General features: G+C 42.0%; 2 protein-coding genes, 1 long non-coding RNA gene and 2 pseudogenes across 4 annotated transcripts; 1 reads left to right on the top strand and 4 right to left on the bottom strand.

Annotated features, from left to right (window-relative positions):
• Positions 1-2,234: 2,234 nt before the first annotated feature.
• LOC147242692 (uncharacterized) lies at positions 2,235-5,321 on the bottom strand. Its single transcript, XM_086190513.1, is given in 3 exon segments — positions 2,235-2,295; positions 2,297-5,063; positions 5,258-5,321. Coding segments are annotated over 3 exon segments (2,892 nt in total).
• A 30,936-nt stretch (positions 5,322-36,257) lies between these two features.
• LOC147242691 (uncharacterized) lies at positions 36,258-37,706 on the bottom strand (annotated as a pseudogene).
• A 1,609-nt stretch (positions 37,707-39,315) lies between these two features.
• LOC147242690 (uncharacterized) lies at positions 39,316-42,145 on the bottom strand. Of its 2 annotated transcripts, none has more exons than XM_086189955.1 (4): positions 41,949-42,145; positions 40,715-40,864; positions 40,324-40,601; positions 39,316-40,050 (listed from the first exon to the last, which is right to left on the bottom strand). In XM_086189955.1, exons 2-4 carry the CDS (start codon positions 40,780-40,782, stop codon positions 39,731-39,733), a joined length of 666 nt encoding a protein of 221 aa, XP_086046081.1. In that variant the 5' UTR covers positions 40,783-40,864; positions 41,949-42,145; the 3' UTR covers positions 39,316-39,730. The 2 variants fall into 2 exon arrangements, with proteins under 2 accessions (XP_086046081.1, XP_086046080.1); XM_086189954.1 differs by having other exon boundaries at positions 40,324-40,479.
• A 265-nt stretch (positions 42,146-42,410) lies between these two features.
• LOC147242689 (uncharacterized) lies at positions 42,411-45,356 on the top strand. The gene is made up of 4 exons (XR_015110622.1): positions 42,411-42,746; positions 43,201-43,314; positions 43,406-43,613; positions 44,190-45,356. It is a non-coding gene; the product is annotated as an uncharacterized LOC147242689 (long non-coding RNA).
• A 6,718-nt stretch (positions 45,357-52,074) lies between these two features.
• LOC147242688 (uncharacterized) lies at positions 52,075-53,001 on the bottom strand (annotated as a pseudogene).
• Positions 53,002-72,089: the final 19,088 nt, after the last annotated feature.

The raw sequence follows: 72,089 nt of genomic DNA, 5'->3' as shown, positions 1-72,089 counted from the left end.
TGTTGAACCCCAGGATGTTTATCCAGCGCCCGCGTCGTCATCGAAGCAGAACCCGCTGCCAACTCGTGAACGAGAAAAAACCACCGCCAAGTTGAAACGGAGGTACCATAGCGACTACATACAGTTTGGGTTTTTTTGGACTGGCGACGAGGAGGATCCTAAACCACACTGTGTGTTGTGCTATGAAACGTTGGCTAACGAGTGTATGAAACCTGCAAAGTTGAAACGGCACATGGAAACTAAACATAGTTGGCATATTGTTTTTGGGCTATTTTGAGGTAGGTGGTCCTTGAGTGTTGTTTTATGGGTTAAGTGGTCCTTGGTCTGAAAAAGTTTGAGAAACACTGGTCTAAAGGCAGAGGATGTTGTTATGATGCCATGTAAAGCCCTTTGAGACAAACTGTTTGTGAAAACGGGCTATACAAATAAAATTGCCTTGCCTTGCCTTGCCTTGCTGTGGTTGCAGTGTGTGTTACTGAGTTTGACCAGTCCACCCCTAGTATATCCAATTTAGGACCCAGACAGTAGTCCCAGTAGGTGCCATGGTGGCGTGTGTCGCTGCGTTACCCCAGCTTCACTTCATGCTAATGTTCTATTTTTTAGCAGCGCCACAGCTTGAAAAATTCTGAACAAAAACTTAATGTTCATTGCAACTACAGTAGTAGTTCTTCTTTTCTTCCCCTCTTGCTCTTTCTGCTTGCTTGCTTGCACCACCTCTAAATAATGGATGAGAAGGGACAAGTTGTTGTGATCTAGATTTTTCCTGAGCCTTATGACCCACAATCCTGTCATAAAAAAGGTGTCTTGTTTTGTTTCTCCCCACTCTCATGCTGCTGCATAGTTAGGGCCTGAGCCTGAAGGTACTTCAGGCGAAGACCCTATTATGTTTGCTCGGCAGAGCAACACATTAGCAGCACTAAAAACACTAAAAACACTAAAAACACACACTAAACAGTGTTCCAGCCCCCCCTCCAACACCCATGAGGCAGCTCGGGCATACGGCCCGGAGCCGGTTTTCACATACACACCCATTCAAAACCTGGTACTAGACTGTTCTTGCTGTCAATGAGTGCGCGCAATATGCGCATAACGCGCATAATCTAATTTCATCCCCTGAACATGCATGAAATTCGCTGAAATTCGCCACACTTGTTGTTCCTCTTTTTGTGAGGGGCATCACCTTACATGCACCATATGATTTGCTGTGATGCTGTGGTGTTGCTGTGATTTGCAATTAGGCAAATAGATCATGCATCGATGAAAGAATTATTAGAAATGAAAGTAAAGAGCATTGCCAAATTTAGCAGAGCAAATGTACTTTTTTCTCACAAATATATGCGAGTAAAAGTAAAAAGTAGATTGCATTGAAACTCTTTCAAATACAATTAATCCAAAAATCTGTAAAAAAAAAATGAAACAGTGTAAATGTCACACATTTCTATCATCCTATATGTGAGGGTTTGGTCATTGCTGTTTTCAGTTTGGATTATTATTCTCCTGCCAAATAAATAAAAATTGTATATATATATTAGACCGGTCAGTCGATTAAAGAATTAATCCGATTAATTGCATGTTTGTCCATAGTTACCTCACGTGGGGTGGAGCCTATCCCAGCGGTTGCGGGCGAGAGGCAGGGTTCACCCTGGACAAGTCGCCAATCCATCGCAGGGTCAACACATAGAGACAAACAACAATTCACACACACAGTCATACCTACAGTCAGTTTAGAGTCTGGATTAACCTTGTCACCATTTGCATGTCTTTGGATGGTGGGAAGAAGCCGGAGTACCGGAGAGAACCCACTCAGCCACGGGGAGAACATGCAAACTCCAAACAGAGAGATCCCGTGCTCCAGTCGGGGCTCGAACCTGGAATCTTCTTTCTGTGAGGTGACAGTACTGATCACTGCACCACCCTGCCGCCAACCCTATTCACAATATTTGTACAAAATAAATGTTCCCATGCAGCCCCAAAACAAAAGATGCACAGGGTAAAAAAAAAAAAAAAAAAATTATAAACTCAAGCCCAACAAATGTAATAGTAATGATTACTAGTACTAACTTAAGTACTAGAACTATTAAGCCATTAACACAAAAGGATGACCCTTATGCATTGCATCAAACTGTATTGCACAGAATAAATTAAACTTAGAACTTGAATACACCTTACGGTGATACTTGGACACGTCATCAGTGATTAACCCGGGGTCACAGGGTGTTTCGGGTCTTTAATAATCATACACCCTCACCCGGGCGACCCAGCCGGGGGTGATCAATCCCCGGCTTGTGTCCAAGTAGCGCACCACGGATCCCCCCTACGGATCCACAGCCACCGCGAGGCCTTTTCTGCGGCCTCGAGGATGTTCTTGGTGGCTCTCCTCAACTGCAGTCCTCTAACGCCAAGGAGTTTGAGCACTCTCTGGAGTGAATGTCCTGCGAATCCTCTGCACCCGATTTCGACTGGCTCGCAGCGGGCTCTCCAGCCATTGCTCCGGCACTCTGTGGTGAGCTCAGAGTATTTGGCCCTCTTGCGCTCATTGGCCTCATCAATCCGGTCCTCCCAGGGGACAGTCAGTTCCAGCAGGACCACTTGCTTGGTGGACTCCGATGTTAACACCATATCTGGGCGGAGTGAAGTGGTAGCTATGTTAGCTGGGAACTTGAGTTGCCTTCCCAGGTCAACTTGGAGCTGCCAGTCACGGGCGGTAACGAGGAGTCCTCCTGAGGAGTTGGGCTGGTGTTTTGCCTTCTGCCCCGCTCTAACGAAAGTGATTGACTGCTTCGGGGCGACCTGGGTCTTGCTGTTCTGTATCGCTGTGCAGATGGAATCTGCCAAGGATTTAAGAACTTGGTCGTGGCGCCAGCGATACCGCCCCTCTCCTAACGCCTTTGGGCAGCAGCTCAGAATGTGCTCCATGGTGCCCCTCCTCTGGCACAACTTGCACTCAGGCGTATCTGCCAGGCCCCAGGTGTGCAGGTTGGCCGGGCTTGGGAGGACGTCGTAGACTGATTGAATGAGGAACTTTGTGCGCAGAGGTTCAGCTCTCCAGAGCTCTGCCCAGGTGAGTTTGCGGGGTTCTGCATGCTCCCACCGAGTCCACACCCCTTGCTTGGACATGCCGACCATCTTGCTGCAGCGTTCTTCCTCCACCTCAGCACATATCTCCTCTTGGACCAGTTGGCGCTTCTCCTTTCCATGAGCGTGGTCGTAGCGTGGCTTGGGAAAGCTACCAAGGCCTGCCCTCCCCATTGCCATGGTTCCAACCAAGGTTTTAGGCCTCAGCCTTGCCTCCGCTCTGCTAACGGCTTCTTGAGCCTGCCACTTCCTCCCGGTCTTGACAAGAATTCCCGCCGAGGTCACCTTGACATCTGCTGAGTCTCTGTACATCATCACCTCTCTGGAGCGGGTGACTTTGAACTCCTCTGTTAGTCCACTGAACGGGAGGTGCAGCTTGGTGGAATGGCCATACAGGGCGATGCTGCTTAAGGACCGAGGGAGCCCCAGCCATCTCCTGAGAAATTGGCTGATGGTCTTCTCTAGTGCCTCTACCGTTGTCATGGGTACCTCGTATACTAACAGGGGCCAGAGTATTCTAGGCTGGACTCCGTGCTGGTACACCCAGGCCTTGAACTTTCCTGGGAGACCGGATTTGTCGATGGCTGTGAGCCAAGAAGACAGGTCACTCTTGGTCTGCTGAACTGCTGCTGCATCCTTCAGGGAGCTGTCAAAGATTTTACCCAGGCTCTTGACAGGTTTTTCGGTCACTGTTGGAATCTTGGTCCCTCCCAATGTAAAGCGGAACTGATCGGCCACTTTACCTTTTTTCAGGACCAGAGACCTTGACTTTGATGGCTTGAAGCTCATCTTTGCCCATGAGATAAGCTGCTCAAGCCCCTGAAGGAGCCACCTGCACCCAGGCACAGATGTAGTCATCACTGTTAAGTCGTCCATAAAGGCTCTTATGGGCGGCTGCCGGGTCCCAGATCTTGACTTGGGCCCTCTGCATTCTACCTCCGCCGACTTAACAATCATGTTCATGGCCAAGGAGAAGAGTGACACCGAGATGGTACAGCCGGTGATTATGCCCTTCTCCAGGCGGTGCCAGGCAGATGTTACTTGGCCTGAGGAGACTCTTGCACTGAAGTCGTTGTAATAGTCCATGATGAGGTTGCAGATCTTCTCAGGAACGTGATGTCTCGTCAGTGCTGTTTCGACAAGCTTGTGTGGGATAGAGCCGTAGGCATTGGTTAAGTCAAGCCAGAGGGTTGCCAAGTCTCCTTTGCTTTCCCTTGCCTCCCGGATCAGCTGCGTCACCACTCCTGTATGCTCCAAGCACCCAGGCACTCCCGGAACTCCCCCCTTTTGGACAGAGGTGTCTATGTAAGCGTTCTTCAGGAGGAACTCTGTTAGTCGTTGAGACACAATCTTAAAGAAAATCTTGCTTTCAACGCTGAGCAATGAAATTATGCGAAACTGCTCGATGTTGCTAGAGTTCTCTTCCTTCGGGATCCAGATGCCTTCGGCGTGCCTCCACTGGGCGGCAACTTTCCCTCTCCGCCAGACCACCTTTAAGATCTTCCACAGGCGATTGAGAATCCGTGGACACTGCTTATAGACCCTGTAGGGTACGCCACTGGGGCCGGGTACCGAACTAGATCTTGCAGCTTTGACAGCTTCTTTTACCTCTGCCAGGGTGGGCTCAGCACTGTTGAATTCGGACACTGGTTCTGGAGGTGTCACCAGTGCCTTGCAAGGGCCAAGCTCTTGATCTCTTGAAGTGTCACTGAAGGTGGTGTTGAGATGGTGGTTGATCTCTTCTACAGGGCAAGCCAGGTGGCCACTTCGCTTCTGGCCCAGTAGCCTCTTGGTGAAAGCAAAGGGGTTGCCAATAAAGGCGCTTCGCTTCCGAGCCCTTTCTTTGCCCTTCTTTCGGTGCCACTCGTTCCTCCTCAACGTGATGAGCTTCTTCCTTATGATGTTAGTGAGTTCCGATAGAGCAAGTCTCTCCTCTTCTTTGGCTGCCTTGAACTGGTATCTCAAGGATTTCAGCTCTTGTCTCACTCCTCCCAGGGGACAGTAAAAACATTGAATAAAGTAAGCATTAAACAGGGGTCAGTGCAATACAGAACAGGATTCAAATGATATAGTGGGGATATTGCGGGTGGTGGATGCCTCCAATGGGCTCCGTCACGCCAAACAATCCAGCGTGGCGCAAAGGGCTCTCTGCATTAGCTGTGTGCGTCGTGGACAGTGATACTTAAGCTTGGTAAATGCTTCTGCGTCGCGGCGACAGCATAGCAACGGCATAGACCCCACGCCATCATTGAGCATTAAGACTGCTCGTACTCCAGTGGAAACTAAATTCAGCTTTACAGTGTATGCATATCACTTTTTTCCTGTCGAGTCTGCCATCTGGCAGGGCTTTGAAGTTGAACTTTCCATTTAAGACTGACATATTCTTTTCCATGTTAGTTCTCCCTTAACGCTCATCTGCTCTCAGTTTGTTTGTTTTTTGTTTTTTGTTTTTTTTACAAGCTGCAGCCGGCTGCATCTTCTGTGACTTATTCTTTTGGACCACAAATATTATAAGACAGAACTGCCATTTTTTGATTGGTGCTTCTTTGGGCCCTCTTTCAATTGCAGCCAGACATGGACACTTCATATCATTGAAAAGATGAGCTTTGCCCAAACATGAAAGTACACTCTTGTTTAACATCATGCCAGTCATGCATGTCTTTTTTTTATTTCAAATTTTTCATACAAAATAAGGTTTTGGGTTTTTTTTGCATAATTTTTCTTCCAATAGAATGGACAATAAATGCACTGGTAGCAAATCTTTAATTAACGTGAATGTACTGGTGTCTCCACACATATTTCCAAACTGTATCTATACCTCTGGACCACAATCCCCCAATCCAACAATTCCATTTTATCAAACTAAAGGTAAAACCTCATTCCTTACATCCATTTTCACTGAACTTAGCTCCTATATTGTTACAGCCACAGCAAAGCCAAACTTTGCCTGAACCTTAATTTTCCAACGATATTATTTAGCTTTTTTATATCTACTCCGAACCAGAGATGGCACCGCATTTAATGCATGGTTCTGTTTTTGAGCCATATCCACAGTAAGCTTAAAATCTGCTTGACAATTAAATTGAAAGCCACAATACACACACACACACACACACACACACACACACACACACACACACACACACACACTTTGACTCCCCCAATGAAAGTATATCTCATACATCCACATATTAATTCGGAGGACCTTGCGAAGTCTATTCTCTATGAAACTAACAATGGTGAAAGCACAATCTCAACACAGGAAGAGCTTCAAAACTTGCACTTTACATATCACAAGAGTAGAGGTGATGCTTTAGATGTGATACTTGTTTCCAATCAAATTTTCCTGTAAAAGCTCCATACCTAAGACAGTTTAATATTTCCCCAGGTACGATTATTCAGTGAGGTCAGATACCAAGGCAGAACTTCCATAAAACCATTTAAAAGGGGCCATTTCAACCAGGGACCTCATGAATAATAGAGGGAATGCTAATATGACACTCATCAATGACATGGGATTTTATTTTATTCACACTGTTGGAAGTGTAACCACTACCACAGTGAACTGTTTTGGCTTTGCCAGAGGGGTCAGCCTTTGCAACTTTTAATGAAGACCTTCTCCTGATGGGCAAGAATCAAGTCTGACACCTGTTACTCAGTCAACATGGCCATGTGAGCAGATGTGTGAATAGGAACACATTATACAGCTTGTGTTGTCTGGGTTCAGACCCCTCTTAAAAACACACCCTGCCTGCCACGGGCTGTCTTCTGTTCCTAATCACTGATGTAATGAAAGCAAGCTGTTGCAATCAATGATGTGGTTGTTAGCAGAGATTGTTGATCCTGATTTCTGGCTTTTTTAATGGTGGGACCTGCCATTGCCAACTTTTGCTGATTCTGATTTTCTTACTTTCTGTACAAATCAACTTTTCCTCTGGGAAGCACGGTAGTGCAATGGTTAGCACTGTCGTCTCCTAACAAGAAGGTTCCAGGTTAAAGCCCTGTGTGGAGTTTGCATGTTCTCCCTGTGCCTGCGTGGGTTCTCTCCGGTCACTCATAAGAATAATGTTTACATATGCTGTGGTAAATCTGACTCAGAAGGAGTAGGCACAGGGGGAAACAACCTGAGGCAATGGGATTGTTGTTACCTGACTCCTGAAGGACACCAAATTCAGGGTCCACTATGAGTTAACTTCTCTCTGGAATCAAGATCATAGCATGGGCTTATTTTTAGGTAATGCAAATGCTACATTCTGTAAACAAGAAAAGTGAACAAAGAAATATGGGTGATAAGAAAAAGCACAAATAGTGGGGTTTTATGAACATTTATTTTGTACAAATATTGTGAATAGGGTTGGCGGCATGGTGGTGCAGTGGTTAGCACTGTTGCCTCACAGCAAGAAGGTTCTGGGTGATAATATGGGCACAGGATAATCTCTCTGTGTGGAGTTTGCATGTTCTCCCCGTGCCTGAGTGGATTCTCTCCGGTACTCTGGCTTCTTCCCACCGTCCAAAGACATGCAAGAGGGACTAGGGTAACTGGATACTCTAAATTGACGTGTGGCTGTGAGAGCGAATAGTTGTCTGTCTATATCTGTTGGCCCTGCGATGGATTGGCAAACCATCCAGGGTGTACCCTGCCTCTTGCCCGAAGGCAGGTGGGATAGGCTCCAGTCCCCCCATGACCCTTAATAGGATAAGCAGTAGATAAAGGATGGATGGATGGAACTTTTCCTACATGGAAAATTGTATTTCCATACTTACAGAGGTTACTCTTACAGTTTTCCCAAAATTGCACTAGGTTACTCTATCTTTCCTTACTTAAATCTCTCTCTCTCTCTCTCTCTCTCTCAAATCAAAGTGCTCTCTTACTTAAAGAGGTACAAATAAAATTCTACAAAAAGGACTTACTGTATATCCAACTATGTCTGACATATCTTTTAGTTGTTGAACAAAAGCAGTTGAACGCAGCAGTCAGTGAAGGACAGCCAAGTAGCCTTAACTGTTCCCCCTTTGTTAGCTTCCTTCTACTGGGCAGGCTCATTTTTGAGTTAATGGGGTCTTAAGTTTCTGTTTAGGTTCATTTTATGAGACAGTTTCATGTGGCTTCGCCAAAGAATATTTTGGCCTTAGATGTTTTACATAGGGTGGCAGGGTGGTACAGTGGTTGGCACTGTCGCCTCACAGAAAGAAGGTTCCAGATTCAAGCCCCGGCTCAGGCATGGGATCTTTCTGTGTGGAGTTTGCATGTTCTCCCTGTGCCTGCATGGGTTCTCTCTGGGTACTCCATCTTCCTCCCACAGTCCAAAGACATGCAAGAGGGGACTAGGGTAATTTGATACTCTAAATTGACTGTAGGTGTGGCTGTGAGAGCGGATGGTTGTCTGTCTATATGTGTTGGCCCTGCAATGGACTGGCGACCAATCCAGGGTGTACTCCACCTCATACCGGATGGCTGCTGGGATAGGCTCCAGCCCCCCCTCCCTGCAACTCTTCACAGGTTAAGAGGGAGAAAATGGATGGATGTTTTACATAATGCCAGCTTCACCCTGCTGTTCCTGCTACAATGCCAACAAGGCAGGTCCTTGACACAGTTAATTTCCAGCTACCTGCCTGGCTTTGTTTATCTGCTCAGATTCTGCTGATTTGGTTGTTGACTATTGATTTATGTCTTTCTATCATGTTTCTATCTAGACTGCATGTTTATATGATTCTTTTTTTTTTTTTTGCAATGCACATGGTTTTTTATTTTGAAAATTAAGTTGATATACAATGCCATTTGTGTGACTTCCTGTCTGGCTTGATCTGCTCTGTGCAGAGAAACTTAATGTCCATCAAAAATAAAGTAGCAGCTATTCCCATGAAGCAGCAGGGCCGTGGCAAGTGACATGTGACATTGATCAGCTTGATACTGGTCCCTGGCCTTGCACATTCAAAACCAGCTCATTCTGGTCCCTGGCCAAGTAATCAGTACATCCCTAGTGGCTGGGGAGCAGCAAACCAGGCTTGCTGGCTTCCATCAACCTTAAGACCTGATTGACGGAAGCACAGGCATTAATATCATTTTCCAAAATAATAATAAGCTATTAATAGAGATCTCATGCATAGGCACATAATTTTTCATGCAAAATGACGGCTTTTCTAAGAACCAGGGAATGTTGTGTAATTATTCCTGGAAAATAATTTGTCACATGAGCTTATACTGCATGTGTTGGTAAGTCAAAAAATCACATTTGTCATTCTCTGAGCATTTTCCATTTTCACCATCTATTGCTAACTGTCTCTTTGGATTGCTTTTCAAGTGCTGATTTACAGGCAGTGTGAAAATAAATATGTGGCAATAAACATTATAAACATTCTCTTTAGCTATATTTTCAGATGCCACCCATAATGGCTTCAGTACAAAATGTAAAGCTTGAAGAGGAAGATCAACCCATTTAGGTACCACATCACGTTTCAAATCACTTATGAGTTTCTTCCCTCATCACAGTGAATGCACTGATTCAGGATGCTGCCTTGGGGTAAGGGAAATATATCTAACAGCAATGCACAAACCTTATATGTTGGGATATGTGATCACTACAGATCTAAAGAGAAATTTTTTAAAAATTGTATCACCCTCAATCAAGCAAGAATTCCATCTATCTATGTCTCAAGCTCTCTCTCTCTCTCTCTCTCTCTCTCTCTCTCTCTCTCTCTCTGAGCGGGTGTGTGAGCGTGTGAGAGCGCGATTGAGGTGGAAGTTTCTTCATAGATTTCTAATTTTCTATGCTCTTTTCCAGACTTGTTTTTTATGTTTATTTGAGTTTAGTTTCACTGATTATCACAGCTGGGGTCTGTGTTTTTTTTTTCGGACTGTGTGTGTGTGTGTGGGGGGGGGGGGGGGGTGTTTGTAAGGGATTTCGTGGTGAGCCTGGTGGCTCAAACGCCACCATGTCTGCTGGCTCTGGCCTGGAGAGGCTAACTCGTCGGCACGCCATCAAGATGGTGCCGACGGTTAGCTGCTCGGTGGAGGAGTGTGGGCTGGCCGTTGGTCAGGTAGTCGGTTATGACAGTGTGAAGTCGGCCTCCAGAATGAACAGCGTGATGGTGATCTTTCTGGACAGTGTCGAGAAGGTGACTCAGGTGGTGCAGAGCTGGGTGTTGATTAAGGGAACTTTCACTCCCGTTCTCTCTCTGGTTAGCCCTGCCAGAAGGGTCATCATTTCGAACGTCCCTCCATTCATTCAGAATGAGGCTTTAGTGAAGGAGCTGACGCGACACGGTCAGCTGATCGCTCCCATCAAACTGATCCAGCTGAGTTGTAAATCTCCTCACCTGAAACACGTGGTGTCGTTCAGAAGACAGGTGCAGGTTCTTAAGAGTCCCGAGGAGCTAAACCTAGCACTAACATTCAAAGTGGACACGGACAACGTAATGGATTCACAGGTGACACACAACACACGGGTGGAAGGTGAACGGTGTGTGAATAATCCTGATAGTGGGGAGGTGGAGATGGGGGGGTCGAGTGGGTTGGTGGGAGTCGAGTGGGTTGGTGGGACAGACAGCTAGGGTGGCAGCAGGGCTGGAGGAAGAAGGGAAAGAGGATATAGTGATTGATGATGATTTGTTAAAACTTGCTTCAAAAAGGAAACTAGAGACAAGACGGTGCAGCAGCAGAGCCAAAAAGGCAACAAAAGAAGAGGTGTCTCAGTCCCAGGGACAGGACAGTTTGTTGGACAGTGATGAAGACAACGTGAAAATAAGCCTTGAAAGTGCATATAGTGTAACGAGAATAAAAAAGTTCTTACAGGACACAAAAGGTTTGAGGGTAAAAATTGAAAACTTTTTCCCTGACCTCAAACTGTTTCTGGACTCTGTCCAGTTTTACATGAGGAAGCCGGGTGAGCCTGGTCAGCCGGGTTTCACAGACCAGGAGATTTTCAGGCTGAGAAAAATGGTCCTCAAGATCAAAAACCAGCTAGCTGAAGATGACTAAGTGTGCTCTTTGGTTTTCTATCAACTTCATTTTGGTCTCCTTGATTTGTTTTTGCTCTTTTCTCAATATGCACCATCTCAAACTAGGCTCGTTGAATGTAAACGGGGCAAGAAACGATGTCAAGAGAGCTTCTGTCTTCAGTTTAATTAATATAAAAAGACTGAATGTCACTTTTATCCAAGAGACCCACAGCACTGCAGACAATGAAGGGGATTGGAGGAGGGAATGGAACGGGCCGGCCTACTTTAGCCATAAAACTAACAACAGTGGGGGGGGGCTCGGAGTTTTATTTTCCAGAGATTTTAATCCAATTCATGTTGATGTGGAAGATGTGATGATGGGTCATATTTTGAAAATCAAGGCACAGTTTGAAAGTGTGACCATGATTTTTTTTAAATGTGTATGCTCCAACAGTAGGCACAGAGAGGCTAATCTTTCTGAACGCCCTAGATGGTGTACTTCAGAGGTGTGGCCGGGGCAAGTATTTGGTCATTGGAGGTGATTTTAACTGCACAGAGAACCCCACTTTAGACCGAAATCACCCTGAACCTCATGCTGCTTCACAAAAACATTTAAAGAAATTGATAGAAACCCATGAGCTCTCTGATGTGTGGAGAAATTTCCACAGTGTGACTCGTCAGTACACCTGGCTCCAGTCTAAAGATGGCCTCCTGTCAATGTCCAGACTTGATAGATTTTACTGCTTTAAACATCATTTAAATGTTTTTAAGAGTTGTCATATAAACCCAGTTGGGTTTTCAGATCACTCATTAGTAGAGTGTTGTATTTATATTAATAGTATCAGGTGTAACAGTGCATATTGGCATTTTAACACATCACTCCTGGCTGATAATGGTTTTAGAAGGGCTTTTACTGTATTTTGGAAGGATTTTAGAATGACAAATACAGTTTTACTTCATTGCAGCAGTGGTGGGATATAGGAAAGAGCCAGATCAAATCTGTGTCTGGAAAACACTCGCAATGTCTCCAGGGACTTGGCAAAATCTATCAGGAATCTGGAGAGAGAACTTGTGGAGTTGCAGGAGTTAGCTGACTCCACCGAAGAAACAAGACATATTGATGTCTTCAAAACAAAAAAGCGTGTGTTGGCTGACCTTCTGGGTGTGCCCACCAGGGGAGCTGTGGTGCGCAGTAGGTTCCAGCATGTGGCCATGATGGATGCTCCCTCTCACTTTTTTTTTGGACTCGAGAGGAAGAATGGGCAGAGGAGACTGATCCACTGTCTGCGCTCTGGTGATGGGCAGCTGCTACGTGAATCGGCAGAGATCCGTCAGCATGCAGCAAGCTTCTACCAGGAGTTGTTTCACTGTGGTTACAAAGAGGAACCAGACAAGTTACTCTCCTTTCTCAGTGGTCTGCCAAAGGTGTCAACAGATGCCAACCAACGTTTGGAGGCTGATGTCTCTTGGGAGGAACTGTTGGAGGTGCTGCAGAGCCAGAAGCCTGGGAAAGCCCCAGGTATATACGGCCTGCCAGCTGACTTTTATAAAGCCTTCTGGCCGGTAATTGAGGAGGACCTACTGGATGTTCTCAGGGACAGCCTGCTGAAGGGACAGTTGCCCCTGAGTTGCAGGAGAGCTGTAATCACTCTACTGCCAAAAAAGGGGGATCTGCAGAACCTGAAAAACTGGCGACTAGTGGCCCTTCTCTGCACTGACTACAAATTCCTCTCCAAGGTCTTAGCCAATAGGCTGAGAAAAGTGATGGAGCAGGTGATCCATGTAGACCAAACCTACTGTGTACCAGGCAGGCTAATCACAGACAACGTACACTCAATTCGTGATGTTTTGAACCTCTCCAGTTTATTGGGTGCTAAACTTGGTCTAGTTTCTTTAGACCAAGAAAAAGCATTTGATAGGGTCGAACATGGTTATCTCTGGCAAACGCTGGAAGCTTTTGCGTTCGGCCCAGGTCTTATTGCTAAGATTCAAGCCTTGTATGGAGACATTGAGAGTGTTGTTAAAATTAATGGTGGTTTGAGCGCTCCTTTTAAAGTGAAGAGGGGTGTCAGGCAGGGCTGCCCTCTCTCAGGGATGCTGTATTCCCTTGCAGTTGAGCCACTCCTCCACAAACTAAGAATGGGCCTTTCTGGTTTTAATGTTCCAAACATTAGCTCAGTTTTTAAATTGTCTGCTTATGCAGATGATCTGATTATTGCTGTTCGAAATCAGAATGATGTTAACTTTTTGACCAGTAGTGTTCAGAGTTTTGGTGAAATCTCTTCAGCCAAAGTGAACTGGGGAAAAAGTGAAGCTCTGCGGGTGGGAGATGAGTTGCAGGAGGTCAAACTACCTGGGGGGCTCATTTGGAGGGAAGGAGGGATCAAGTTTCTGGGTGTTTACTTGGGTGATCAGGATACTGTAGCGAAGAATTGGGACAATGTTTTAGAGAAGGTGGAGGGGAGACTTAAAAAGTGGAAGTGTTTTTTTCCAAAAATGTCTTTTAGAGGTCGTGTTTTAATCATTAATAATCTGGCTGCTTCCATGTTGTGGCATCGGCACTCCTGTGTGGACCCCCCTAGTGACTCTGCTGGCCAAAATCCAGGCCCTAATTGTAGACTGTTTCTGGGACCGTCTCCACTGGATCCCACAGAGTGTTCTAGAGAGTTCTAGAATGCAACAGGCTGCAGGTTCTTTTTATCTTTCTAAAGAAGCTCTTTTGTATGTTTGATGTGGTTTTTACCAAACACGTGTTCATCCTAGGTGTCAGATACAATCAAAAAAAGAAAGCAAAGTGTAACCTCCTTAACTTCCTCCTAGGGCAGGCTAAAATGGCGGTGTACCTGAGCAGGAGGCAGAAGTTCGAAGGGTCTTGGGACTGTGATGTGAAACTGATTTTCCTCAGAATGATTAAGAGCAGGCTGACTCTTGACTTCAACTATTTTAGTCTGATGAAGGATTTGGGATCTTTTGAGAAGGTCTGGTGTGTGGCAAATGGTCTGTGTGTGGTGAAGGAAGATAAACTGTTTTTAGGAAGCGTACTTGGTTAAAAATCTAAAAAGATGGGGTGTGAGAAGACGACATGAATGTGTTTTTTTGAAAATGAAGTGTGTGTGTGTATATGTATTGTTCTTTTTTATTGTAGTGTAAGTAAAAGATTTGACTGAGTTGAATTAAAAAGACTTTTTAAAAATCAAAAAAATCTCTCTCTCTCTCTCTCTCTCTCTCTCTCTATATATATATATATACACACACAGCGGTCCCTCGCTATAACACGGTTCACCTTTCACGGCCTCGCAGTGGATTTTTTTAGTGCAATTTTGCATGTTTTTTTTTTTTTTTTTTTTTACAGCACATTGTGTTCTGCATCCTGATTGGCTGTAGACCATTTTCAATCAATATCCTCCGTGCCACGTCTCCTGTACAGTACAGAATGCGTTCAGCTTGCAAAATTTACATAAATCGTCAATTGCTAGCAGTGTGACTCTGAAGCGCTGTCCTGTATGTTTGCAAGTTTTCTCCCCAACAAACCCCACAATGTCTACGAAACGTTCTGCACCGTCAAAGGCAACTGCGGTAGCACCCAAAAGGCAGAGGAAGATGCTAACCATTGCATAAAAAGCTGGACCTCTGGACATGCTAAAGGAAGGTAGAAGTTATGAGGCGATATAATCATTTGAAAAATAAAGCTGACGTCTTTGTGAATTTCGCCTATTGCAGCTTATTTTTAGAATGTAACTCTCGCGATTATTTATATATATATATATACTGTAATTGGAGAGTTAGACTGATAATTCTCCCCATGTTCCTCGTCCGGGAATAAGAGAGGCCAGTGAGAAATGTCCACTTTGTCTTTGTGCAAAATACTGAACCCCCAATTCAGTCCTCAGTAGATTTGCACCTTGCATGGTGCTTCCCTTATCAGTGTGTGAATGCATGAATGATACATTGTTTAATGCTCTGACAGTAACAAAGGTGGGAAGTCCATTTACTTTGTTATTATGTTAAAGAATATAAATAATCATTGCTTTAAAATTTTGGGCCTACATTGTCATGGTTGATAACGTTAGAACGTCTTTGTGGTTTTCAAGTTGAAATTGGAAATAGGAAACAAAAGTAGCTCTTCCACAGACCCTGACCTTTTAGGACTGCCTATTTAAACTTTGTTGCTCTAAAAAAACAACGGATTTCCTCTTTTGCTCCAACCTGTCTCTCTACTGAGTTTGCACACATGAGATACAGGTTTATCACATTATTATGTAAAAATATAAGATCCATCATCAAATTTTTTTTTGATCAAAACACTCAGATATTAGCAGTCACATAAAGCAATCAAGTGCCCAGTTCCAGCAGTAAATTAACTTGTTAAATGGGTTTTGTGCATGTCCACAGGCTTGGGGAATTTTGGCTTGTTATGGTCCTCAGGCAGCTCTTTCTGTTGTGTCATTGCTACATTGCTTTATGTGGTGCAGTTTTCTTCCTGTCATTTAAGCACGCCAAACATAAACCATTTGCTCCCTGTAAAATACAGGGCCTCGTTCATTGTGGCCCTGGTGTGTTTTGAAAGCTTCAGTGCTAAACATTACTTCATAGGCTGTTTCATTAAAAAAGTAGATCGCCATTATTCCCAGTAAAAGCAATGCGCAGAAGCCAGTGACCAATTATGATTTGGAAACACATGATTTTGGGCCAAATAGTAAGGTGTGTTTAGTTTGATTCATGATTTTGCACCACACACAGCCCTTCCATTTTTTCTTTGCCACCTCATTTTGCTTTGTGTAGCCTATATTTGCTTTTCTCTAGGCACATCCTGCTGTAATTTTATGTTTCTCCATGTTTGGTCAAAATGACTTCTTTAAAACTGATCTGGATACAGATATGTATATGACCCTCATAATGAAATGTTATTAAAAATCTGGTATTTTGTCTTCTGTTTGCCCAGTAGATAGGACTTTTTCAACAAAAGGAAATATGAAAAATATGAAATACCATAACACCATCTAGATAATCCAAGAAATTCATTTTTTTTTTAAATTCTGCTGAAAGGAAATTGTGTCAAAGCTAAATTTAGAATTTGGTAAGAAAACGCAAAACACCCACATGATGTTGATTGTGAATATTGTCTTTTTTCGTTAAACTGTGTTGCTTTGGTGGCACCTACAAAAGTTTGGCTCCTACCATGTAGCTCCTGCCCAGTAATGTGTCAGAATAAGAAAATCAATATATCAGCATATTTATTAAAATGATGCAACCTTAGAAAACAAATTTAAAACATATATGAAAGGGAACTGGGTGGCATGGTGGTGCAGTGGTTAGCACATCAAGAAGGTTCCGGGTTCCAGCCCTGGCTCGAGTAAGGGGTCTTCTGTGTGGAGTATGTATGTTTTCTCTGTGCCTGCATGGGATTTCATCGGATACTCCGGCTTCCTCCCACAGTCCAAAGACATGCAAGAGGGGACGAGGTCAATGAGAAACTCCGAATTGACTGTTGGTGTGGCTGTGAGAGTGAATGGTTGTCTTTCTATGTGTTGGCCCTGCAAAGGACTGACGACCTGTCCAGGGTGTACCAAAGGCAGCTGGGATAGGTTCCAGCCCCCCATAACCCTTGACAGGATAAGTTGTCGAAAATGGGTGGATGGATGGATAAGAGGGAACTGCTGTTGCATTTTGTATGGTGTAAAGAAAACAGCATAATATGGCTACAATCATGTGATGAGCATAGAAACACAAACCAAGGACTAAGTAGGGGACTAAAAGTAATAAAATACAGTCAGTATTGTTGGTGAAATTCTGGAAGCTGTTGTAGGGGTTAACTACACCACTGTTTCAAGGCTTGAAAAATATCTTCACTGAATTTTTTCACTGAATTTTTTCACTGAATTGTGATGGCATTAATCTTATCAGGTTCAATATGAACTCCAGTGCACCTCCCATACATGCATACATACACTCCTGTCTGTCTGCATCATTCAAATTCAAATTCTCTCCAGCATCACTTCATCAGTACTTCATCAGGAATGCGAAACCACCACTGAACTTGAACGAGGATGTGGGAAAGCAGCGGTCACTAATGATCAGAGCAGTTGTGAAGATTTGAGTGGCTGTTAGGTGTAATCATATTGTGAACAGGTGGAGAAGGAGGGGCCAACTCGTTTCCCTGGAGATCGTAAAATCTGTGCAGTTGATATACAGTTTCATGCAGTAATCATGAAGTCTGATTGAGGGAAAAAAAGGTTGTTTTTTGTTTGCTTGTTTGATTTCAATGGTAATAAGCATCTGTTTTACTTTTGTTCATCCACAATAAGGGCCCACATAGTGTGGTTATCCAACAGCAGGTTGCCATGTTGTCATTGGGATGGGAGGTGGAAAAACAGAAGCTAGCTCTTATCCTATACACTTTTGCAGTCTGAGCTACCAGAGAGGTTTAATAATATCCCAGAGGCACAGATGAAACACTTTCTCCACAGTGGCTGTTTACTGAGGAGTCTGTTTGAAGTTGAGCTCAAGATGTCTTCATTTCTGTACCAGAGGAATGTTCCAAGGGGAGAAATTGTAATTCAGATAGGGAGCAAGGGGAGAAAAAAATGAGGGGGCTGGGAACAGACAGACAGTATCCAAGTGGAGCTTTCTATTCCTGTGCTACATATCAAGTATACTCATCTACCACCTTCATATTTTATGGTATAATATTTAAAAACGTATAATGAAAAGCAATGAACAGGGGCTTACAAACCCTCTTCAAATTAAGAATGCCTGCTGTTGGCACCAGAAGGAACATTACTTATTCATATTACTCAGCCTGTTCTTGTAGAACTGCACTTCAAAAAAACCTACAGTTCGGAAGTGAAGCTGTAAATGTCCGTGTGTGTGTGTGTGATTTTATATATATATATATATATATATATATATATATATATATATATATATATATATATATATATATAACTTTTCTCTTTAGATGTTTGCTATTGAAAGCGTTTAAGGATTAGGAATATGTTTATGCACATAAAGATAACATTTCAGTTATCCCTTTATCCTCTTGTAAAAATATACACCAAATGAAAGCGTTTAAGATAAACACTGGATACGCCAGTATGGACAGGTAGGTAATACAGTTGCTGCTGAATAGCTGAACAATGGGTCAATTAATGTTATTTAGTGTACTTTATTCAATTATAGGGCAGTTAAATCATAATTTCAGCTACCTTGTGCGAGCATGCAACTATATACATGTGAGGCTTCAGGAGAGATAGCTATTATGTGCACTGACCTAAAAAAAGCATTATCATAAGAACACCAGGAACCCTATCTTTGAAACCATTTTATTCAACTATTAAATGTATTCCAAATAATGACAAGCTAACAAGTGTAATTGCTACCTTAATCATGTACATAGGCAGCATATGTTATTTTAAATGAATGAAAAAAGCACCATACACAAAGTGTTCAAAGAACCCTGTATTTGTGTCTGTATCTTCAGGTGGAAAATGCAAAAGCAAAGTTGCTTGAGCAGTGTGTAGAAAGAGGCTGGCTGATGCTTGCGGGAGAAAGGTTCATGCAGTGCTTCCGTCTCCTGTGTCCCCCAGCCCCCCATCATCCTGCCAAACTGGTGGAGCACAAATACACACCACACTCATTAAAATATCACTTTTGTACAAGTTTTTTTTCCTGTTCACAATCGATCCATCCAACCATCTATCCATCCATTTTCTTCCGCTTACCCTGATTTTTTTAGGGGGGGGGGGGGTCTGGAGCCTATCCCAGCAGCTTTTGGGCATGAGGCAGGGTACACCCTGGACAGGTCGCTAGTCCATCGCAGGGCCAACATATTGAGACAGACAACCATTCACACTCACATTCATGCCTACAGTAAATTTAGAGTATCCAATTAGCCTAGTCCCCATTTGTATGTCTCTGGACTGTGGGAGGAAGCCAGGGTACCCAGAGAGAACCCACGGAAGCACAGGGAGAGCATGCAAACTCCACACAGAAAGATGATCCTGTGCCCGAGCCGGGACTTAAACCCAGAACCTTCTTGCTGTGAGGCAACAGTGCTAACCACTGCACCACCATGCCGCCAACCCTATTCACAATATTTGTATAAAATAAATGTTCATAAAACCCCACTATTTGTGCTTTTTCTTATCACCCATATTTCTTGGTTCACTTTTCTTGTTTACAGAATGTAGCATTTGCATTACCTAAAAATAAGCCCATGCTATGATCTTGATTCCAGAGAGAAGTTAACTCATATTGGACCCTGAATTCGGTGTCCTTCAAGAGTCAGGTAACAACAATCCCAGTGCCTCAGGTTGTTTTCCCCCTGTGCCTACTCCCTCTGAGTCAGATTTACCACAGCATATATAAACATTATTCCTATTCCTGTATTTGCAGGTTTCAGTTAGCCTTTCGACATTCACTATTCTTCAACCCTTCAGTCATTCACAGCATGGCATGCATAACTGTCAAAACAGCAACATAAAGTACCATCCAGTGATCCCACCATGGGTAAAGAAAGTTGACATTTCTCATCCCCCTCCTTCATTTTCTATTTGGTTCACAAATGTCTTTTATAGTTATTTAAGTCATTCCTGATATCTCCTATATCTACCACTGTTGATATCATGATGAATTCAAACACGGACTCACAATTGGCCATTTGACATTCCACTTTTCCAAGTGTTGCTAATAAGCCCAATAAATGCTGCCACTCTGAAATAATCTAGCAGTTGGAGCCTTGTCTCCCCTTAATAGCTCCACATTTCTAGCCTCACAACCTTTGTCCAGATTTCTTAAAGCATTATGCATCCAGCAATCAGGAAATCAACTTTGTTCAATTTGAAGGCCATGAGCAGTTGCTGTGTAAAGCAGACATCATTCCATGAAAGCTAATCATGGTGGTGGAAGAGATGGAGAGGCAGTGGGAGTAATAGCATGGCACCAGCAGTGGCTGCTTTCGTCTCTGCTCCATAACTTGCTTGCAGGATCGGAAGGTCAAATGTTCCACCCTATAATGTGGCTGATGCTCCAAAATGCTCACAGTGCCTGATCTTGTTTTGAGCTGCACCTGCTTATTAATATTCTGATACTCCCTAACCACATTTATGATCATTTCATTATAGGAATTTGTCTGCTGTCTATTCAATCAAGCTAGCCATCATCAGACACTGGCTGAGATGAAGCACTATGCTGAGAATATTGAACATCATGTATAACAAGGTTCACAACTGAAAACCAGTCTATGTTGAGAAGCAGAGAATGGACTTGTCTATCATGTCATAAACTTTGATTTACCATAAAAACAATATTTCTTACAATTTTGTTAAAAGTTTTTTTAATAGAATTTTGATAATGCTGATTTCTCCTGAGGACACTTATTTTCTGTATGCGGCCCATCCATAACGATGGGTAAACAGAAACAAACTGAAGAAGGTTTTTAAAAGAACATTTTATGTATTTTAACATGTAATCAGAAACACTTTTAATGTATAAGTTTCCAAATACACCATAGATAAGTAGCATCAAACATCCCCAAAATAACTTTGTGTTTGCTATTTTGACACATTTGATACATACACTTGTGAAGCAGCATTCCATAGCCAATTTATTGGCATTTCCTCTCAATCTCAATAAAACAACTTAAAAATTTTTTATCCTGTGTTGCCACATTTAACATGTTATTCTCATCCAGCGAATTCAATTTGAGGTCAGTATTCCTCAACTGCACTGTCATTGGCAGGCTTGGTGGCAAACTGGTGATATGAAGGAATGGGAGTTTAACCCAGTGGATCAGTCAACATGTGGGCCAGCAATGATTCAAGAACACCAGTAAGATAAAAAGTAAGATGCTGTTTGTAGTGGGCTGACAATTAAGCTTCACAAACATATTTGCTGGGGGTTAGAAGTTTATTACATCTCTTGAGTCTTTCTTGACTTCATATGCTAAGCAATTGATAGACAAAAGGATAATGGCTTTGTTGAACATCATTGCAACTAAATTCACTTAATAGTTGATACAAACATTAAAAATTCAAAAGTCAACTAATAAACTAATTGAAAATAGTCCACAGGACAGAGGAGTGCAAATCTTGAAAACATCCAGGACTGATGTTGCTGTTAACAACACAGTGCAGCATGATCATGAAACTTGTATTGCAGTTTCAAAGAGGTGATAAAACAGGGGCCTGTGAAGAGCTAAGGTTAGAGTTATTTAACTTCCTTAATAGTTGTGAGGTAATATTTTTCATGCTGCTAAACTTTGTTTATTGCATCTTGTTTTGGGCTCATTGCATGGGTGCACCACTACTGACAATGACCCTGATGAACACAAGAGGTTACAATGCTCCAGTCAATTTCAGTATACTGATATGTGAAAAAAGACATTTTAATTCAAAACTAATTCAAAACTAATTTTACTTGTTTCCCCAATTATTTTTCTTTTGAAACTTGCATTTTCACTTTTTTATTATTGAAACCTCACCTTCCCAATGCAATGAACCATTCACAAGATGGAAAAATCACAGTGCACATCAAGTTTCCAAAGAGCACCTGCATAATCTGTTATCAACACAAAGACCAAGAAGTGCTTTTTCCTTAAATCACGAGACATTGTCAAAGAATATGAAGGAGGGTCTTCTTCTTTTGCTAGAATAAGAGTGGTGGCCCTCCTAGTCTACAGTAAAAGTTGAACACAGGAGTGTTTACCCCTGGACGATGGGAGGAGGGTGGGGAAGGAAGGTTAGGTGGGGTTGGAGAGGGAGGGGGGGTCGGGGGGGGGGTCGGGTGGGAGGGAGGTAGGGGCTGGAGAGTGAGGTAGAGGTGGATTGCTTGGCGCCTGGGACTTGCTGGCCTGGGGCCCTGCTGCTCCCCCGGGGGGGTCGCACCCACATTTGGGAGGGGTTTGCTAGCCTCGGCCTGTCCTCGGGCGGGCTGGGCCCTGGCACGGTGTCCTGGACTGCTGCCACTCCGGACAAAGGGAGGATGCTGGGGGACGTCTGAGGGATGGGGGCTGACCTCCTTAATGCTGATCGAACTGGGGGCCCTGACCACGGGCTGCTGGCTAGGGGTTCTGCTGTGCACTGGGGGCCTGGGCCCTCCCTGCCCTCACACTGCACAGTGGTGGGCCCTCTGCCTGGATCTCCGGACAGTGCCCCTTGGTGCTCCCATCTGACCCCTGGACCAGGGAGGCTAGACTCCCTGTCGGCTGGTTGCAGTGGTGATGGGGTGGTCAGCGGGGCCAGTCTGGAAGTTGGCCCCCTGCAGGTCTGACCCATTCCTCAGCCCTTCTCATTGCCTCTCTGTCCCATCACATCACATCTTATGTATCACTAGGCCTTGAGGGACTGGACCCCCCAATTTTAATCACATCGTAGACATTTAGGGCTTGGGGGGGTGCATGAGGATGTACTGGGAAACTCTGCCGTCTGCAACCGGCGGGGCTCCCATGCCCTGGGTGCCTCCGCGAATTTTAACTACATTCTAGTCATCCACATCATCACATCTACATTCCCATGCACAACACGCACCCTGCACCATGTTGGGATGGGGGGGCAGCTGGGGCAGGGAGTGGGTCCAGTGCTGCCTCCTTTGCTAACTGCACCATTGCAGGCCTGGCCGGGGCTCTTTGGGGGGGGTGGTCCTCTTCCCGGCGTGGTGGTTGGGCTGGGGTTGGTCACGGGCCCTGCTGTTGTGCGGTGGATCACTCGCTGGCGGTTTCACTAAGTCTGAGGTGCCCTGGACCTTATCAGCATCTATGGAATTCTCAGCCACTGTATGGATGAAGATGAGAGTATGATTGTTTTGTCTGGGGGTGGCGGTCCTGGGTGTGCGTGCCTTCGACTCACCCCAGCAGGTGGGCTGGGCCTCTCCGGGGAGTGGGGGGTCCCGGCTGGCTGGCTGGTGGTGCCCTATAGCCTGAAGCCCTCCTGCTCTGGGGGGAGGGAGAACAGGGGATGAGTAGAGGGGATGGGGATTGTGGGTTGGGGGGGGATAGCTCTGTTCGGGGGCGGTGGGCCTGGTCGTTATGGTGGGCTGTGGCTGCCCCGCCTGTGTGTGGGGTGTGGGTGGGTGTCAGCCTCGCTGCTGGCGGACCCCTTGGGGGGCTCTGGTCGGGTCTCGGGCTGGGGGGGCCCTGTGCCCCTGGGCTCTGCTCATGCTGTGGGGGGGTGCCCGGCGGGACCAGGGTCATCTCTGCCCCGTCTCTCTGTGGGTTGCTTCTGGGTGGGGGTTGCTGTTCCTATTCTTACCTATGGGTCCTGGCATGGGTTGGGCCTGTGGCTGTTTCCTGGGGGGGGGGGGGGGGGGGCCTGGGGCTCCCCGTGTCCTGGGGGTTTCTGGGTGCTCTGGTGACCTGGTCCTGACCTACCTGCCATCCTGGACTGGGGGTTTGATGTCCTAGCCCCCCACATCAGCTACAGCCAGCTATGCACAACATCCAAGACAAACCGTAGCACACACACATACACATACACACGCGTATACACACATACACGCATGGAGCGCACAACTGACCCATAAACACACACTCAGACATTTATCTTAAAATTATATTAAACCAAATGGTAAGCCTGCACCGGAAATTCTGCAACCAATGTTTTTTCTTTCTTTTTCTTTTGTTGTTGTTACTTTTTCTTTGTTTGTTTATTTGGTTTTTGTTTGGTCTATTTGTTTGGTTTTGTTTGTTTGGGTTTTTTGTGTTGTTTTTTATTTTTTATTGTTGTTGTTGTTGTTTTCTGCTATTGCTGTTGTTGTTTTTGTCTCCCCCCTCCCCCTTGTCTTCCCTATCCTCTCCCTGTTCTCTCTTCCTGTCCACTCCTGAGCCTCAGTCCGGTCGCTCTATCAATGAACCAATACCATTCCTAATAAAATTAAACATAAATGGCGATAGGAGGAGTTTATCAGATTCCTCCTATGCAGAATAAAACTGCTTCAGTACAACAAGGCACCAGGAACATTGATGCTGCTTGCCTCAGCTACTGAATAGGACAGGTTTAAAAAAAAAAAAAAGTTGAACACAGGAGTAAGAGTGCAGTATTAAGGTTGGTCATCAACAAATTGTTTTACTATTAAATTTGTTAAATGACTGAAGGCAGTAACACAGATTGATTGGGTTTTTTTATTCAAATAAGCTGTATACAAATCATTTCTCCACGAGAGGTCATAGTTGTGGATTACATGCATACAAAATAAATGGGCACAGAAGCCATGCCTTACCCTTAAGGACTGCTATGGTGTGTTTGTGTGAACCCCAAGGGTCGTAGCACCAGACCTGGAGAGGAAGTTTTGCAGCCAGTGAATTTTTTACATTCACAGGAACTACAGAGAGGACATCACTGTGCTTAGCATAGTAAGAGAGACTGGCGATGATAATTGGGAAAGCCAATATGCTGTGTATTGATCCACGAGCAGCATGGTGTCAGTTAGTCTTCCCCAGCAGCTGTGTGTGGTATATCAGGGTCATGTGGCCTGAAACACATGGTCATGGACATAAGTAGATATGGAGGGTTGCATTATTGAGGAACAATAATGCTTGTGAGTAAAACACATGAAGACATCAGGTCTTCTGCTGCTCTTTTTTTAAATGGTCTTCCATGAGGACAGACAGTGAAATACAGCAGACAGCCTGCACTAATGCTGCCAGGCTTGGAAAATTCTACAATGTGTGGAATTTACAGAAGGGGCCCTATGAAGGGGATAGCGGACTTCAGAGGTGATATGAGCAACATGTCAGTTGTGCCATTGTGCCCTACAGGACTTGTGGCTGAATACATGAGAACCCCCTGTTATTTATGAAGGCTCGTCTCTATTTTGCAGAAGACACAAACGTGATTTGTGTTCTGTGTTAAAGACAGACAAGCACAATTTATTGAAAATATGGATTAAAAATATGAGGTAGAGTGGCCATCTAGCAATCAAAGGGTCATTGGTACAATCCTCATTTCCCCTGTTGACCATGTCAAAGTATCCTTGATCAAGATACTGATACCCTAATTGCTTCTGATGGCCCTGCGATGGACTGCTGTATAGGCTCCACCCCCCCCCCCATCCCTTAACAGGCAAGCGGTATAGAAAATGGATGGATGAATGGATGGATGGATGGATTAAAAATACCGATAAAAAAAATCAAAAAGCAACCAAGACCCTTCTTATTAACAAAGATTGTAGTAATACATATTCAATAAGGGACAATTCACAAGTTACATTGAAAGATTATCTCGGAAGAGTTGATGTAATGTAAAACAGTTTTTGAAAGACATTTTAACTCTCATGGGTGATGTGGGGGCTGCCTGCCTTTTGGCATGAGTCCTGGGTCAATGTTTTGTATTCATTTTCTTTATAACTCAACTCATCACCATCTTAATGCTTCAGCCATCAAATAACAACATTATTTAAAATATATATTGGCTGCTGTACACACTAATTTTGTTGGGGTTGATGGCACCATTGTTATGTTTATGTTAGGATTTAAGTGGCAAAGTCATAGACCAGAATTACCTGATGATTTTGTATTTACCACCTGAGCCATCACTTTCATTTAATGCTGTGTGTGTGCTGTCAAACATTTCACTATCACTCTGGCTGTCACTGTGCTTGGTTTGAAGGGTCTGTTGCTGATATTGTTTGTGTGAGCAATCATCATATGATGCACAATGACATTTTGCTAGTTTATATTTGTGAGGAAGGTTGGCAGTTGCCTATCATATTTTTTTAACCCAACTGTTCATCCATCTGTCCATACGTCATCCTCCGCTTATCTGGGTTTGGGTCGCAGGGGCAGCAGCCTCAGCAAGGTGGCTCAGGCCAGCCGAGAGATACAATATAGTCCTTCCAGCATGTCCTGGGTTGGCCCCGAGGCTTCTTCCCGGTTGGACATGCCTGGAAAACATCCCAAGGGAGGCATCCTCACCAGATGCCTGAACCACCTCAAATGACTCCTCTTGACATGGAGGGGCAACCGCTCTACTCTGAGTCCCTCCTGAATGACCGAGCCTCTCTCTCTATCTCTAAGGGAGAGCCCAGTCACCCTGCGGAGGAAACTCATTTCGGCTGCTTGTATTTGCGATTTTGTTCTTTTGGTCATTACCCAGAGCTCATGACTATAGGTGAGGGCTGGAACATAGATTGACTGGTAAATCGAGAGCCTCGCCTTTCAGCTAAGGTCCCTCTTTACCACAACTGACCAGTTTAGCATCACTGCTGACGCCACCCCAATCTGCCTGTCAATCTCCCGCTCCATCCTACCCTCACTCGTGAACAAGATCCTGAGATACTTAAAGTCCTCCACTTGAGGCAGGACCTCCCCCCAAAGCCGGTGTAAGCCACCCTTTTCTGGCTAAGGGCAATAGCCTCAGCAAGAGATGACATCTTCCTGCCACCAAAATTGAGCCCCTCCACCACCCAGCTGTTTCTAGAAATTCTGTCCATAAAGGTTATGAACAGAACCGATGACAAAGGACAGCCTTGGCAGAGTCCAACCCGAGAACAAGTCCAACTTACTGCCGGCAACGCAAACCAGGCTCTCACTCTTCCAGTAGAGAGACTGAATGGCGCTTTGTAAGGGGCCATTCACCCTCCTGGAACTGTCACCTTATCGTGGTGAAAGAGTTTGAGTGCCCTAAGGACCTTAGGAGCTATGCTGTCAAGGGCATTTTGCCTCTGGTAGGGTCACCCAAGGCAGACTGATCGTAGGCGAGGGGCCAGACAAAGAATGGTTCAAAAGACTCTTCATACAAGTAAGATCAAGCGCTTGTGTACACAGCCCAGAGGGGAGTCCCTGGAGCCAGGCCCGGGGTAGAGGCCTACCGACGAGTGCCTGATGGTTGGGCCTAGCCCACGGGGTCCGGCAGGGCCCAGCCCGAAAAGGTTAAATGGACTTGTCCACCCATGGACCCACCACCCACTAGAGGAACTGGAAGGGTTCAGTGCAGTATGGTTTGGGCAGCAGACCAAGGCGGGGGCCTTGGCGTTCTGATCCCCAGACATGGGAGCTTTTTTAACCCAACCCAGCTGTTATATTCTACAGATCTGCAAAAGCTTGTGTAACCATTTATGGGGACAATGTGTTGAAGGTATAATTTTTTTCACGTTTTGGTGATAACTGTCACTTACTCTTTATGTTGTATACAGCTGCACAAGCATCCTAATTGCTGTTTTAAAAGCTATCATTTTCATAGGTACCTTTTGCACTGCAGTTACAGATGACAAAATAAACATTGAAAATACTTGCTTTTTCTGTGATGTTAGAAGGGAGGTCAGAGAATCCCAGTTTACTAATAGCCTGTATACTTGCATTTAACTAGATGTTCACACACTTAAGGTTTTGAATATTTGCTCTGTATAGAGGTGGAACAGGGATTCTCTTTAGGAAAATGATGGAAATGTATGGATATTTAATTTGTACATTTAAACATCATATTTACCAAATTGTCAGGATCAGGGATTATATTGCAGTTGTGGTTCAGAGTGTGCGCGTTTTTGCAAGCATTCACTGTGAACATGTCAGTATGTTAATTGTTCTGACACTAAAATCTGCTTGTGACACAATCAAGCAGGTGGGAGATGGAGAGCAGAATCATTTGATAAGACCATGGCAGACAGGCAATACTGGTGTGGTATGTGTTGACAAAGATTCATGAGGAAGCAAGTGAGGTAGGGAATTTAGAGAGAAAGAATATAGGCACAGAAAACTACTAGGAATATACTCAAACAATACATGCACTGATTTGCCAACAAGAAATTATCATCCATCCATTCATCCATTTTTCTCCGCTTATCCTGTTAAGGGTTGCAGGGGGGCTGGAGCCTATCCCAAAAGCCTTCGGGTGAAAGCGGTTACACCTTGGACGTGTCGCCAGTCCATTGCAGGGCCAGCCAGTGTTGGGACTAACGCGTTATTGCATCATTAGTTACTGACAAAAAAGTAACTTTGGCAGTAACTAATAATCAAACGCATTATTTTTAAAATTCAATAACTCAGTTATAGTTACTAAACGATCCGTTTATTAGTTTATTTTACGTTATTTTACTATCTCGGCTGAGCCACTGTGTTTACTTCCTGTGTCGGGGGGGGGGGGGCTTGGGGGAAGTACAAGAGACAAGAGGAGAGTGAGCTGCGCTGTGGGGGCGTGTTTGTTTATAACAGCAAGAACGTGCAAGACATCACGGCAGAACCTAGGGCAAGTTTCCTCACGTGGAATTATGCTCACTACTTCTCCTTTGTTGAGCAGTGAATTAAGGCTACTTTTGTGCAAATGAGATGTTAGAGATGGTTTTGGCAGGGCAGCATGTCTGCCCGCTGAGCTATATTAATCTTTACAATGTTGGGTAAATTTAAGTCCTTACTGCAGAACAATGTCTTTTTATGAATCCGAAATCTCACATTGACATACTCCATTTGCCTGCTCATCACAACTTTGCCATTAGACCACATTATAGATCTCATTTTGAATGTGATACAAAAAAATTTTGATGCTCCACTCTGTTTGGATCAGACAATGGGGTGGTGGCCCCATTCAATTTAATATTCATACATTTCTGTAATGAAAATTATACAAAGCAAATATGGCTGCACAGTATGACTCCACTTAAAGTTTTCATCTTAATGTTCTCAACATATGATATCTGTCTGCAGTAATGAGACACAGATGTATTCGTAGACTACAGATTGATGTTGAAAGCCTTCCAAAGAATTCATCATTCAACTCACACCCTCCTCCATACAGCTGCCCCCATCCAGCATGTAGCCCATCAACATAGTCAGCACTTCTAGTACACAACTGACTATATAATAAAATACCACATGTTTTCAGTTTTAAATCTGTCCAAGTTGAGGCTGAAGTTTTCAAATTGCCCCTGTTCCATTTTCTTCAAACAGCTTAATGTCATTCAATCTTGGGGGATTTATTGGCACTCCTCTCCTTTTGTTCTAAGACACATTCCTTCAATACAGGGACTCTAGAAAGAGAATAGCTCCTTTTGAGAATTCGCCAGTGATAGATAAGATGATTGATGGATGCAGGTCTGTGCTTGGAATGGGAATAGCAGGTTTTGATTTCCCCTCCCTCTGGGAAATAGGGGACTTATGCTTTCATGACAGAGGATTTACAGAGAAACGGGGAAACAAGAATGAAGGATTCCCCTTGGTGCAGGACCGGGATGGACATAACAGAAAATGCTGGACCAGAGAAAGCATAGGAAGCAAACCAGTTACTGTTTGTATAATATAAGCTGTGAAGTATTTATTTTATTGTTAGATGACTGACAAACATCTACCAGAGCACACAGTATAACAATGCTGTTTAACCATTCATTCTATTGTGTTGTCTAAATAAGTATTAAGACAATAACTGTTGCATCTGCTTTTAATGACCATAAAAACTACTGTTCAAAGAAATTATATTTTAATAGTGCCAAGTAAAGTTTTATGGACATTGCACATATTCTTTTTGTAAATTACATATATCAAATCAAAAAGATAAAATATCGATGAAAAATGGCATATATAAGTTTACATGTGATACTTGTAATGTAATGATTTTTCATCATATTAACATATTTGAATTAATCAAATATTGTACTGCTGGATTTATTTTGCATAGTCATACAGAAATATTATGCATCGGAATGATATTTTGAGCTTTAATTGCATTTGTTAAAAAAAGAACAACTTTAGTCCACTATAAATGAAGGTGTAGACTCTAGCTCACCCCCCTCCAAGTGACTTTGTTTTAATTGTAGCCTCCCCCATCCTTTGTAATCATCCTTGCATTTATCCACTGTGTCAATGCTTCAGTCTGAAAATGAGGGCAACAGGAAAATGTGATATGCTGCTTTCCATTTTGCCCAGCAGCCTGACCAGTGGAGAGACTTGTGGGGGCAGTCAATACTGTGTAAAGGCTCCATTTAGCACTGACGTGCCTATGAGACAGGGCCTCCAGAGTGAGTAGAGGGGGAAGTGGGGAGAGGGAGGTTTTTGAGATGTTTGCCTTTGACAGAGATGGATGGTCTGATATTCAACAGCCAGTAAGGACAAAGGGACACCCAGTCTAGTTGGCCTCCTCCATCCACCCGCCCAGACACACTTTCACTCACGGGATCCTGAGCAGAGGAAAAAAATTAAATTACAACAGAGGGGAGAGTTTATGGGAAAGGAAAATAAAAAGGAGGATGGGTGCAAGGAGTAAGAGCATTTTGCTGATGAAGTCTTGTCTGGTCTTCTGACACCATGTGTTTTGTTACCACATCAGAACAGCTGAATAATTCATCACAGGAGATCCAGTGGAGCAGGTCTTGAGCTGCCCATTACACACACTCACACATTTCACCCAGTAGCTGATGGGAGAGGAACTGCCGAGCGACATTTTCTTTGATCTTTAACCTGGCAATATGTGAGACTTCAGCATCAGGAAGGAACTGCATCCACAATTACACAGTTTTTCTCCTCTCATTACATTCATCTCATAAGTTTTTCAATTTTTAAAAAAATTTTCTTCATACAGGCAAAAAACAACATAATTTAATCATCTCTCACTATCTTTGAAGTGCAGATTGCCCCATTTATTATTTGATGAACAATGAATTACATATAATGCTTGATAGAGTGCATTCTTTGAAAAGCCATCCTTGAGCAGAATCTGCTTTTCCTACACGAAAACTCTCCTGGCACTCAGCTGAACTTTTCTTTACAGACCTAGATTTGTAGGAGTATGTAGGTTGACTCTGGCTAAAATCACTATCACCTCCCAGAGAAGTTGTGATCTGTATATTTAGAAAAAAAAAAAAAAGATAATAAAAAAAATCAACTCAAAGCAGGAATCTTTTTATTTTTGCATAAGCACAGTTTAGCACATTTTATCCCAATGTCCAACCAGATGGAAAAAAATAAATAACTTTTGCAAAGAAAGACATACTGAGGCACCTCTCTCACTTTTTTTTTTTAATTGCCTATGTGAAAGTAAAAAAGTTTAGCAAAAGCACAATGTGGCGCTGGGTGTTGCTATATGGGTTAGAAAGTGTGTCTTGGTTTGAATTATCGTTTCTTAATTTCTGACTTCTAATTGGAAGATTTTTTTTTAACTCATCTGGTCTTGAGCGTTACAACAGTCACTTGTCTAAAATTAAAGTTATGTGCTAATATTTCTCAAATCCAAAATTTACAGACAGCATAATAATGCATTATTAATAATTCAGTAATGATAACTGTGAAATAATGTTATCATACCACAACTGCTTTTAAACTACATATTCACACAATCATACTGTGTGTGTGTGTGCATATATATATAAATTGTGAATTACATGACATTCTTACACAGTCACATTATATGTAATTGTTGTGGAGCTAAAAACACATACAATTTCAGTATGAGATACTGACTCAAACTCATACTTTTACAAAGTAAAACACAATATTTGAAATTCACATAGATTTGGGTTCAGGTGTGCCATTCTAAAATTTTCAGCAACCACATCTGGCTACTCAAATCTTTTAAGGTTTCACTGGAAAATACATGTTCAAATGCTGCAGTATGATAATCAATACATATATTTACTTAATCATAGAAAAAGTGTAGTCTTTCCATTAAATCAATTCCTTGCACTCTAATTAGGGTTCCCCTCCTTTTTGTCAGGTACAATAAAACAAAGTTGATATTATTTGTAACAAGCACTCAAATTTGGCTATGGACAGCTGGAAATAAATTTTTCAATTTGTACATATTCACAAGACCACTTATATGCTTTATTTTGGTAGGTTCAACTGTACAACCCATTGTAAACACAAAAATATCAAATAACATCACCGAATTCTTCCAGTCACATCTTTCCTGTGTTCTTAGACTGTTGATCTCAATGTGAACTGTGTCTTTTATTCATTAAATTTGTTAGACTGTCAGCATGAGACTTAAATAGAACAAAGGTAATGTCCACTTGAGACCCAGCCTTATTAAAAATTCATGGCAGTCATCCAGGGACAAAAAGAAACAAGCTGAATCCTGACTTGTGAATAATGCTGCTCCTTTTATTTCTTAATTAGCTACTTGCCTTTAGGAAATATTTAGACCATTCCCCTTACTGGTGTTGTTGTCTCATGGGTGTCACTATCTCATGGTTTTAGATGCCTTAATTTTGCAAAATATTACATGTACAAGAAGTGAAAATATTATAACCACTGGGTCTGATTTGACGTCTTCACCCTGAAGGAAGTGTAATTTATGCATGCATATGAATTGTGTATCGGTCATCTCCTTGAAGTTAAAATTAAGCTCTTAATTACTAATTATGAATCTAACTACAGTATATGCCAGCTACGCAGCTTTATAAAAGACAGTGGAATGGTCATAGCTATACTGTAAATTAGCACTTTCACCCAAGTTTTTGTGTTTACATCAATGCCAAATTGGATCTGGGACTGATAAATGTCTGAGTCTATTGCAGAGTCAGAGCTAAGAATAAAATATGCATGTAAAAAAAAGTCAACAGGAATTCATTTTAGACAGGTATATATGAATTAATATACATATATTATGGCAAGGACAAAAGTAAATTGATATACAGTATTATGAATATATATTATTAGTAGAAAAGAGTAATTGGTTTATATTTTTATTGTTTTAGATTATTTTGTTTGCCGTTTATTTTTCTTAACATGTTTGAAATGAACACATAAACAGTCAATGCTGATGAAATAAGGGAAAACAGTCATGTCAAGTCAATTTTATTTGTATAGCACAAAATCACAACCAAAGTTTTCTCATGACATTTTACAAGTAGAGCAGGTTTAGCACCACACTTCTTCAATGAATTTACACCCAACAATTCTCCAAAAGCAAGCACATCCTGCAACAGCAGTGACGAAAACCTTCTTTTTAACAGGCAGGAACGTCAAGCAGATCCAGGCTCAATGGGACGGCCTTCTGATTTGACAAGCTGGGGGGAAAGAGAGCACGAGAGTGGCGCAGAGACAAAGACAGATAATGGAGAAAGACAAATTCACAGAAGGCAAGAGAGAGGCAGTAAAGAGGGAGAGAAAGGGGAAAATAATGATGAACACAGAGGGATGTGAACAGGTGATGCTAGGGGTGTCAGCTTGAGCCTCTTCAGGTCTGTAGCCTTCTCCTTCAGCACCAGGGATCTGGGAAGTGATGAAGCCAAAAGGCTCCGGAGAAGAGGATTCGTTGGTTACACATATGAGTATGATATATGTGTAACACATACCAGAGGACAGAGAGGACTGAGAGAAGGAGGGAGCAGCCCAGTGCACCATGGGAGATCCCCCAGCAGTCTAAGCCCATAGCGGCATATCTAAGGGCTAGCCTAAGCTGCCCTAACTCTAAGCCTGATCAAAAAGGAAGGTCATAAATCTGCTCTTAAAGGTAGAGAGGGTATCTGCATCCTGGACCAAAACTGGGAAATGGTTCCATAGGAGGGGAGCCTGATACCTGTAGGCCCTGGCTCCCTTTCTACTTTTAGAAACTCTGAGGACCACAAGTATTCCTGCATCTTGGGAGTGAAGGGTTCTACTTGGATAATAGGCGACTATGAGCTCTGTCAGATATGAAGGTGCCTGATTGTTAAGGACTTTGCAACGTTTTGGACCAGCTGAAGAGTCTTTAGGGACTTGCAGCTTGATAGGAGGGAATTGCAGTAATCCAGCCTGGAAGTGACAAAAAGCATGGAAAAGTTTTTTTCTGCATCTTTCTTAGTGATGTTAAATGAAAGAAAGCAGTCCTGGAGGTTTGTTTAATGTGAGAGTTAAAGGACAGATCTGATCAAAGAGAACTCCTAGGTTCCTTAAGGTAGTGCTGGGGGCCAGGGTGATGCCATCCATCCATATCATTATATAATGTGTTTCTAAAGTGTTTTGAGCCCAGCACAATAACTTCAGTTTAATCATAGTTCAATAAAAGGAAATTGTGGGTCATCCCCTTTATTTCATTGTTTTTGACAGGCCTCCAGTTAAGTCAGCTGATTGTCTGCATAACAGTGAAAATTAACTGAGTGTTTCCTTTTTATGTGGACGAGTGGATGTAGATGCAGAGTGAAGAGGACTGGTCCAAGCACAGACCCTTGTGAAACACCATAGCTGACTCTAGTGGTTTCAGAGGAATTATTGTTAGCAAGTACAAACTGAAATTGACCGAGTAAATATCACGTAAACCAGTTTAGTGCGGTTCCTTTAATGACGATGACATGATCCAGTCTCTTTAATAGGATGTGATGGCCAATGGTATCAAAAGCTGCACTGAGATCTAATAAGACCAGCACAGAGACAAGTCCCTCATCTGATGCTAGTAGGAGGTCATTGGTAATTAGTGCTGTTTCAGTGCTATGATGAACCCTGAAACCTGACTGGAAATCCTCAAATAAACTATTGCTTAAAAAAAAAAAAGTCACATAACTGTTTAGCAACTCCTTTATCCATAATCCATAGATTTGATTTTGATCTGTAGATGCCCAAAACTTCTGGTTCCAGAGTTGTTATTGGGTTTTTTGTTGTTGTTGTTGTTTTTGTTTTGAGAAGGGGTTTAATTCTTGCTACTTTCAAGGACTGTGGAACATAACCAGATAACAGTGACACATTGATTATATCTAAGAGAGAGGCCCTAAGAGAGGTCCTACAGCTGCCTCTAAGGCAGGGGTCTTAAACTGATCCATTAAAGGGCCGTGTGGCTGCAGGTTTTCATTCCAACCAAGCAAAAGCAACACCTGATCCAACAAATGAGCTGTGTGGGTACGGCTTCATAGATTTAAGTAGAGTCAGGTGTTGCCTCTGTTAGGTTGGAATGAAAACCTGCAGCCACACGGCCCTTTACTGGATTAGTTTGAGACCCCTGCTCTAAGCTTTCTGAGGTTATGTATGATGTGTTGTCAGCTTATAGCAGAAGAAGAATTTTCTCTTGAGTAAAAAGAATTTTGTCATGAAAAAAGTTCATGAAGTCATTGCTAGTTAGGTAAAAAGGAATACTTGGCTCAATAGAGCTGTGGCTCTCTGTCAGTCTGGCTACAGTACTGAAGAGAAACCTGGGGTTGTTTTTGTGTTCCTTTATTAATGTTGAGTAATAGTTCTTCAAAGGACTTTCTTGAAAGTTTTAAGGCTGTCTTGCCAGACTACATGTGACTTTTCCAGTTTGTAGGAGCGCCATATCCTCTCTAGTTTTTGAGTTTTGTTTAAGCTGTTGGGTTTCAGAATTGAACCAAGGTGCTTGTTTCCTTGGTTTCATAGTTTTCTTTTTAATGGGGCAATAGAGTCCAAACTTGTTTGTATAATAACTGCTGCACTATTGATAAAAGGATCAATTTGGGAGGTAGTAAGGTTGACAAAGGCTACCCCGCTATAATGGGACATGACACTTAGTTTAGTGCCAATGGAATTGCTTCCTTAAATCTAGCTATGGTGTTTCCAGACAAGCCTCTGGAGACTACTGTTTTCTGAAGTGGAGTGTAGTCGATAAGTATAAATTCAAAAGTGATTAATTGATGGTCAGATAAAAAAGAGAGTTCTGTGGAAATACCAATTTCCCCACTGAGGGATGAATAAAGGTTTACCTTATCTTATCTTAAATACAACTAGATGTTCAATTCCATAACTCAGGATGAGGTCAAGGATGTAGTTGTGACAGTGAGTTGGTTCATGAACAGACTGATGGAAACCAATTGAGTCTAGAAGAGAGCTGAATTAGCACCCAGACTATGGTTCTCAACATCCACATGAATATTGAAGTGTCCTACAATAACGACTTTATCTGTTTTAAGAACTTAACTCAATATAAACTCTGAGAATTCAGATCGGAATTCAGAGTAAGGACCAGGAGGGTGGCACACAATAGCAAATAAAAGTGGCTGTTGAGTTTTCCAGGCTGGATGAGACAAACTGAGAAAAAGGCTTTCAAATGAATTGACATTTTTTGGGGGGTTTGGGATTTACTACTAGACTTCTGTCAAAAATGGCAGCAACTCCACCTCCTCAGCCAGAGCCTCGAGGAGCATGAGTGTTAATGTGACTGGGAGGAGTGGATTCATTTAGATAAATGTACTCATCATTCCAAAGCCAGGTTTTATTGAGACAGCGCAATTGTCAAATAATAATTCATTTACTCATAGAGTTTTTGGCATCAGAAAACTGATATTTAATGGTCCACACCTAATTTTCAAATTCTTTAGAAACATTTGTTTGTCGTGTTAATTCTGATGAGGTTTTTCTGATATACTCCTCTTCTATTAGTATTTGAGTGAATAAACTGATGTGGTCAGGGGACAGACACAGTCTCTGTGGGGTTTTGGGAGGGTAACTGCCCTAGTGGATGCACAGAGAAGCATGTAAGATGGCAGCTCTGCCTCTTGGTCTCAACTTTGGGTTGCCAGGGTTTTGGTCCTATAATAAATTGGGCCGTACTTATAGAGATGAGAGCAGCTCCATACAATGTGGGATGAATGCCATCTCTCCTAATCTCCCCCAGAAAGTTTTCCAGTTCTCTCTGAAGCCCACTTCATTTGTTGGACACCACCTCGACAGCCAGTGGTTGAACGATGACATGCAACTAAACATGACATTGCTGGTCCAATTAGGTAGGGGTCCAGAGAACCCTACAGAGTACGTTGTTTATTTTTGTGACCTCCAACTGGCATAGTCGGATGTCATTACCACGGATGTGAATAACAATTTCACTGTATTTACAGTTACTTTTAGCCAGCAGTTTTAAATTTGACCTGACGTTGCCTGCTCTGGCCCCTGGAATACATCTGACAGTAGTCGCGAGTGTCATTAATTTCACGGTCCTCGGAATAGAACTTCCAATTACCAGAGTTGTTTTCTCAGATGTTTTGCTTAGTGGGGAAAACCAATTTGAAACGTGAACAATTGGTTGGTCACTGACAGTAGGCTTCTGCTTTGGACTATGCTATTTTGGACAGTTACCCAGCCACCCTGGTTTCCCGGCTGCTCAGGAGCTGCTGGGGGGAAAGCTCGTCGGGACTAAGCTAGGAGCTAAGCGAGGATGGTTCACAGCTGATTGGAGCTGGGTAGCTCAAGCTAGATCAATCTGTGTGACTAGGAATTAGCAGGGATGATCAAACTTTAGCCAGCGCAACAACAAAGCAAAGCACTACGTTCAGCAATACGCAGTAACAGAAAGTCCACCAGATATTACAGAAAATTGACCAGATTCCTTGACACATCTGATTTTTCTGAAAGGTGTTGATTTTAACTCTAATCCTTTCCTTGACCTATAGGGTATCCATAATCAACAAATAGGGTTCTGAGTAGTCAGGGGTCAATGACTTCTGAACATTACTACTGGTCTCCGATTGGACTTTTTTGCTTTATCATTGAGGTGAGACATTTTCTTGCGGAGTCAGGCTTTTCTGTTTGAAAGCTTTTCTTGCAGGCAAATGTCTCCCTTATGCAAGTTTCTCTTCCAAATATCTCCATAACAGCACTTGATCATTTCTCTTCAGTAAAAGGAAGTTGAAAGGTGCCATAGTCACTACATGTCAGCTGAGAGCACATTGTACGCATGAAGTATTGCTGCTCCCAACAGGTCACCCACTTGCAGCATCCCATTTCCCAGCAGTGACTTCTGAGGTAGGCCATTGTTGGCTATTTCATAGAGGCCAGACAATGTGACCTCACAGGGGATGGATGTAGTGTTTTGATAAAGCATGCAGGGGGATGAGAATCTTTCCCAACAGGCCTCCATTGTGGACATGGGCTGAATGTCTCCGGCAGGTCACATGATTGATCAAAGACACAGCAGGGCAGCCTTGAGCAACTTGCGTCTCCTGACTGCAGGCTGGTTGATGGAAACCAGGGCCAACAGGTGGGCACCAGACAGAGCTGGGATAAAAAGAGCTTTGTCTGGAAAGCATGATGGCAGCACACAAAGGGGCTCAAGGGAAAACACAAAAAAGAGTGGATGGGAGAAAAACAAGGGGCAGCAGCATCTTTTTAGAAAGGAAATAAAAGTCATGATAACAAGTGTGCATAATCTTATATCATACAACAGTTATAGAACAGGCATATAGAATAAAATTGTCAAAAAAATATAATTCTAAAAAGTACAACTGTTTGTCTTCCCTGCTCTCACTGAAGCTTCTTCACACTGAAACAAAGGATAAGTATTTTATGTTGAGATATTCTGCTGATATATTTAAGCACAATTTTTGAATTACCAGGAAAGGATCTCATTCATCTTAACAGAATAATATGCGCCAATATTTTTTTTTACACAAACCAATCTGAAATTATTATAGGGCAGCGTGGCTCAGGGGTAGAGTTGCTGTCTAGCAACCGAAGGGTTGCTGGTTTGATCCTCACCCCGGGTGACCATGTCAAAGTGTCCTTGAGCAAGATATTAAACCAATAATTGCTCCTGATGAGTAGGTTGGTGCTTTGCATGGCAGCCTTCAGCATCAGTGCGTGTGTGAATGTATGAATGAGATGACAATGTAAAACTCTTTGAGTGCCACGAAGGTAGAAAAGCACTATATCAATTGAGTCCATTAGCATTTACCATTTGATCTAAATGATCATGTGAAAAAGATTTCTGGGTAACGCTTTATATTAAAGTGCTTGTATTAAGCGTTAATAAGCGTTAATAAGGCCCTCATAAGTCCTTATAAGATGCTTATTAACATTATTATGTGTTTATAAAACTACATAAGCGTTAATATTGTCATTGTAGCATAGTTAATATCAAACTATAAGACACTTGAAGTGCTTGTATTAAGCGTTAATAAGCATTAATAAGGCCCTCATAAGTCCTTATAAGATGCTTATCAACATTATGTGTTTATAAAACTACATAAGCATTAATATTGTCATTGTAGCATAGTTAATATCAGACTATAAGACACTTGTGAGAAACTTAACTCACCCACTGTGTCTTTGTCATTGCCTTTACAAATTCTTTGTGTGCTTTATTAATATTAAAATATACTTCATTGCTCATCTATTGTCAGTTAACTAGGCACTTGTTAATAGTTAATTATCCTATTTGCAGCTACTGGACCTAAAGTGGGAACAATGCCTTATTAAGACTAATAAATCGTTCATTATGCAATATAATGCCTTTAATAAACAGTTAACGATGCTTTTTGCAGCTACTGGATCTAAAGCGAGAACAATGCCTTATTAAGGCTAATAAATCTTTTATTATGCATTTATTAATGGTTTATGATGATTTTCACAACTTCCACTTCTGGAATGAACCCTACATGTGGTCAAGGTTGATAAAATGGTTAGAAAAAATACACAATAATACAAATGTTACAATTTTGAAACCCAAAATTGTCATTTATTGCTGGCTGTGGCTGTCAAGTAAAGAGGACATTTACTAAAAATATATAAAAGTCATCTAAAAACAGGCATTTGAGGAATGTACCTTTAAACATTTAAGCATTATACAAAACCTCAATAAACGCAGACAAGTTACATTTTTTTAAAATGCAACATAAAGCTGGGCTAGATTCATTTTTTAAAATGTATAAAAGTGACCTAAAACAGGCATTTGGGGGGAAAAAAAAAAGAGTCCACATTCTAGCACCTTTACACATTGAGGCACATTATACAAAACATTCATTAACACAAAAAAAGTGCAATTCTGTAAAGTGCAAAATAAAACTGAGGTGGATTTTTTTTTTTTAATTCCATTGAACATTTAAACATTTCACAAGGCAACTGCTCTTTTGCGCTCAAACATGGTCCATTTGTATTAAAAGCACTTCAGTAGTTCCCTTTACCAACAGGCAACAGTTTCCCTGATTTCTTAAGTGCTGTAACTGTACTGGCAATATCTGGACTGCCACTGATGGCATCAAGACATTTCCCCACAAAATCACCAAGCTTGTGCTTTCTTGTATGCTGATCTTTGAACTCTGCACACTTTTCTGGGGCAGCAATGGAAAGCTCTGCAATTGGTGCATTCAAGGCAATTGTGTTGCGATCCACTCCCACTATTTTGCAAGCAGCAGTGATGCTATGCTTCTTCTTGTAGACCTTCAACACTTTCCGGTAACGTGCAATTACCTCATCTGGACCACATGCTGATGGTGAAGAAGAAAGAGAGTAGATATAGTCTCAGTGACACAAACGATCTTTCATTCAATAATGTTAAACCATTCATTAGGTAAACTAGGCACACTAATAGCATTCAGCAGGAATAGCCGAACAGTCACAACAATGTCCTAGCTTACTTGCACATAGTTGGACAGCATAAAGCATCAACTTCATTCAAACTGACAACATTAAGTGACACACCCAAAAATAAATAGCCAGTAACAATCATCTAAATCTTAGTTTTTATTTACATAAATTACCCCTTAAAACAGTGCTCCGTCCAAACTTTTTGCTTTCTCTCTCCCTTGTTCCTTTCTGTCTCTTCTTCTTCTTTATGTTAGTTGACCGCTTCCTCTTCCGCTTCTTCTTCTTCTTGCCATCATCTGAGGTTGCAGAGCTTGAGGAGACTGAGGAGTCTGAGGAGGAGTTGGTGGAGAATGAGTTACTTGATTCAGACGATCCAGAAAAATCAGAAGCTGCTGCAACAGATGCCTCAGGGGATGGCTCATCATTTCTCATGTTGGTTGGTTTCTTAATGCTGTATAAAGACAACACAATGAAAAAATAAAATAAAATCACTATTATTTGTGTAACAAAATATATAAACATAATACTCAACATGTTTGTGAAAAACAGTCATTGTTGACTTACCCTGAGACAGTTGTTCTTTTAAGAAATCTCTCTCCTTGGTTTGCTCTTTGATCAAGTCTTCCTGACATGCTATTTTCATTTTAGACAGCTCCAGCTCATGTTTGTGCTTCTGGAGTTTGGCAGTGGGAGCCAATTGAGCAGCACCTGACACTGGCACAGAAATAACAATGCAAATGAAATTTTAAATTTTCAAGAATTTTTAAGAGAGTCCATGTACAGAGATGTGCAATGAACATATCGGACAGCGCACAACTAAAGAAGCTTTACATTTCCATAATGTAAACTGCATTGCTGGAGACAAAATTAGTTGTGTTTTATAGTAGGGAGGGCAACCGAAGAATTTTTTTTTCCGGAAATCAACCTGAATGTTGTGATTGCAATGTAAGTTCAACCTTAAATTAACATATTGTGCAGAAAAACTGCCAAGTTTTAAGATTTTAGTGAGATTTATACACTGTTCTATTGACTTTTAAACCTGCATTTTCCTAAAGTTCTATCAATGAAAAGAGTAGGACTCCGAGGCACCGAAAACGGCACTAGAACAATGAAGTGTTCCAATTGACAATTCTGAGTATTCTGGAACTTCAGTCACGTGTATGCGAATAAAGATATTAGTTATTGCGTTGGCTGATCATGAAGAATGTCATGTTTAAACATTGTCTACGAAAATGGTTAACATGTTCTTGATACAATCAGTCTTAAATGCATTGCTACGATCTTTCGGTGTTAAAATAATATCTTCCCATTGACTACAATCGCACTGCACATGAATGAAAAAACTGCTTTTATTCGTATATTGCTGGTTTTAAGGGAGTGCTTATCACAGTTTAAAAAATCGATGGGGTCCACATTCCCTCGTCAGTGCAGTTCTGTGACACGTTAAAACAGGGAATATCATACGAAAAAGGCACTTGAATTAATCAGAAAACGATTTAAATAATAAAAAAGTCTACGTTCGCCCACACCATTAAGATGTAGCCGGTTATTATAGCTATTACTGATACTATCCACGTTAACTATTAACTATTTTAATATGACAACATTTTTAATGTAACCAGGTATCCTACATCATAGCGCCATGAAAGGTGTTTCTAACAAAGAAAACTGTAAAAATCAGTTGAGATTCAATAAGTTTGATTCGGCACTTCACTCCTCTGCTGCGCTTCCATCGCTAGCTAAGTAGCTCGCTACGTGTTTGAGTTAGCACTAACTACTTAGTAGCAATTAAACTTACCAGCAGACTCATCCTCGGTCTCACAACGTTTCCTCTTGTCACTTGCTTCTTTTCGAAGTCCAGAACGGGTTTCAATTCTTCTTTGGAGCAAAGATGTTGGGAGTGGGTCAACTGCCTTCATCATGCACACTGGGATCAGAATCGCGTCCACGTTAATTCGCGTGCACTACACTACCGAGAGGCACCTGGCTGCACACCTCCACTGCGAACCCGCCTCCACTGTCAGGACGGTCAGGACGGGAAATGCACGGCATACATTTCAAAATAAAATCGCGAAGACATTTCCGGTGGAATCGCTTTTCTCACTTATGCATTCATATATATATATATATATATATATATATATATATATATATATATATATATATATATATATATATATATATACACACATATATATATATATATATATATATACACATATATAATATGTCCTTGTGATTATAACTAATAGCCGCTAGCTTCAATCGGTACTTCCGCTTTTAACGTATGTCTTCTAAAATCTCTTAAATGAACGAGATACATGAGAGGCGCGAGAAGAGGAAGAAGAACCACTCCGGATGTCAAAAAAGCGGCCCGCCAAAACCACCGAAGGAGAAGGAAGAAGAAAAAAAAGTGACTATGGCGCTACAAAACAAACTCAGAAAACTGATTTCTGAAGGAAGTTCGCCCAGAAAAACTTTAAAGCTAATAAAATACCTTCAGGAAAAAAAAAATTCTCATGAAAAAGATCAAATGCCGCATCTGTCACCAGAGGATGAAGCTGGCAAAGAAGAGGGGCAGAGACCATTACAACTGGTAATAACTTTTTCCTTTGGATAATGTCAGTTAGTTAGCCTCTGGGTAACAGTCCTTCAAGAATGTGTGTCTGACTAAACAGTTTTGTTCTTATTCATGAATTATTTGGCAGCCATCAGAAAGGATGCAAAATGTGTTTGGACGATGGTTCCTAAACCAAACTGTTTGACAGATGCATTTCTAGGGCATAAAATTCAGTTCAGTTCAGTTCAGTTCAGTTCAATTAAACCACACATCAGCTAAATGCTGGTAAAATATGCAGGTGAGTTGTAGATTTCTTTCATTTACTAGCCAAAAAAAAACAGTCATCTGTTTAATGCCTTGTAAAATTTGAACATTCACTTGCCATATATATATCTGTACGTAATGTTAACAGAAATTGAGGTACAGTAATGATATTTTTTAAACTGTATAAATAACCTGTTTAATATTTTTTCTGTGTGCTTTTATAAAGGACATGCCAGCGAGCAGTGCACCGAGGGACCAAGACAGTGAAATCAATTCGGGGCAAATCTCTTTTCAGCAAGTCCAGACTTTCACTCTTTCAGTGGATGCAGTTCCTTTATAGGTAATACATTTTAAAGTGCTAGATAATTACTTAGGAAAAGCTTTTTGAAAAAGAATATAAGTAAACTCATGATGTGTTATGTATTCTGGAGATTTGCACAGGGCTTACATCTCAGACAGGTTGATATGATGGAAGACCATATTGCTGCAAGCACTGCAACCCTCTCCAGGATGGCCAAAAAACTAAGGAAGGTCTGTAGAAGGGCTGTTGAACGAATGAGAAGACGCCGAGGACAGCTGATTAGTGGACAGCAGAAATTCGTTGTAATTGATGAGAGTCATTTCCGCCATAAGAGAAAGGTGTGTAGAGCTCCAATAAAGGGCTTGCTGTAAATGGTTTGTGGTGCTAAGTGAGTGACTGGTAAAAGTTAAAACACCATCTCAGTAAGTGGGCTAGACAGAATTAGGCATCTGTTGGCTTGATAGGCTTTTGGTTACTTGTACCATAAAGATTAAAATCTCAGCCTACGTTTAGATACTTACGTGTCTGCAGTTACTTAAAGTATTATATTATATATATTATATTATATTATCATGTCATTTGTAAATTATCACATTATGTCAGTTAGTTTTATTTGCACATAATGTTAAAAAACAGACAGTAGGCTATAAAATTAACAAGATTCAAAAGGAAATGTGCCAGAGAGGTTAGAAGAGAAGGTTTATCAAGGAACCTCCCCTTGTCAAAACATCAATGAAATGTCACAATAGAGCTAGAACTAGAAAAGTGAAAATACTTTGTATGGATCATATTTCTGAGATTAAATTTAGTTCAGTACTGGTCATCATTTAGTTTGCCTGAAAGTTTCTTCATTACAGCACAAGTTATTTCTGTTTCTTTTTTTGCTTTCGCTTTATTGGTCATCATCACAACAGTATGGAAGAGGAAGAATGTGTGGCACTTGGAAAAGACGGAAATGGGTCTTCGGCATGCTTGGTGTGCAGCAGCAGAGGAGCAAGAGAGCAAAGCCAGTGCTACGCCTTGTCGAAAGAAGAAGACGACAAGACCTTGTCTCACTGATTGCACATCATGTCAGGATAGGATCAAACATCATTAGTGATGAATGGCGCGCTTATCGTTCCCTCTCTGCACTTGGTTACAATCATATGACTGAATCATTCAAGGTGGTATGTAGATCCCCGAACAGGTGCCCACACACAGCACATAGAAAGAGCCTGGCGTAGCATTAAGGAGCAAGTTTGGAGACAAAGAGGTAATCATACTGAATCCTTACTGTCTGACCATCTTTGTCTTATTGAGTGGACTGAATGGCTAGGCAGGAAACACAAAGACGGTCCTCTTGGTAGGCTACTACATGATGACAAGTGGCTAAACTGTACAGGGTAGGCTACAATGAAGGCTAGAGAGCAGCTGGGGAGTTTCTGGCTGAATAATGAAGCCAGTGAAGAAGTGCATTTAAACCTGCATTTTTTCTAATGACCAGCAAGGAGCAACTCCAACTCTGAACAGATTCCTCATGAGTTTATGGTGTATAGCACTGGTTTACACACAAGATCTTCAATACAATAGTCCACTATTTCTTCATGTCACATATTCATGTCGATTCATTATCTTTGCATTGATATTGATAAAACCAACCTCTGTTTTTGTGTTACAGTTGCACTATTTTTGTGATTAGTGATGTTTCATGTCAAATTTTCAGAATGTTTTATCATATATACAGACCTGTTGTAGGCAATGTTTTATAAAATGGTCTGTTGTGCCTGCATATCTGCCTTTCAAGTACAATGAAAAAAATGTATGCTTTTGAAGCAAATGGACCATGTTTAAAGAGCAAAAGAGTGGTTGCTTTGTAAAATGTTAAAATGTTTAATATTCAGTGGAATTTAAAAAAAAAAACACACCTCAGCTTAATGTTGCATTTTACAAAATGTAACTTGTCTGCGTTTATCGAGGTTTCGTATAATGCTTAAATGTTTAAAGGTACATTCCTCAAATGCCTGTTTTTAGATGACTTTTATATATTTTTAGTAAATGTCCTCTTTACTTGACAGCCACAGCCAGCAATAAATGACAATTTTGGGTTTCAAAATTGTAACATTTGTATTATTGTGTATTTTTTCTAATCATTTTATCAACCTTGACCACATGTAGGTTTCATTCCAGAAGTGGAAGTTGTGAAAATCATCATAAACCATTAATAAATGCATAATAAAAGATTTATTAGCCTTAATAAGGCATTGTTCTCGCTTTAGATCCAGTAGCTGCAAAAAGCATAGTTAACTGTTTATTAAAGGCATTATATTGCATAATGAACGATTTATAAGTCTTAATAAGGCATTGTTCCCACTTTAGATCCAGTAGCTGCAAATAGGATAATTAACTATTAACAAGTGCCGAGTTAACTGATAATAGATGAGCAATGAAGTATATTTTAATATTAATAAAGCACACAAAGAATTTGTAAAGGCAATGACAAAGACACAGTGGGTGAGTTAAGTTTCTCACAAGTGTCTTATAGTCTGATATTAACTATGCTACAATGACAATATTAATGCTTATGTAGTTTTATAAACATAATAATGTTGATAAGCATCTTATAAGGACTTATGAGGGCCTTATTAATGCTTATTAACGCTTAATACAAGCACTTCAAGTGTCTTATAGTCTGATATTAACTATGCTACAATGACAATATTAACGCTTATGTAGTTTTATAAACACATAATAATGTTAATAAGCATCTTATAAGGACTTATGAGGGCCTTATTAACGCTTAATACAAGCACTTTAATATAAAGCGTTACCGATTTCGGTTTGCTTTTCTTACTGCTGCAGCATGCAGTGAGTCCCTGGTGTGAGACAAGCAGGGAAATATTGAGATATGCTTCACATAAATGACTCCAATTTTCTTCATTCTGAAGGTGTGACCCAAAATGGAAAGTGCATTCAGAGCATGGAGAAATATATAGGCTTTCTGTAAATGTTTTCTCTCATGGTGAGTTTTAAGAGCATATGAAGCTCTTTCAACTGCTCTTCAGAGTGCGAGCAAAAAGCCATCAAAAATATCAGAGAAGTAAAAATGAATAACATTAGATTCTTGATGCTTTGATTCAATATAAATTAAAATGTACATAGTTAAAACCGAGGTCTTGTTCTTGGTCGAACATTTAAGCTTTTTCTCACAAAGGCGTATAACTTCCAAGCAAGTTTCTTAAAGAAGTACTGTTCCTCTGGATAATTTAGGTTTATTGAAATTGGGTCATCTATGTAGTAGAAATGTACATTTATTTTTGAATTTGACGCATTCACCTGAAAGGGTGTTTTTCTTGTTCAAACAGAGAAAAACAAAAAAAAAACACAGCACTCATTGGGAACAAACTAATTCAACTCCATGACTAATTCAGACACGCTCCTAGGCTACAATTTGATGCTACACTGTATATATATTTTAGGGGTGTTACAAAATCTCGCATCATGAACACTGTAGCAATGAAGAAAAGGAAGCGGTGAAACAATTATTTCAAAATGGAGGAAAACAAGGTCGAACAAGTAGCACAACACTATACACTGCGGCGAGCACTGCTAGCATGATAGAAGAATATGCACCTGTTGAAGGCTACATATTACAGTTCACTGAGGTCAGACATTTATAAATCTAGATTAGACGGCAGCCCTGAGGATTATTTAATATTTGTTTTCCTTTTCATTCAAGAATGTAGTTGTCCTCATTGTTTACAACAACAGAGCACTTTTTTAATTCAAATTTTATGTTTTTATTTGCGTTGTCGTCTAAATAAGGGAAAAATACAAATATTTCATTTTTTCAAAGCAAAGAGCACTTTATTTTGTACGGACCCAGCAATAACTTGTATGCAACTGGAATAATAAATAGAATATTTGATATTTGCATGTCAGATTTTTGATTTTCCTTAATATTTATTTTGTATCGTGAGCCCTGTTTTATATTTCGTATCGTTTGGTGAGTTGACTATTTTGTTGCACCATATATATAGTTTTCATCTTACCTGGGACTCCTGTCTCCACTTAAGTTCACAACAACAGACTAATAATTGAACGGTTGAACTGCAGTAGTCATTTATTTTGCGGTTTTACATGAATTTTTTGCCTAATTTTTTTTAATGTATAATATATGTAGTTCGGGATGGCACAAAATCACAAGGATGTAAGGCAAGATTTAACATTCAGCCATCACCATCTAAGCAACATAACATATTCAGAGGAAAACAAAAAACCTTACTGCAATGTTACCATAATAGTTCATTAGAAATACCAAAGCTCTCAGTTTTGCAACCAAAGGTAGTAGACAAACATTACAATATGAAATACTTTAAGTATCACTTTACATTGATTGATTGACGGTACATGAAAAACAAACTCATCCTTCCATCCATTTTTTTATGGTTATCCTGTTAAGGGTTGCACCTTTCTGGTGTGAGGCAGGGTATGATGGGTCGCCAGCCCATTGCAGGGCTAACACATATTGACAGACAACCATTCACACTCACAGCCACACCTACAGTCAATTTAGAGTATTCAATTAGCGTAGTCCCCTCTTGCATGTCTTTGCACTGTGGGAGGAAGCTGGAGTACCCGGAGAGAACCCACGCAGGCACAGAGCGAACATTCAAACTCCACACAAAATGATCCCATGCCCGAGCATTGGCTCAAACCCAGAACCTTCTTGCTGTGAGGCGACAGTGCTAACCACAGCACCAGAGTGCTGCTGAAAAACAAACCAAATAATAATACTACTACTAATAATAATAATTACTTATCTGTGACAAACAGTATTTCAGCATCTCAAGTGTTGTTCTCAACCTTTTTTTCCCAGTAGACATTTGTGTTTGGTCTTCTGGAATAACTGTTTGTTGGTAGACAAACAGCAACCAACATTAATTTTCAGTTTTAATCTGAAAAAAATCATAGTTGTTTTTTTTCCCCTACAGTATATCTTATGTACTCAAAATAAAACCAGGTTACTCCTAGGTTCATGTCTTACAGCTGTAATGAATAGTTGAAAGCAGCCAAAATTGTTCATGTAGCGCATTAGCTGCCTGTGCAGTGGCTGGTTTGATCTGAGAATGTATGATGTGTCCTCCACCTGTACTGGTCGGAACAAATTCATAGCACAAAAAAAAAACATACTAGAGTTCATTTTTACCAAACCAAGACCACCTCAAGCAGGTGTTTTGATCCACAACCAAGTTCATTTGCTGTATTCAAAGATCCCCAAGAGGAAACAGACCAGAATTTGAGATAGCTGTGAAAACACCCTTATTTGGCATGGGTGAACAAAGCAAGCATCAACATCACCATGTATTTCAACTGTAGCAGGAAAATTACTTTCTGCCATGGTTGTACTCTGGTGAAACGATAGTTTTTCAAGTTTCTCTACAAGAATGATGGTGGAAATTTTTGTTTTGATTCTGTTGAGTGAAGTAATGTGCGCCCCCCCCCCCCCCCCCCTGTCCTTATTGGTCGGCATAAAAAAATTCTGAACTAGTCATTTGTAGCTATCAGCCTTTCTAGCAGGCAGACTAAAATCTCCTTCGATGATGAAAAATGTATCAATTCACACCAAAGGAGGAGATTTTCTTACCAAAGAAATCAGGATAGCGGTGCCCAGGGAATAAAACATATGCATTTATTATCCTGACAATTCTATAACAAGGATAAACTGTTTGAAATTTCATTTAGTACCCTGTTAAATGCAATAGTCTTAAGGCAAGGCAAGGCAAGGCAATTTTATTTGTATAGCCCGTTTTCACAAACAGTTTGTCTCAAAGGGCTTTTCATGGCATCATAACAACATCCTCTGCCCTTAGACCAAGGGTTGGCAACCTGTGGCTCCGGAGCCGCATGCAGCTCTTCAGCCTCCTTGTTGCGGCTCCTTTTGGCGTCGACAAAAAAAAAAATATATGAAAATGATTTTTTTTTAAATGAAAATGAATAAAGGTTATTTCTTAATTTAATTTTTATTTATACATTATTATTTTTGCATTTTATTTACTACTACTACAGTTATATAGCCTATTTTAACATCTAATTTTGTAAACTTTTTAAAAAATAATTTTTCAACTAAAATATGCGTCACATAGACGTCTATAGCCCTCGCCTTTGCCTGCAGGCGGCTTCTTGAGTGTGCGACCCATTCAGTAACCATGAGTAAAAAACAAAAAATCTCAGACAAAAAAAGAGACTTTAACTCTGCGTGGACAGATGAATTTGCCTTCACTGCAAACGACGCTGGATTAGGATATTCCTAATCTTAGCGTTACTGCGCAGATGGAAGAAGGCGGTCCTAGTCACATGCTTTATGTGGGAGCTGAAGGAAAGGTCCTGGTCAAAAATGGCTCCAAGGTTCCTTGCAGTTGTACTCGGGGTCAGGATGATGCCATCTAGAGTAGTGATCCGATTAGAGAGCGTGTCACTGAGGTGTTTAGGTCCAAACACGATGACTTCAGTTTTAACTGAATTTAGCAGTAAGAAGTTAGAGGACATCCAGGATTTTATTTTTTTCAGGGAGTCTTGCAGATGAGTAAACTGGCTTGTGTCATCTGGCTCCATCGACAAGTAGAGTTGCGTGTCATCCGCATAACATTGACAGTTGATTGAGTGCTTCCGGATTATGTCACCTAATGGGAGCATGTAAAGAATGAAGAGTATCGGTCCTAAAACTGAACCCTGTGGTACACCATATGTAACTCTTCCATACTCCGAATGGTCATTATTAACATTAACAAACTGAAACCTGTCAGATAAATAGGACTTACACCATATTAGGGCAGGTCCTTTAATCCCAATCCATGGTCTAGTCTTTGAAGCAGGATGCTGTGGTCGATGGTGTCAAATGCAGCACTGAGGTCCAAAAGTACAAATACAGAGACGAGACCTCTGTCTGAAGCGATAAGAAGATCATTAGAGACTTTGACCAGTGCTGTTTCAGTGCTATGGTGTTCCCTGAATCCAGACTGGAAGGCTTCAAAGAGATCGATGTTCATGTAACTGCTCCAGGACAACCTTCTCAAGGATCTTGGAGATGTAGGGGAGGTTGGATATAGGCCTATAGTTGGCTAACACATCGAAGTCAATAGAAGGTTTTTTAAGTAAAGGGTTAATGACAGCCACCTTAAAGGCCTGTGGCACATAACCTGTGACTAAGGAAAGATTCATTTGGTTCAATATAGAAGTGTTGACTAGAGGGAAGACATCTTTAAGCAGTCTTGTCAGAATGGGATCCAGCAGACAAGTGGCTGACTTGGAGGAAGTAACTGCAGAAGTTAAGTCTGACAGGTCGATGGGGGAGAAGCTGTCCAAGTATGCACCAAGTCTGGGAGGTGCTTCTCTGGGAACTGCAGTCTGTCCTCCATTACTGGCTATCTTTGTTCTGATATTCACAATCTTTTCAGTAAAGAAAGATAGGAAGTTGTTACTGCTGAGAGTTGGGGGGATGCATGGCTCAACAGCACTCTGGTTAGCCTGGCCACAGTGTTGAAGAGGAACCTGGGGTTGTTCTTATTCTTGTCTCTTAAGGATGAGTAGTAGGCACTTCTATCATTACAGAGTTCTTCTTTATAAATTAATTAACTACCCTTCCAGGCTTGGCGGTCTTCCCCATGCTGGCTGGAATGTGTCTTCCTTTCCAGTTGTCTCGTCTTCTGTTTCAAGGCATGCAGCTCTGGGCTGTACCAGGGAACTATTCTTTTTTGGCCGATAACCTTTTTTTTCAGAGGAGCTACGGCATCAAGTGTCCCAAGGAGTGCTGCTGCAGTGCTGTCCACAAGATAGTCACCTGGGGTGAAATCAGCATAACTGCCCATTATATTACTGTAAAATGTGGCAGCAAGCTCTGCTGGAATAAGCTCCTTAAATCTAGAAATGGCAGTGTCAGATAAACATCTACTGAAGCGGGATTTTTTCCCAGGTAGGATAAAATTTGTAAGAGTAAATTCAAATGTAATTAAGGAGTGATCAGACAAGACGGGGCTTTGAGGAAGAACTGTGATGCGGTCAGCTTCTCTTCCATAAGTGAGTACTAAATCAAGGATGTGATTAAAAGTGTGAGTGGGTTTGTTTACCCTCTGACAGAAGCCAACTGAATCAAGAAGCGACTTAAACGCAGTGGCCAGACAATCATCATCGACGTCCACATGGATGTTAAAGTCACCCACTATAATGACTTTGTCTGAATTCAATGCCAAGTTTGACAGAAAGTCAGGGAATTCTTCTAAGAACTCAGAATAAGGTGCAGGAGGACGATACACCACAGCAGGTAAGAGTGGTTTCTCTGCTTTCCAGTCTGGGTGGGAAAAGCTGACAGTAAGGCTCTCAAATGAATTAAATGAATAATTAGGTCGAGGGTTAAAGCAAATTTGACTGCTAAATTGCAGCTACTCCTCCTCCTCTGCCAGTGGTGCGAGATACATGGTAGTTAATGTAACCAGGAGGGGAAGATTCATTTAAACTAACATATTCATCTTGCTGCACCCAGGTTTCAGTTAGCGCTAATACACCAATCTGATAATTTGTAATTAAATCATTCACTAGCAGGGACTTGGATGGGAGAGATCGAATATTTAGCAAACCACATTAAATAGTTGTTTTGGGTTGATTTGCTGGAGCAGTGGTTTTAATTTTAACTAAGTTGCTATAAATTACTCCAGATTTGGGTGTAGGCTTATATAGCCCCGGGGCAGACACAGTTTCTATAGGCTGGGTGGGTGACAACACGAAGGAACTGCGGTTCTGCCTGCTGGTCTGAACTCTGGGTGCTTGTCAGGGATTAGTATGGCTAATAAATTGGCCTATGTTCCTAGATAAGAGAGATGCACCATCCAAAGTAGAATGGATGCCATCTCTCTGAATCAGACCAGGCTTTCCCCAGAAGGAGCTCCAGTTGTCTATATAAGCCATGTCGTTATCTAAGCACCACCTAGACATCCAGCGATGGAATGAACGCATGCGGCTAAACATGTCGTCACTTGCTAAATTCGGCAGCGGGCCAGAGAAAACTATGGAGTCCGACATTGTTTTAGCGTAGTTGCACACCGAAGCCATGTTAACTTTAGTTAATTCCGACTGGCGAAGCCGGGTGTCTTTCGTGCCGACATGTAATCTTACTGTATTTAAACTTACGTTTTGCCAGCAGCTTTAGATTAGCCTCAACATCGCCCGCTCTGGCCCCTGGGATGCACTTTATGCTCGCTGGAGTCTCTACCTTCACGTTGCGGAGAACAGCGCTGCCAGTGACTAAGGTCGGCTTCACAGCAGGGCTGCGAGCAACAGAGCCGACATGTTGAGTTTTACTCTCAGCGGGTGTGTTGCTGAGTGGGGAAAAGCGGTTGGAAACATGAAGGGGTTGGTGAGCAAACACGGGCTTACTGTGTCTAGGTTTCCCTCGTGATGTCACCCAGCGGGACTGGCTAGTTCCCGGCTGCTCGGGAGCTGCTAGCGGTGGCTAGGCTCCGCACCGGCTAAGGTGGACTGAGAAGCTCCTGAAGCTAAGGGACTAGCGCTAGCCTCCATGGTGCGGAGCCGGGTCTCTAACTCACTTAGCCTCGCCTCCAGGACTACAAACTAACTACACTTATTACACGTACCATTATCACTAAAGGAGGTAGAGGAGTAAGTAAACATCTGGCACATTGAGCAGGAGAGGGAGGGAGAGGTGGGGGGAGAGGCAGAAAGAGAGAGAGCAGCCATAGCTAGTATGCTAAGGTGAACTAGTGGACCTGTGGCAAATATAACAAATAGAACGGGGAATTTCAGAGAAAAGTCCTGCAAGAGACTTAAGTGACAGAAACCTATGTATTATACCAAAACGTAGTATACAGTGGTGCTTAAAGCAATTAAATTAGCAGTACACCTGAAGGAGGATGGAGAGAGTCGAACACAACACAGCAACAGTATTACAGGCAGGAAATGACACAACACGCTCACCGTAAGTCTCGAGGAGGGAGGGGCTCGCCTCAGGTGTGTTCACACCAAACAACACAATTTTTTCTCACGTTAAGATGACATGCAAAGTCTATGTAGAGAGGAAAACAGACCCAATTTCACGTGTATATTCAACGAGTGGTACGAATGACGCAAATAACACAATACGAATGGCACGAACACGCGTCTGACTGTGGTCACCGGTATCATTCATTCGTTCATTTCGCAGGTTGAAAAAATTCAACTTGCACGACAAATTTGCATGATGCTGACGTCAATGGTCCCTTGCGCCTGAGTTGGTGTTCATCCGTTATATCCTGGCACCAATCCCTGTCAACAGGTCATCTAAGCCTGTTTCTGCCTGCTGGAAACGGCTGTTGTCAAGGCACAATTCCTTGAGAAGGTGGTGAAATTCACCCAGCTGTGTGCACCTCCGAATTATGCCATGGATCCAGATTCGGTGGTGTTTTTGTTCCCGTCGTAACTGGGACTTCCCTGACAGTGAATGACTGTTAAGATGCTTATTCTATTAATGTGATTTGTTTTCGCAGTGGAATCTTGAATTGCACAAGAATGTCCATGTCTACCAGCTGAATATCACGTAGCTGTGGAACTGCACTTGTTCAATCTGAAAGCTTCATATTAAAAAAGCAGAGTATGTGCATCAATTCTGGTAAACAGGTGCATGAAGAAGAAAGGATCAGCATCACTGGATTTCTTTCGCAAACTTTGATGATGATCATGTAACAAACGTAGCAAGTGCAAATCAACAGTGTGAAGACTCTTTTCTCTTGTTCTTGGTCAAAATCTACCATGAAGTAGAAAACAAGGAATCCCTGGAGGTGGTGTGTGTATAGTTCAGCTGTGAAGGCACATCCATGAAAAATGTTTGTCAAAACCACTGTATGAATGGAGAAAAGTGATTTGTTTTTAACTGTGTGTAAATGGGAATTGTTCAAATGACTGTTAAGCTCTGTTGCCAGAACACTGCAGTTACCAATACTCGCAGAAAACTAAGAGTATCATATGTTTCTCCATAAATTTATGATACCTGCTGTTAATAAGTTGTTTCACTTTACCTACGCAACCTACCTACCTACCTCTTTTCCCATCTGACTTTTTTGCCGTCAAGCACCAGCATTTTTGATCAGATCTTTAAACGCCCACATGATATTCAGTTCTATGAATATCTGAACATGGGATACACCAAATGAAAGAACAGTGTGTCTAGGTTTAAACAAACACACACAGATACACACAATGTTCTTGAGGCATATGTTCTTTTTTAGAGGCACTCAGACAACGCCTGAGAAAAAAGCTGAGAAAACAAAATGCTTGTCAACAGAAGCCATTTCATCATTTCAAACATACTGATTTAACATTTTTATATTTTCTTGAGTATGTTTACCAGCATGTTATGAATGTGATCTATGTTTCATTTTGCAGAGGATATCCATGTCCTGGCCCAGAATGGCTGTCTGCATCCTTTCAGCTGCAGTGGCTGCATCTGGCCTGTGTTTAACCTCTGGAGAATAGATTTGCTCTGGGTCCTTAGCTGTAGGAAGGTGGTCTCTTTCTCGTTCAGGTGACCTATTTTTGTCAGATGATCTGAAACAGTGCCACCAATGACATAAGAGTGAACAATTTCTGGAACATATTTTCAGTCGTAAAAGTTAAAACGGACATATTTAGTCCATGTCTCAGCATTTTGAAGTGGTAATATTTTTTTGCAAAACCCATTCCAACTCCATAGAGTGTCCACAAAAGCCTTAAAGGAATACATGACCATGTCTACCATCTGTACATCCATCCATCTTCAAATGCTTATCCTGTTTCAGGGTCATGGGGGCCCTGAAAACCTATCCCAGCTGTCACTGGGTGAGAGGATGGGTACACCCTGGACGGGTCGCCAGTCCATCGCAGGGCCAACAACAGCCACACCTACTGTCAATTTAGAGTATCCAATTAGCCTAGTCGGGCACAGGGAGAACATGCATACTCCACACAGAAAGATCCTGTGCCTGAGCCAGTGCTCAAACCCGTAACCTTCTTGCTCTGAGGCAATATAACATAAATGTCAGGGTTTGTGGTGGATGATGATGGAGACCCAAATGCAGACAGTGTTGAGGTGCACAAAACAGGTTTATTGAAAGCTAGGGGGCTGAAGACTGGACGTGGCGTGAGAGCTGGAGACTGGACGTGAGGCTGAAGACTTGACATGACTAGATACTTAACGTGACTGGAGACAGAGAACTTGAGACAGACCATGAACCTAACTATACAAGACAGCAGAACTAACAGCAACAAACAACCAGCGACAACGACCCAACACCGAACACAGGAAAACACCAAGGTTAAATACAAGGAGGGGAAACAAGACACAGGTGGTGCAATCACCAAGGTGAGACACATGAGGTAATATATATATATATATATATATATATATATATATATATATATATATATATATATATATATATATACACACACACACACACATATATATATATATATACACACACACACACACACATATATATATATATATATATATATATATATTACCTCATGTGTCTCACCTTGGTGATTGCACCACCTGTGTCTTGTTTCCCCTCCTTGTATTTAACCTTGGTGTATATTGTACATACATATATTATTGTTCTGAATTATTAGTCATGGCTTCATACCGGACATGCTGCAGCAGGTAACAGCTGAGCTCTTTTAGTGGGTAAACACCATCCTATGGTGACACCCTGCAATTGAAGTAATGAATGTCTTTACAGTGGAATTTAAACACAACCCCAAGAAGGGAAATTAACTCCTGGCTCCAGGAAACTGGCATTGCTAATGATGTAAATCTTATGTACAATACCTTTAAGGCTGTGCTCTATGCAGACAAATGCACCATCCATCAAAAACAGACTAATTGCGTATTTCTCCCAAAGTGTCTGTGATGCACTGTTGCGCTTCTGGTGGAAAATGCTGCATTGATAAGAATGGTGTTAATCAGTTATTGCTATTGTGGCACAGCTATGCCTTGTGTAAATTTGACACCATATGAATCTGTAAAATTGTTGCAAATATTTGCTCTACGTACAGTGTCTACCTCATGGCATTTTCATATGTACAGCACTATTGTGCGAGTTGGAGAACAGACCTTTTAGCGTTGCATAGCGTTGTACTTACTTTCAGCCTGGGGTGGGAGAGCTGACTCAGTTTGTTTTGAGGGGGAAATGCCACCCTATTAAGTGATTAATAGCTTATATCAGAGTAATCAACAAATGGAAATTAAATCTGTAGAACCTCTGCAGGGTGTCCAAATGTTCACCTGTACTTGGGTACACTGTCACTCCTAATATCCCAATTTCTATTTTGCACTGAACTGAATCTGCTTGTGGGCAGGAGTGGTGCAGTTGCTACCAGACTGCTTTGAGTATGCAAAAGCTGCTTTGACAAAAAAGCTATTACAGCTGCTGTTAGTCCATATTGTGGACTGACTGTGTTAGACAACAAAACACTGCATCCCTGTTTTTTGGCCACAAAATAAATACATTGTCAATAACTATGCAGAAAAATAATTTCATTTTTGGAAAGATTATTTTTCAAAATTGATAGATGACCTGAAAACATAATGCTTTTGCCAGCACACAGGCACTGTTTTCTGGTTTTACATATGTATACACAGCTGTCAGGCCATCCAAATGTCCTGCTTTTGACAATGTTTCTGTGACATTTTTTTTTTTTTTAAGTTAGGCTCAACAGCCCACTGGGACTCAATGGAGAACTACAAATTAGTTTTGGGGTCAAATATTAAGTTGACGGTCTTCTCATGTGAACAGGGTATCAGTCTAGCTGTTCTTTTACATAGATATAATTTTGATTTTGTTTTCAGCTTATTAGAATGTAACTTCTTAATTGATTTCTGCATATTTCTGAAGTTCTACCCCCATTGGCTCCAGAGTGAGCAAAACTTGAGTACCATTAAGCAGCAAGTGCACAATGCACTTGTGAATATGGAAGGCTTTGGCATTGTCTGGGTACTTGAAAATAACTAAATAGTAAATTGACTGCATTTATTTTGTGCTTTGCTCCTCTGCTGACCACTTAAAACCACTTTAAACACACTTGCACACAGTCACACCAAACATTTCAGCATTTTCTTGTGCCTTGGTGGTTAGATCTTTGTCTTTTTTCATATACCAAAATTTGCTGCTGTCATAAATTGTGTCCTGTTTTATTTATTTTATTGTTTTTCTTAACAACAACAAAATAATTATCAGGAGGAGACTTAGGCATGTTGTTTCTGGGAAACTAATGTATCACAAGGCTGTTGTGAGGGCCCAAATTGTTAAGAGGGTGGTGGCTGATGGATGGAAAGTCAGATCTGTATGACCCCAGGCCCCCTGGAGACCCAGAGTTTGGGGCATTTGCCACTGCAAAAAAGAGGGCAACCCCCCACCTCACTCTAGCTCTCTGGAGAAGAGTCAAGACAGATCTAGACACTGGCTCATGATGAATGTTAGCCATGACTGAGAGGTGATGTCCAACTGTGTCAGCCTCTAAACATCCCTCAACATTACAACTATACACCCTCTCCTGTCCTCTCCTCTCTGTTTCTGGTGAATGTGAGTGTGAGTGGCAGTGAGGTGATGGCGCAGAGTTTGAATGTGTTTAGTTCCTGCTCTTCCATTGATCTTTTATTGTTTCTACTGCATGATCAGGTAGGCTTTTTTCCCGTTTCCATTGTGTGTTAGCTGTGTGATCATTGGTGCTGTCGGTTTTATTTTCCGTTCCTTGGAGGACTAGCGTCAGCTGAGATGCCACCTTCGTCCATCAAACAGGAAGTGTGCATAGTCCCTCTGAAAGGTAATATTACCATTAAGGAGGCTTTGCTGGCCGTTGGCCAGCAGGTAGGACACAATAATCTTTTATTTGCATCACAGATGAATAAAGTGGTGGTGGTGTTCTTAAAAGAGGACTGTCATGTGCACCAACTGGTAGAGAGCGGTCTAATCATCAGGTATCTGTACAGGTGTCCCCACTGTCAACACCCTCCACGCAGATCACCGTGTCCAATGTTCATACTGCATGTTTTGTGAGACAATGAACTCCGTACGCTTGGTAAATTTACCAGTGGATTTAAGACAGTGAACTTGGGGTGTAAGGATCCAAAACTGAAGCATGTCCAGTCTCTCCAACTCCGATGCTCAAATGCTGGAAGTGTCTTTTCGGATAAAGCATGGTGACAGGTGTTATAAGGTGTATGCCAGTTCAGGACAGCTTCAATGTTTTGAGTGTGGGGATGTCGGGCACAAGGGCCACATAAGCAGGGGCTGGCGTGGTGTTGAGCAAGGTGGGCGAAGCTGGTGCAGCGCTGGGCATGGTGAGCAGCACTGCAATGAGTGTTGCTGGCAATGAGCGTCACTGCCATGAGTTGAGGGTTTTCTCAGGTCTCAGCTAATTTGCTGGAGCGTTTTAGAGCGGGCTCTCTTCCTATTTCTTGTCAACGAGCAATTCTTTCCCTGCTTCCCAAGAAAGGGGATTTGACATTACTAAAGAACTGGAGGGCAACTGGCCTCCAGTTCTTAGTTGTCATATAGGGGAAGAGTTCTGGTCGCCAACAACTTGGTTACCTTGGCTCTTTGGCATAAATTTACTGTCTTGACACCACCAAGAAGTCTGGTTGAGGAAATTCAGAAAACCATTGTGGTCCGGCAAGCAATGGGTCAGAGCAGCAGCCCTCTATCTACCTGTGGCTGAAGGGGGATGGACTGATTAACACCCAGTCAAAAATGGCTGTGTTTCAGCTCCGGACTGCACAAAGATTTCTGTTCAATTGTGGCCTAGACTGGCTTGATACGGCTCAACTGTTGCTGAAGAGAGCTGGAAACTTGGGTTATGACAAGCAACTTTTTCTTATCCAGCTTGAAAATGTGGACCTTGGTGGACTGTCACCTTTTTATCATTATGTCCTTCAGGCTTGGCAGATATTTCATTTTTCACGGGTCGTAGAAGAGTGGTGGTGGACGTGTGACTGGTGCGGGATTTGAGCACGACTCAAATGGCACCAGCAAGGCAATCAGTGCGGTGTCTTTGCTTACAGAAAAAGTGGTTGGCTCTCAGGGTGCAGACAGAAGACCAGTGACTCAGCCTGCAGAAAGTGGTGAAGCCTCCTCAGGTGTCCCTGTAACAACCAGAGTGGCCAACATTCAGGAAGTAACAGCAAAAACTGAAGACATGGAGTATGAGTCAGAGTCCGACGCCACCCAAGTTGGAAGAGATCAGCCAATTCCTAGACGTTACTGTACATATAAAAAAAATTCTGTAAAGGTGGGCGATTATTTTAGTGACCCTAACAAGTTCATCCAGTCAGATGCTGTTTTAAAGTGGACGGTCGGTTTGGATCTGCTGGATTAAAAAAAGTGGTTCAGATTAAAAAACATAAGGAAGGAACCGAGAAGGAAAAGAGTCAGAAGATCCTTTAAAAGATGATCACCCACAGAGAATCCACGCAACCTTTGTTGATAGATGAGCCATGTACTGTAAGACAGTTAGTCAAACTAATATTAAAAAAACATAAATTTAATAAACATCCTCAAACACAATTGTGTTAACACCTATCAACGAACTTATTATTGCAGGGGCTTTCACTCATAGTTATGTAGTGGCCTGTATTTTGTGAGGGTAAATCTCAATTCAGAAATATTGATTAATGTAGTGGACATAAAGTTCTGAAAGTGCTTTCTTAAATATGCCGCCAAGCTGAGAGTCAATTAAGATTAATAAACCTTTATTCCTCCCTCATTGGGAAATTGGCAAATCTTGGTAATTAATTACCAACAATTTCAGGAGAAGCTGGACTGTCATTTACATTAATGCAAAGTTGAAGTCTACCTACACCTACTTAATTTCATTGGTAATTATCAGTCATCAGATACACCTGTACATATATGCAGTACATTAGACACACTTGACTGATGGATGACCAACTAGAGCCTCTTGAGCTGTGATGATAAATTAGTAAGTGATGCTTTGAGTCATGTAAGTGTCAAGTCAAGTAAGTGATGCTCCAAGAAGTGTTGAGTTAAGATAAAGTCATGCTTTAAGTAAAAGTGTAACTTTATATTATGTTAAAGTTTGATGAGATACTTTGAAGGCTGATTTGTTCCCTGCTTCTTCAAAAGCTGCTGCACAAAATCACCTTGTATGTACAATGTTTTTCCCAAGCAGCAGCTGTGTGTGGGAGTCTACTCGGTCCTGTCTGCATCACTTAGTTACTCCTTGACAACTCCAGGCTCTGCAGTGTTGTGTCCTTAGCAACAATGCAAACTGCACAACAGAAATCTATTGAATTTTTTTTTTCTATGGAAGACAGGTGGTGGTTTTGTGGGGGTGACGGGGTGCAGGGAACATGAAATCAATATCCTACTTGGCGGAGAACTTAAGATGCTATTTTGTTTGCCTGTTGGCTCATTGGTCATAAGGTCAACTCTTTGAGCATCCATCATGGTGTCTGCATTCAGCAGAGAGCAAATCCATGCTTAAGACTAGCTCCATCTGGGAGGGTTTGTCCAGGGAGAATAATGGGAGGGAAGATACAAGGTGGGGGAGGGAGCTCAAAGGAGAGGTGGGTTGCAAATGTTAAATAATCCTCTTCCATTCAGTTGGTTATATGTGGAAGAACAGTTTGAATGCTTCTCTCAGAGGCACTACCTCAACCAAGCTGAAAAGATGTACTTCACTTATTCGTCCTCCTCCTTCGGTCTTTTCTTGGAGCTCTAATTGCATTTCACTTTTTGTTGTGTGCTGATAAACTACCACTCTCCAAACAAATTGTTGGTAGGAAGCAGCAGACTTTCCCCAACGCATCCTACTAATTGTTTCTCCTTTTAACTGATGTAATTGCTGTCTCTACACAAAAAAACATTTGGACTTACAGCTGATAATGATTTGTGTTATCATTCATTACTGGAAGGGAGGATAAAGCTGTGAAATGTTTTAATTTCATTAACTATGTATTAAGCAGTGTGCTAAATAATTTGCCAAAATGTTTCATTATGAATGGCTAATTGTATCTTTCTCATAAATATAGCAAGGGAGGCAAAGGAAATTTAGTAACTTAGTAATTTCGAAAGTGCAGCATATTCGTTGCTTTTCTAGCTACTCTTTTGCCTTTGATTCATGCAGAGCATTTTCTTCAAAATAATATGACACTGTGCAACAATGTCCAAACTGAGCCAGCTGAGAGTTAATCATTTGAAGATTGTGTAGAGATTGCAATGAGGCTAAATGTCTTTCCTTGCAGTCAGTGATTAATACCTGGTCTATGAGGTCAGAGGAGATAAGGCCCCAGTCATTCCCCGTGATGATAATGGAGAGCAGACTTCATCAAGGGCACGGAAGTGGGGGAGTGAAGAATACTGGGGGATTCTCAATGCATATGGCAATAACGAGATATTATTGCCCATCAAGCAGTACAATCTATTACTTCATCCCTGCAGGACTCCTCATGGATAAGATGAAAGCAGAAGTGTGTGATTTGCCACAATAAATCTTTAAGAATATTCCTATGCCAAAGAGCTGCTTTTGCAGTGTGAGGAAATACATTTACTTATGTGTTGACTTTGGTCTTTCATTGTTTTTGCACAGTCTGCAACACAAAATCACACAGGAACATTTATGTTCTCTTTTTAAATCATCAACATAAGATATGATTATTTTTATTATTATTATCATTATCATTATTATTATTATTATTATTATTATTGCATTTATTTAACCGGGTTGGTCCCATTGAGACACAATGACCTCTTTTCAAGGGAAGCCTGGCCAAGACAGCATCATAGATAAGTTGCAACAATTACAAAACACACAGAAATCACACAGCAACAGAGATAAAATACATTACAAAATAGAAGCAACAGGACTAAGGCTCCAGATTCACATAAAAACACAAACGAGTATGGTGCTATTCGGAATGTCTACAATTTGTTCTTGTTCTTAAAGAAAGGAATCTGGATATGAACAGAAATCTTCCATGTCAAAGTCCCACCTTTTTTACACTGATCTGCTGAGCGCTAAGTGAATGGGCACATATCATTAGTTGCGATAGCCAATCAGACCATGAGCTGGTGACAGTAAACCAAGCGAGAAGGCTGAATGTGTATGCGTCCAGTAATTGGATACCCACTTGTGAGGGTTTGAGCAGATGCAGTGCTATGCAGAATAACCAAATTGTACCTAGAGACCACTAGCTGACAAATCAAATATATCTTGCTTTTTTTAACACACAATGGCTGAAGGAGGAGAGGATGTAGTTGCAGATATACTTGGTCATTACCAAGACAGACCTTTCAAGAGAAGTTGGATCTTGTGAGAAGAGGACAGCCAAACCCTGAGCGAGCTAACCTGTCCCAGACAGGGAAAGGTTTTGTCCGCCACTTTCAGTCCAACAACTATAAGTGGTACCCCTGGCTCATGGCTTCTGAGGGATGCTGCAAAATGTTTTGCTGGGATTGCCTTTTGTTTGCAACCAATCGCTCTGGTGTTTGCAGCTACATTTGATTTTCAAACTTAAATTGTTTTACCAAGGCAGCAACAAGACACTTGCAAGCTACAGTGCTTTTAAAAACTTCTGGGGACACCTGAATGGATCTTCAGCTCAATGAACAGGTGGGCAGGGAGACTGTTGTCCATTTAGCGTACAATATTGTTTAAGCTTGCCTATTTTTGGTGGACTTATTAAAAACGCTGTGAACAAATATTTTAAATTGCCTTTTATTTCTAAGTTTTGACAGTGATACAGTGATAAGTTTTTATTGCTGACGTGGGTTTATTGATTTTTAAATACTCTGGAAAATAGCCTGAGTTGCATATGATTATGGTGATGCAACAGCTTTTAGTGCGTAAGTGTGCTTCTGTACACGATTTCTCGAGCCGTGGTGTCATAAATTATGGTGTTATGAGGGGTATTTATTCAAGTCGGACTAAGCAGGACATCACTGAAGGCCTTGGTGTGAAATAAATGCATATATATATATATATATATATATATATATATATATATATATATATATATATATATATATATATACACATATATAAAATTGTGTGTGTGTCTTAATCAGTTTATATTAGAAATAATGTTCCTTTAAATTTATAGGTTTTTCATGTATTTTTCATTTATAACTATTTAAGAAAATGTTTGCCCAAAACATGACAAGGAACCATGTATGGTAACTCCATCCATCCATTGTCTTCCGCTTATTCCTTTTAAGGGTTGTGGGGGGGCTCGAGCCTATACCAGCGGCGACACGGTGAGAGGCAGGGTTCACCTTGGACAGGTCGCCAGTCCATTGCAGGTCCAACACATATAGACAGACAACCATTCACACTCACAGTCATTCCTATGGTCAATTTAGAGTATTCAATCGGCCTAGTCCCCAATTGCGAACTCCACACAGAAAGATCCTGTGCCCGAGCCGGGACTCGAACCCAGAACCTTCTTGCTGTGAGGAGACAGTGCTAACCACTGCACCACCATGTCGCCTATAGTAACTCCATTGATCTTAATTTTAAAAATAAAAATTCTATATTTTTTAAAATGTCACAAAAAAGTCTTTGAGTGTCATGCAATGCTGCACTAATAATTCCAAGTATTTCAGTGAGTGTCTGATAAAGGGTTAACATTCGTTTTATTCCTGGAAAATAGAAGAGTGCCTCTGTACTTCTTCTGCTTGTGATCTGAAAATGCATTTTTTTCCTTCTCTCTACTATTGTTGTGATTGTGGCCAGTGCTCAACTCGACCATTTATATTTTGCCACACTGACGATTTAAATCAGGCACAAAATGAGGGTAAACTGCACGCAATCATTCTGTGAGATGACTGTCACACTATCAACAGCAACTCTAGTCTGAGAAATTGTTCCTCAACACAAGGGGCCTCATATATCACTCACTAAAAAAAACGGTGGTCACAGGAATCCCGAAACTTGCGCTCACAGAAAAAAATCTGGATGTATCTATCTGTGCGACAGCCAGAATCCACACGTTTCCTTGATATAGCCAATCAGCGTGGAATTAAGCGCAGATGTCTGAATGACCAGGCCCTCCCCCATTACGCCCATTGTTTTGCGAGCGTGGACAGCAGAAACCCTACTCAAATGAATTTGCGGAAATTTATTTAAATAGGGTCTCCGCTGTCCACGCTCACAAAACAATGTCAAAGAAAAAGAGGTTTACGGCGTCCGAGCTGGAGGTGCTGGTCGGGGAAGTGGAGGAGAGACAGCAGATTTTGTTTGGCAGCCTGGCCAGCGGTGTCAGTCCAAAAAAAAAAAAAAAAAAAAAAAACGTAAGTGGGATAAGGTGTGCGAGAGGATGAATGTGGTGGGTTCTGAGACACCCACCCCCACAGAGATTAAAAACAAGTGGTCGGACCTCAAGGTGGAGGTCAAGCAGCATACAGCTGCCCTCCGGAGGAGTGCCGGCCAGACAGGTGGGGGTCAGGGTGAGGGGCACCTGACGGAATTTGAGCTGCGGGGGGCGGCAGTCATGGGCTACACCTATGTGGGCGGGATTGTTGCTGCCACCCACGCTGACTCCAAGAGCCTGGAGGGTAAGTGGCAACTCCATTTCTAGTGCAACATTTCCACATGCTTTGCCACAAATGTAAACGCAACAAATACATAGAATCAGTCATTTAAATAAACCAATATATTTAATGTTTAACAGAAATTGATCCGTCAGCCATCCCGCCAACATGCAACACCCCTGCTGGCGCCTGCACCAGCACGTCCTTTGGGTCAGAGTCATCTGCCAGGACCAGCGGCATTCGGGCCAGCCCGTCCCAGGCCGACAAGCGGCGGACCGTCCTCCAGCCCACCCGCAGCCAGCGGTACATCCTCCGGCTCACACGGATCCAGTGGGAGGGTCCTCACACAGGCGGTCCTGCAGTCGCAGGAGGACATTATTAGGGGAATAACAGATCAATGAGCGGCTCGACCGCCTGATAAATGTTCTGGAATGTTTAGTGGACAAAATAAATTAATCTGGCTTCATGAATTGTGTAATCGCTTCTTACCCATTCACATTGTGGAAATTAAGTTCTTGCATGCGAGAACGGCTGCCCTGCTGGGATCAGCATCCATCCCTCCAGCCTCTGGGTCATCTCGTGGGGGGACATGCTGCTCAAACTGGGGGACACCATGCAGGTTGGCCACTTTGTGAAGGATGCCACATGCCATTACAATGCAGCACACCTTTTCCGGATGATAGAGCAACACAACCCCACTCCGGTCCAGACAGCGCCACCGACCTTTCAGCTGACCGATTGCCCTCTCCACCACTGACTGAGTGCAGGAGTGAAGGTTGTTGTTCCTCCGCTCTCGGTCAGTGTGGGGGTTTTTGGAGAGGGGTCATCAGCCAGATTCTCAGGGGGTCGCCACTGACACCTGTTTCTTGAATAACATAATATAATTAAGCATTTACTCACCCAGCAGCCAACCTGCCTGCAGCCTCTCCCCAACAGTGCTGTTGGACAGAATGTGCGAGATGTGTGTTGAACCAGGCCACCTCGCAACAATGTTGAGCAGATTCATCTGTGCATCGCAGATGATCTGCACATTGATGGATTGGAAACCCTTACAATTAACGTGAGCGTATTCCTCATGGGATGGTGCTTTTATGGCAACATGAGTGCAGTCAATGGCTCTGATTACATTAGAGAATCCGGCTATTACTGCAAATTGCGCTTTCATATTGGCCTGTTCAAGCGTAAGGGAATTTAATGTACCTGCGGGAGAGGCGGATGATCGGGTCCACCACCAAGGGCATGGCCTGGCTCACCCCGGAATGGTCCACCATCTCCCGCTGGAAGGAGCCAGTGGCTAAGAAGTGGAGCATGCTCAGCACCAGTGTCGGTACTGGCACAGCTCGGCTCCTGGTGATGCTGTGATGGAGCACCGGTTGCAGCTCCTCACAAATTTGCAGTAGGATGGCCAGTGCCACTCATCAGAATTGTGGAGCAAGTCCTCCCGCTCCCTGAAATGTTGCTCCTGTCTTATTGCAGCGTTTGCCATGTCCTCCAACAGCGCAAGTGCTGCCATTGTTGGAAGTTGCACATTCAGCACAATCGTGATGGCTCTTAAGTCATGCCAACAGGTGTTTTTGTCTGTGTTTGTGTTGATGGCTTTTTTGTGCCCGATGTATATTCAGTTGTCAAATAATGTCAGTTACCAAACACCGCCACACAGTGTTGCCAATGGACCAAAGTGCAGTCAACGCAAGAATTGGCTTTCCACCAACTTTTATGGCACCTCCGGAGCTGGCGTGAAACAGCGCAAGAATCAACAAACTTTTAGCTTTGATACGTCTGAACGTGAGCGCCGATCCTGGCGTATGCAAGTTTTTCTTGCAAAAACAGCGTTGATACATGAGGGCCCTGTTCTGTTCTTTTGGTCTTCTACAGTATATCTCCAACTCCAAAAACCACTGATTGCTGATCTCTTCATGTAGATCCACCTTTCAACATCAAACATAACAATGGTATTCCTAAATTGGGAAAACAGCCACAGACATGGGGAAAAATGCGAACACTATACAGAAAGGACCTATTTTTCAAAAATGTTTTGAAAACCTAGGGACATAAGGCTCTGTTTCATAAATCTCATATGTTGTATGTTCCCAAACCATATTTCATCCACAATTAGTCATAAATAATTGTAGACACACTCATTACATCATATGCATAGCAATACGCAGTCATTACACCTCTCAGAGTGACAAACTTTAGAGAAACCATTTTATCGACTATCGTGACTTCACAGTGCCAAACTGGGTGTCATTATGCTTGGTTCTTTCTTTTTCCAGTGCATCGCATTCATTCATCTCACAAACTTGTAAACAATTCAGCTCTCATATTGAATATAATTTCAAACGACATATCATAAAATTTTAGAAAAATAACAAGTATAAAAGATCGTGGAGAAATCAAAAATTCAATATGGCTACCAAAAGAAGCAGTCCAGGTGCCTATAAATTATCATTAAAGAACTTTGTGTGGACAGCACAGAGTACAATTTGCTATATATTTCCTTGAATAATCAGAGTACAGAGATTTAGAAATGTGTGTATTTGGGGTTACGTGCCACACATAGTGGTGAAGCCAATTTGACACCCCTTCTTTTATGTTCTTTACAGAAATCATTGGTGTTCCTGAAAAAACAAAACAAACAAACAAAAACAGCAAAAGAAAATTACCTCTTCTCATAACAAGAAACCCTGGATATTACTTTTCTTCATAGAAAGTCCATGATTTTCAACATGTTTATTTGAAGTGATGGAAAAGCTCGAGCACATCATGCAAATTAGTTTCCATTGCATCAAAAATGTGCCATTGGGACATCCATTGCAAGTGAATATGATTGGAATCAAACTGGTGTTTGATATTTGTTAGAACCTTCAGAAATTAAAGTTACACCATATGAGGCAATTTTAATTATTTTGCCCAAACACAGGGGCGCTGGGACTCCTGCATCCTCTGTGAATGACAGCACAGTATAGAGATGATATCAAGCCCACAGCACATCAAATTAATTACAGTTTTGAAGGATCATGTGGTCAACGCTTACACCTCACATCAGTGGCTCAAAGCTCTATGAGTAGCCACTACGTGTCTGTGTTTGCTTATGTGTATATGGTGGGAATGCTCAGTGAATCCTTCAAGTGTCTTCTAATTAGACCCAGCATGCCCTTCCTGTTCTCATGCAGTGTACTGTTTCACTCCACACCCAATTATTTTAATCCTCTGATTACTTGGAGAGTGCCTGGCCCAAACATCCACAGAGACAGGTACTGCTGGGGAGATGAGTGTGTTGAGAAATATGGACACATCAGCTGCCACTGGGGCCTCATCACCAGGCCCTGTGCCCCAAAGGCTCTGCAGCTCTGAACTGCTGTGGGCTCTGCTGGTGTAACTCTGCCTAAAATAAGATGTCAGGGGATTTTGTATCCACTTGTCAGCATTCCTACATGCTGCCTGCCAGACTTCTTACTCTGACTCCTTGGTGGATTAAAAGATATCATCTGTTTAATAGGACAGTCCACCTAATATGTGGCTAAATGTAACATTCATTGTTTTTCACTGGTTGAAATGAATTATAATAGAAAAATATATACTCACGCATTATTATGGTAATTAAATCCTATAGTCGTCAGACATGGATGTACAATTAGACACAATGGAGGACTCCATCTTGGTCAGCTATGGTGAGCATGTTGGATGAGGAGACACTTTGTAGGCTGAGAGATGGAAATCTTAATCCCTGTTTGAGGACACAGATACAGAAGCAGAGAAAGGCCACTTTACCGTCACTCACATAACTCCAGACAGCGTGGTTAAAGTGTTTGCTTCTGTCATTGATCTCAGCACAATGGCAACCATTTGGTTGTCATGTTGCAGAAGACACTGTAATTTTTCAGCTCATCAAGTCACTGGGTGAGTAATATAATAAAGCAGTGTTATTTATTTATTTTTTTAACTAATGGGACACAGGTGCAGAAATGGTGTGAGGGGCTGGGGGCAGAAAAGACACACCAGAAGGCATTTATATTTCAGTGCCCTTGAACAAACCCGCTCACCCGTTAAACCAAACATAGTGGGTAACCATATCTTAGCAGAAATTGAGTTGAAAAATAAATCAATGTTATAAAGAGAGAATGGGAAGTTACCACGGTTACCAACACAAATCTGATATTGTGTAATTCTCATTATTCTAAATAAGTACTCTAACTGTTATAGAGCAGTACTTTTAGTTGTGTTTGAAATAATTAGAAAAATGCAATGGATTTAAAATAAACTAAACAATTGAGGAACTAGTGACATTTTAATAATCAAAATCTTGTGTTATAATTCCATTGTTCCATTTTTAAAATTTTTTTATTCTACCGTAACTCTACTTAACTCTGTGTTCACATACTCTTAGAATGGAATAGATAGAATAGAATTAGTTTAGATAGTAGATCAGACAAGCTATATGAATTGTATTTTTTTGTCAAACACAGTGCTTTCTGGGGTAACAGAATTTTCAGGGTTAACAAACTTGTTGAGGATCTTAGAGATGAAGTGGCTGTACGTCCCCATTGGCACAGTCAAAATTGATTCCCAGATGTCTGAGCTTCTCACCCTATCTCTAAGGAAGAGCCCAGCCACCCTATGAAGGAAAATTATTTAAGTCGATTGTATTCATGTGTTACGGCTGCTGCCGCGCCCCCTCCTCAATCTGACCAATCGGCCTGGGAGTGGCAGCTTATGAATGAGTGAGTGTGGGCGTGTACGGAGTGGACGCGGGAAGATGAAGATCGCCAGCCTGAATTGAGAGCAGCTGCGGAAGGCCAGCGCAGCCAGTCTCCATCGAGATCCACCAGCCCTCCCCGAGTATAAAAAGCCCAAGGAGCGGCTGAGACGGGGCTTTTCAGCAGAGCCTGCTATTAGTTAGCCATTTTTCTGTCTAGGTAGAAACTTGCGTAAATGGCCCTTGGAGGCTTTGAACATGGCTTATGTTTAGAGTTAATTATTTAGTTCTTTTTGCACTTGATTTAGTTTGTAAACCTTTTTAGGTTGCTAGTAATTTTGGTTTGCCCTTATTTTTTACCTCCTTTGTAAATTCATTTATCCTGCCTCAGTTAAATAAATAACTTTAAATTAAATCATTGAACAATCTGGTTTTTTGCACCGTTGCTTCCCCTTTCCCTAGCCGAGTTGGTCGTAACAGTGAAATGGGGGCTCGTCTGGGATTTTTCCGTTAAAGGAAACCTGGATTTAAAAGTTATTTAAATTAAAGGTAAGGCCTAAATTGAATTTAATTGATTGGCATTACAAATAAAATAGACGGTAAGTGCAAAATGTCATTTGACCTTGACACCTTCCTACTTTGTCCCACACTTCATCTAATAGATAAATGCAGGAAAGATGACCTATTGAAAATTGCTGTCCACTTTGAACTCCAAATCTCGAAACCAATTCTGAAAAAGGAGTTGAAAGCATTAGTTGTAGGTAAGTTGGTGGAAACTGGGTTTATCGTGTTGCCAGGCCAGTAACAGCTACACATGAGCCTGGGTCGGATGGGGTGTGTAGCCTGGAACCTGGGGGTGTGCCTCAGGTGTATGACCCACGGCGTCCTGAGGAGGAGAAGGTGTCGGAGAAAACGCCATTCACTCTTCCTCGCTATGACCCGATGTCCTCGGTGAGCTCTAGCCCGAGACAGGACGCCAGGCTCAAAATGAAGCTTGCACGCCTGAAAATGGAGGCTCAGGAGAAAGCCGAGAGCCGGCAGGCTCAGCTGCAGTTCCAGCTGGAGATACGGAGGCCAGAGATCGAAGCTGACACTGCAGTTCACCTCCACCAGCTGGAGCTTGAAACCCGGCGGAAGGGAACGCTCTTTGAAAAGTGGTGTGTGGCATCTAAGGCCGATAATTTTGAAAAACTCAAAGAGCTCCTGTTAGTCAAGTAATTCAAGAAGTGTTTACCAGAATGCATTGTAATATATATAAATGAGCAGAAAGTCACTTCTCTCAATGCCGCTGCAGTGTTGGCTGACGAGTACGCGCTTACGCATAAATCAATGTTTCAGGCAGATCTCTGCTGAAAGACCCCGTATTCCAGCCGGTCAGAACGCGCAGCAAAAATTTTATGCGTTAAAGAGAGATGAGAGGTGTTCGAGAGCCCATTGCTTTTGAGAAATTCCCACCAGGCTATGAGGGTGTTGCTGATGCTAATGTACTTAAAGCAGCTGTGATGCTTGATAACAGGGCTGATAAAAGGGAGATCAGAGATTTGGATTTCTTTGCAGAATGTTTGTATTTTTAAGGGGAGGGGTGTTACGGCTGCTGCCGTGCCCCCTCCTCAATCTAACCAATCGGCCTGGTAGTGGCAGTTTATGAATGAGTGAGTGTGGGCGTGTACGGAGTGGACGCGGGAGGATGAAGATCGCCAGCCTGAATTGAGAGCAGCTGCGGAAGCCCAGCGCAGCCAATCTCTTTCCCTAGCCGAGCTGGTCATAACATCATGATCTAGCTTTTTCAGTCTTTACCCAGAGCTCATGACCGTAGGTGAGGGTTGGAGCATAGATTGACCAGTAAATTGAGAGCTTCGCCTTTTGGCCCTACAACATCCAGAGCCTTGAGATACCCAGGACTGATCTCATCCACCCCCAGAGCTCTGCCGCCAAAGAGTTGTTCCACTGCCTCGGTGACATCTGCCCCGGAAATTGGGCAATCCCTCCCCAAATCCTCCCCCAACTTTGCTTCCTCCATGGAATACATGTTAGTGGGATTGAAGAGCTCCTCAGAGTATTCCTTCCACAGACTCTCCCCAGTTGACATCAGCAGCCTCCCATCCCCACTAAAAACAATGAGAGCAAATTGCTGCCTTGCCCTCCGAGGCGATGCACAGTTTGCTAGAAACTCTTTGGGGCCAATCAATAGTCATCCTCCATGGCCTCAGCAAACTCCTGCCTAGCCCTAGTATTTGCCTTGGCGACTGCCACAGCCACACACCACTTGGCCAATTCCAGTCAGCTGCCCTTGAATACCCACAGACCAGCCACTCCCTTTAGGACTTCCTCTTCAGCCTGAGGGCTCCCATCACATCTGGAGTCGACCAGCGGGTTCAGGAATTACCGCTGTGACTGGCCCCAGCAGCCATGCAGCCGCAGCTCACCACAGCCATATCGACAATGGCAGAGCAGAGCACAGTACATTCGGACTTAACATTCCCCACTGCCCCCAGGATGCGTTGGAAGCTCTGCTCCAAAAAGTTTGTTTGCCATATGTACACATGATAATTTCTAATTTCAGA

Source organism: Aulostomus chinensis, chromosome 20 (assembly GCF_037954235.1).
Source record: "Aulostomus chinensis isolate RoL2024-O1b breed Wild chromosome 20, RoL_Achi_v1.0, whole genome shotgun sequence".
Classification (NCBI taxonomy): Eukaryota; Metazoa; Chordata; class Actinopteri; order Syngnathiformes; family Aulostomidae; genus Aulostomus; species Aulostomus chinensis.
Note: the sequence above shows the minus strand (reverse complement) of the source record. Positions and strands in the feature narration are given on the sequence as shown.

What these genes read in the sequence shown, in the direction of transcription:
- LOC147242690 (XM_086189954.1), bottom strand. Translation starts at nt 42,072, where the DNA reads ATGATGAAGGCAGTTGACCCACTCCCAACATCTTTGCTCCAAAGAAGA. An exon ending in AAAAGAACAACTGTCTCAGG is followed by an intron (nt 40,480 to 40,714) that starts GTAAGTCAACAA and finishes ACTCCTCCTCAG; the next exon opens with ACTCCTCAGTCTCCTCAAGC. An exon ending in ACGGAGCACTGTTTTAAGGG is followed by an intron (nt 40,051 to 40,323) that starts GTAATTTATGTA and finishes CTTCACCATCAG; the next exon opens with CATGTGGTCCAGATGAGGTA.